The 60,948-nt window shown below is 41.6% G+C and overlaps 4 protein-coding genes and 1 long non-coding RNA gene across 10 annotated transcripts in view; all 5 read right to left on the reverse strand.

Moving 5' to 3' along the window:
- fmnl3 (formin-like 3) overlaps positions 1–5,921 on the reverse strand; it is a 41,829-nt gene extending 35,908 nt beyond the window's left edge. For 4 of the 5 annotated variants that reach the window (XM_061774326.1, XM_061774308.1, XM_061774317.1 and 1 more), the window contains exon 1: positions 5,406–5,920. In XM_061774326.1, the coding sequence (XP_061630310.1) occupies positions 5,406–5,519 (114 nt within the window). In that variant the 5' untranslated portion in view covers positions 5,520–5,920. Of the gene's footprint in view, positions 1–5,405 lie in introns of all 5 variants that reach the window. The other variant, XM_061774293.1, reaches the window with a different exon arrangement.
- Positions 5,922–6,961: 1,040 nt separating this feature from the next.
- On the reverse strand, positions 6,962–26,233 carry esyt1a (extended synaptotagmin-like protein 1a). Its single transcript, XM_061774349.1, has 31 exons — positions 25,256–26,233; positions 21,982–22,023; positions 20,306–20,440; positions 20,107–20,180; positions 19,873–19,945; positions 18,880–18,969; positions 18,439–18,494; positions 17,783–17,903; positions 17,480–17,656; positions 15,693–15,775; positions 15,519–15,567; positions 15,198–15,287; positions 14,425–14,520; positions 14,279–14,350; positions 14,119–14,205; positions 13,843–13,992; positions 12,591–12,773; positions 11,983–12,159; positions 11,824–11,906; positions 11,708–11,756; positions 11,543–11,632; positions 11,272–11,367; positions 10,855–10,926; positions 10,690–10,776; positions 10,463–10,609; positions 10,199–10,323; positions 9,972–10,067; positions 9,750–9,881; positions 8,827–8,932; positions 8,093–8,142; positions 6,962–8,018 (listed from the first exon to the last, which is right to left on the reverse strand). The coding sequence occupies exons 1-31, from the start codon at positions 25,595–25,597 to the stop codon at positions 7,991–7,993; spliced, it is 3,258 nt and encodes a 1,085-aa protein (XP_061630333.1). The 5' UTR covers positions 25,598–26,233; the 3' UTR covers positions 6,962–7,990.
- A 3,706-nt stretch (positions 26,234–29,939) lies between these two features.
- Positions 29,940–30,708, reverse strand: LOC133478365 (uncharacterized). The gene is made up of 3 exons (XR_009788660.1): positions 30,570–30,708; positions 30,321–30,343; positions 29,940–30,240 (listed from the first exon to the last, which is right to left on the reverse strand). It is a non-coding gene; the product is annotated as an uncharacterized LOC133478365 (long non-coding RNA).
- Positions 30,709–34,609: 3,901 nt separating this feature from the next.
- On the reverse strand, positions 34,610–43,043 carry pa2g4b (proliferation-associated 2G4, b). Of its 2 annotated transcripts, XM_061774370.1 has the most exons (14): positions 42,798–43,043; positions 40,269–40,397; positions 38,780–38,885; positions 38,615–38,684; positions 38,409–38,501; positions 38,259–38,322; positions 38,094–38,172; positions 37,740–37,798; positions 37,480–37,631; positions 37,252–37,385; positions 35,931–36,025; positions 35,723–35,850; positions 35,502–35,555; positions 34,610–35,418 (listed from the first exon to the last, which is right to left on the reverse strand). In XM_061774370.1, the coding sequence occupies exons 1-14, from the start codon at positions 42,883–42,885 to the stop codon at positions 35,359–35,361; spliced, it is 1,311 nt and encodes a 436-aa protein (XP_061630354.1). In that variant the 5' UTR covers positions 42,886–43,043; the 3' UTR covers positions 34,610–35,358. The 2 variants fall into 2 exon arrangements, with proteins under 2 accessions (XP_061630354.1, XP_061630362.1); XM_061774378.1 differs by lacking the exon at positions 37,740–37,798 and having other exon boundaries at positions 37,480–37,558; positions 42,798–43,039.
- A 612-nt stretch (positions 43,044–43,655) lies between these two features.
- On the reverse strand, positions 43,656–59,008 carry erbb3b (erb-b2 receptor tyrosine kinase 3b). The gene is made up of 28 exons (XM_061774390.1): positions 58,763–59,008; positions 56,685–56,839; positions 56,323–56,509; positions 54,845–54,970; positions 54,695–54,757; positions 54,406–54,524; positions 53,449–53,590; positions 53,229–53,342; positions 53,027–53,144; positions 51,864–51,937; positions 51,675–51,765; positions 50,435–50,637; positions 50,200–50,332; positions 49,983–50,076; positions 49,072–49,229; positions 48,926–48,982; positions 48,216–48,357; positions 47,987–48,106; positions 47,805–47,903; positions 47,528–47,713; positions 47,303–47,458; positions 47,151–47,226; positions 46,659–46,805; positions 46,495–46,592; positions 46,240–46,416; positions 46,075–46,146; positions 45,453–45,753; positions 43,656–45,364 (listed from the first exon to the last, which is right to left on the reverse strand). The coding sequence occupies exons 1-28, from the start codon at positions 58,839–58,841 to the stop codon at positions 44,571–44,573; spliced, it is 4,281 nt and encodes a 1,426-aa protein (XP_061630374.1). The 5' UTR covers positions 58,842–59,008; the 3' UTR covers positions 43,656–44,570.
- Positions 59,009–60,948: the final 1,940 nt, after the last annotated feature.

Below are 60,948 nucleotides of genomic sequence, written 5' to 3' on the forward strand. Positions count from 1 at the left end.
ATAACAACACCGACTGACAGAGTCCCCATTGTACTAAGGAGGAAACCCACTTCTCCAACTTACTGCCTTGCAGGGTGCAGACGTACTAGAGCGGCCTGACACCCTCCACATATCCACACACACACACACACACACACATGCATGCATGTATCAATTAGAGACTTGAATTATGACAAAGCTCTGCGTGTGTGACTGTTACTTCATGATGTGACTGAGCCTGCACATAAAGCCACACATGTTGTATGATAATTGCAGACATGCTGTATCTGCTCAGTCGTGCACTTTAACTTGAACTCTGCTTTCCAAATAACTGCGAGGACAGAATTACAGAAGCACTAAAACTGTCCATAAAATGCGGCCCACTTGGGGAATCGTAGCCCGAGGGCGCACACAGCCAGGTGGGCGGCTAAAAGCCAAAGTTAACTGCATTCACCCAACTCCCATAATCCCCCTCTTCCTCCGAGGACACGGTGGTGGATGCCTAAGCCAGATGTACACACAATAGGCAGAAAGGAGGAGTATGTGTGTAAAGGGGAAAAAACAGTTAGGCACATGAATGGCAATAAATAACACTAATCTAGGTTTATGCCCAGTAAACACTCCTCACATCTTGACTCCATTAGTTCCACTTATCAGACACCGCAGCTCTCTTCGGATTTGAAGAAGCAGCAAAGGACTGTCAGAACTGAACCTCCTCGTGTGTATTTTGCATGATGCAACTGGATGTCTGCGACTGTGCTGGCAGTGGAATTGTGTGACCAATCGGTTCGGACACTCTCTACAGCAGTCAAAAGCTAAAACTGTTTCCATGTCGCTCCCTCGGCAAACAATTGAATACGTGTGCGCTGCTTAAAAGAAAGAAAGAAAGACAGAAAACGGTGGTAAAGTCATTACCACTGAGAACAGTGGCAGGCAGCCATGCAGTTCAAAGGGAAATTTCCCACTCCCGAGTTCTCCTGCGGCTTCAGTCCCGACTAGACCGCAGGAATCCAGTGGTGGACGGCACGGTGAAAGAGGATCCCATGCCAGACGTGCATCTTTGAAAGTGCCACCCACTCCTCTCACATCGTTTTCATAAGCGCAGACTCATACGGAGAAGCTTATTTTGGAGCCACAGTGCGTTCTGGGAATGTGGAGGTAGGAAACACTGACTGGGTGAATGAACCAGTGATTGTGTTTCAATTGAGGAAGTGAGTAAGAGTTAACAACGTGTTGGAAAAACTACAAAGACTACTTGGCTGAGTAGTGCCACTACTAGGCATGGCCATAGTAACGGATAAGTTGATTGTTGAGAATTGTGTTGAGTTGATTGGTGATTCATTGTGTCTTGCAGCAATTGAGGCAAAATGGGGTGGAGTCTCAATTTGTTTATGGTCAAAGTTGAAGAACATTACAGCTATGCTATTGGCTAGATAGCATGAAATGTTCAATAATTCAGCTATGAGGTTTACTATTTATAGGGTATTGATTAAGTTCTCTGTAATCAGTCATTGAATAATGCATTAATTAATCAAATGCGGCCACATGAAGGAGGCTAAATTTCTTTGATCACTTATTTTTATTTACAGTGGCACAGTCTGTGGAAACCTCTCGGAATGTTCTGATTTCTTGTTTGAATTGGCATTTTAGCAGAATAATGGTGTCTGGGCACAGTGGAAGACTGGTTAGCACATCTGCCTCACAGTTCTGAGGACCTGAGTTCAAATCCGGCCTCCCCTGTGTGGAGTTTGCATGCCTGCGTGGGTTTTTTCCTCCCACATTCCAAAAACATGCAAGGTAGGTTCACTGAAGACTCTTAAAATTGCCCGTAGGTGTGAATGTGAGTGTGAATGGTTGTTTGTTTATACAGTGGGTACGGAAAGTATTCAGACCCCCTTCAATTTTTCACTCTTTGTTATATTGCAGCCATTTGCTAAAATCATTTAAATTCATTTTTTTCCCTCATTAATGTACACACAGCACCACATATTGACAGGAAAAAAGCTGATTTTTTTTGTAGATTTATTAAAAAAGAAAAACTAAAATATCACACATCCATTAAGTATTCAGACCCTTTGCTGTGACACTCATATTTAACTCGGGTGCTATCCATTTCTTTTGATCATCCTTGAGATGGTTCTACGCCTTCATTGGAGTCCAGCTGTCTTTGATTATACTGATTGGACTTGATTAGGAAAGCCACACACCTGTCTATATAAGACCTTACAGCTCACAGTGCATGTCAGAGCAAATGAGAATCATGAGGTCAGAGGAACTGCCTGAAGAGCTCAGAGACAATTTCAACAATTCTGTTTTTTTCTGTCAATATGCGGTGCTGTGTGTACATTAATGAGAGGAAAAAAATGATTTTAGAAAATGGCTGCAATATATATATATATATACACACAGAATTTTCAAATAAAGATGTTCTAATTAAAATCCACTTCTTTAAGAACAAACTCCTGCAGCCCCGCCTCCCCTGTGCAGATCAAAGTGTCACACTCCTAATGTTGGCCGCCTTGTGTTCTCCAGCGGCCTGTTGGTGGTCTCGAGGTGTATACAGTTGTGGTCAGACATCTCCGAGAGCAAAGCAGAGCTTTATTGCTTTTTATTTTGCAGTCTTACTTGTTGTGTGAAGCTGCTAGTAGATGAGAGAGAGGCACGTGATTGATGTCTCCACTGATCAGTATGAGATGGCGGGATGGTGAAATTATAACCTTGGGGTCACAGCCTGCACGACGTCACTAGCGTTGGCTGCAGAGCCAGCAACTGAAGGTTTAATGTAAATAAACAACTGCAGTTTTTAAACAGCCCTTATTTCATCTGTTGGCGAGTAACCTTGCATTCCCCATAATGAACAATGGAAGGAACGCTTCAAATCTGCTGTCCCATTTAACCCAGTCTCTTGCTTCACTTCACTTTATGACTGATGTCGAGTTGGTCTTCTTTCGCCAGCAAACAAGCTGAAACTGAATCAACAGCACCTCCGCTGGGTGCAGCCAAATTTTGCACTCCATTTTTCCTCAGTTCAGGACACGTTGATAGACAATAAATTCCACATGCTTCAATTAATTATTTTTATGCTCGTCCCTTGTATGAATGGAGGTGTATAATTTTATGGTGATCCAAATTGGGATTGTTATGCCTTGGCAGAGGTCTATGCCCTACTGAGTGCCATTTGTAATAGTTTTTCATTGTTAGTTTACTTGTACTGGATCTCCTAAGAATGTGCAGTAGTGCCTAATGAAGTGGCCGGTCAGTGGCGAGGTAAGAAGACTCCCAAGGCGAAGGATGGAAAATGCCAAGTAGCTGTTTCCACCCACAGAAGACAGAAGTGAGGGGCGAAAAGAATCGCGAAGGTATTCACAGCTTGGCTTGCATTTCATCCGCAGGAATGAAACGCCTCATCCGCCTTCTACTGTGGAGGGATCCTGTTAGAGTAGGCCAGCAATATTACTACAGTGGCTGAAGCCTACTGATGCACACATGACATCATTCTGGGCTGCTATCATCCCACTGGGAGATCTGTGTGCTTTTGTCCAGGAGGATGGGCAGTGGCACCACGCGCATTCACACACCACGTCAAGTTACTCCTGTTCACACCAGAAGACCATCGTGCAACAGGCAGTGGTCCAGCAGAGGGAGGAAACAGCCCAAATCAAAATACCATTTTATGAACTTATTACAACCGCTTTGATGCCAGCTACAAAAACATACAGCAGGAAGCAATCTGTACTTAATTTAGAATATTTTGGTTGAAGTATAAAAAAAGCACCAAACTCATTGCCAGATGAAAGAACGGTGACCTTGTGTTCCTGGAAAGATAAAAAAAAACACACACACACACATGAAGAGCCCCAACTGATGTACCTTTATCTCACAGGCAAAAGGTGAGCAGGCCACCATTGTCTGATAAGAAGACTAAAATATACACGCGTGTTATGCTTTCCCACAAACTGAAGGAAATGCGTTGCTACTAGGGAGCAGGGTGGAGAACTAGCGACAGAAACTAAACATAAATGTTGAGTCTATTGCCCTCTTGCCTAGAAATCTTCTCTGCGTGGCTGCACATAATAACAGTGACAGAATTGGAGTTCCGAGTTTAGGACGTGCATTATGGTGATAAATGTGAGGATTTCAAGCTTTGTTTTTAGGCGACGCCATGCCTACAGACGTACTGTATGTGAAACTTTTGAAATGTGAAAAAAAAAAAAAAAAAAAGTACAGTCACGCAAATGACTCAAGCAGTGAGTCTTGCTGTGTTGTAATGTGTCTGATAATCTGATTGTCATCTATAGGGCGCTCTCAGTGGATTCTTGCAGAGCTCATCTCTTTTAAGAGACCCTAAATGATGTCATTACCTCATTCTTAGATAAAGTATGTCTGTATACAATGGATCGTCAGTGAATCAAAGTTTTTTTGGTTTTTTTCCCAGTCTTAGAAGGGCTCAAACAATTATCCTGGTGTCCAATAATTAGCGCTATTGGTGTAATATAGATAGACAGAAAAGGTCTCTTATTCTTGACAATATAAAGAGGTTCGCTCCATTATAACAATTAAAAGCCATAACATCACGGCAAGTGTAGTTCATGATGACATTCAACTTCTATGACAAATAAAGGCAGTTAATGCCTTAAAGAATAAATAAATAAAACCTTTTCTAACTTAAGATAGCTTGTTACAATACAGAGGAGGGGGAATACCGTGGAAATGTCTTCATTTAGTTATGAACAGTAAAAGAAAACCCAAGCGGAAAGCCAAAACGAAAACAAAACAAAAAAAGAACCAAAATTGTAAAGTCTGTTCATTTTGGAAAGCCCCCAAAACTTCACAGGGAATGACAGTGTCACTTGACTGTGCAAGTGGGTGTTGAGTGAGAGAGAGCTCATCATGACAAGAGCTCAACTTCATCTGTGTGTGTGTGTGTGTGTGCGTGTGTGCGCGTGTGTTTTTACATGTTTAGTCTGCAGCACACAAACACGATGCTGTGATGTGCTCGTTTAATACAGTCATATGACCGCCCCCGTGTACTGAAAACGTGAAAAATAAATACAATAAAACACGCTCTCCCCCTCCCCATTTGCGCCGTGCTGCGTTCACTGTTCCAGCCAAATGCTGAGTTGTCTGACTTTTGGGGGAGACAAAAGAACCGCAGGAGAGGAGGGGGTAAATCAGGCAGTAGAAAGGGGGCGGGCCAACACAGGTCTCCTCGTTTCAAACAGCAATAGTTCATTATTAAAAACAATTGTAAGTTGCCTGAGTTTTTCTTTCTTCTCTTTTTTATTTATTATTATTATTATTTCTTTCATTTTTTTTTGCAATAAAAGGCTAGTGAGTTTTCACACATTAATCGCAGAAGTTCGGTTTGATTTTGACACCAAAGCAAAAAAAAATCTAAAATAATCCTGAAAAGCATAACAACTCACCAAAACGATGGCGAACTTCTCCTCTAGCTCGGTGGGGTCCGGCATGGGCACCTTCAGGGGCATTATGTGATGCTTCATCTCCGAGTGGCCGTCCACACTTTCAATATTACCCATTTTTTCCTGTCACAGCAGTGTCGTATCCTCTTTTATTATACACGTCGCAAAACTGTTTTTAAATTAATCCAAGTCAGGTAATAATAATATGTATATATTTTGTTTGTTTTTTTTTAAATCTCCCCAAATATTCCAGTGATGTAATCAACGCAATAATCCAAACGATCCACTTCTCCCATGTAAAAACTGACAGTGCAGTAGTCTCGTTTTACTAAATCCAAATGCCATTTATTCACGCGTTTACAGTCCCGTCTTCTATGGTACTGTTTTCCGCCACGGGTCTAAATTTCCGCTTTTCTTTCCGCTGGTGTTTCGCATCTAACTTTCAAAATCGCGAGCAGCACAGTTGCTGCTTGACTTTCTTTCTTGGCTCCGACGTGTTTCCATTCATTATTGTTGTGTGATCCTGATTAGGCTGCGCACAGTAGGCGGGCCAGCTTGTATCGTGCACACCCTATTGGCCTAAGCACATGTCAATCACGCCCTCGCCTTTCACATCTGTAGCCACAGTCCCTCACGCAGCTGGACACAAGTTAGTCAGCATATTGGCGCACCCTGGCGGCTAATTAGGTTATTACATTTCAACCTTGCTCAGACACTTGTTGAATACAGTAAACCGCCACTAATCGCGAATAAAATATGATCCCAAAACAATTTCAAGTTTTTAATATAATCTTCTCAGCTCATTTTACACTGGGGATTTGGTCATTTGGGTCGCCGAGGAAAAATATAGTCAACCGATTTAAAAAAAAAAAAGGTGTGAATTTGAGAAAATTCTATTTCGGGAGCCAGATAAAGTCTTTCAAATCCTTCTTGAGTATTTTTATCCAACAAGTGAATAATCTCAATGATTTTACAGGAATTGATACAAACAATAAACATTTGACATAGTTTATCATTTCGAGTACTTTAATACACTCATCTTAACGAATGTCTCTTCACCTCATCTCTACTTCATCCTCCTCGGCCGACACTGACAGCAGTGTTACTACTGCTGGCGAGATCGTCTGGCTCTCGCTGGTGTCGGTTACGCACATTCTGTGTCACGGTGGAAAAGGGTGAAACCTTTTGTAGTTTTGATTTAAAAAACTTTTGTTTTCTATTTGCCTTCTTAGCTCCATGAGGATAACTAGGCTTCATTTTAATCACAATGCGGAAACAAGTTTGTTTTGCTACCCTCTTCTTGAATCTATTCTGCACTTGCACAGCCACCATTCAGATACTGCATATCAGTTCAACGTACTTCCTTGACACTAATTACTACATTCAGTTGGCACCATCTTGTGGCATCTTTGGGTGTTACAAAAAGAGCCCCAAAATATACTGAGAATCAGTGAATATGTAAATTGAGACTGTAGGTCTATATATACTTCGAAAACCTTATAGTGGAGCTTTTGGTGTCCATTTTGACCACATTTGAGGTGAAAAACACAGACAAATCATTCATGCGAATGCAAACTTTATTCAACTACTTCAAAGCTGATACTATATTATATATATATTACATAAAAAAAAAAACAGCAGTTTTTTTTGTGTCAACATTAAGCACTGTTTTCTTTACTAACTGCATATGTGCGCATCAGGGGGTCTTTGTGATAAAGTGACAGCCGTGCAACAAATTCCCAACACTACTTCCTACTATATTTGTTTATTTCTTATGAAACAGCTTCTGTGCGTGAAAAAAAACAAAGCTAACAGCATTAAACTGTTGCATCTAGCACTACAAATGCAAGAAAGCAAGCATGCCATGAGCTTGGAGTACCGTCAGTTTTATGTTCATAAAAGCACAGTGATCGAGACTGCTTACAGTTTCATAGCTCTGTTGTCAAAGGGAAATACAAGGGTCTCATTTTGTAATATTTTGGTTTATAAAAGCAACATTTCATCACAAAGCGTTGGATAAAGCATATAAAACTTCATTTGGAATATAATTGTGAAACACTGATAAACCGTTAAAGGTTCTGTAATACTTAAGGCAACAATATAAACGCACAAACAAAGCAATATCGGGATCTGTATTAAGATTGTAAAAAACAAAACTCTAATCTCTTTCAGTCGGGTTGAGGCTATACATTTGTACAACACTGTCGTACCTTTGGATGCCAAGCCCTTGTGAGAATAAAATTCGAACAGGACTTTTACAGGATTTGATATTATCACGTCATATAATCATGTGTAACATATACAAACTTGGTCATTTGTGCAACATAGTTGCATTATTAAATACTATTCAGCCAAATATTCTACTGAAGAATGTGTCTAAGACAGCAAGGATGCAGCACAGTTAAAATTTAGATAACAAGCAAGCTCATAAATACTGATGGACTGCTGTTTTGTGGAGCAGATGTGTTGTCTTTTCTTTTTCTTCAGCAAAGATGGAAATTGCCATTAAAGCTGAATATACACGCACAAGTCACAGATCACAGAAGCAACAAAATGTTAAATATTACCGGAGATAAGCATTTATTCTTCTAGGATGACTCTGGTACCAAATCGTACCTGCAAAGATAGAAGAGTTGTTGACGGAATAGTCACTTTTTAACAAACCTCATTGCTGCCGTTTAAATCTTTACCACTGTGTGACACCAGTCTTCAGGTCAATTTGGTCCAGGTCCAGCTGCAGCTGCATGGATGGAGGAACTTGGTGAGAATGACTTTAAAGCATGGTTAACTTCATGTGACTTGTTGTTGTAAACATGCATTTTCAAATGTAACTAGGAATGCATGGTTGTAGACCCTGACAACGCATCTTCTGTATTGCCGTATCGGATTGGATGGAAGCACAAGTTAGCGTGCAGATGCTCTACTGCCTCGGGTACTTGACTGAAAAAAACTGACACTGTCACAGACGTGTCAGGATTGTTTTGTTGAACAGCGTTTACGGTACATATCGTTGCTGTCGGGCGGAAACCCTGTATGTCCAAATATGGTCAATTTAATACTTTTCCACAGCTAGATACCATTGGTCTTTCCCCACATCGTCTGTTATTCATGCACCTTATAGCTAATTAAACTAACTATTGAACAAGATTTTGGGGTGGTGTTTTCTTAATGTTGGTATACAATGTTACATGATCGCACGATCAAGTAAAATACCAAGTGAAACGATGCAGTGTATGGTAACTCGAAAAAAAATGTGAAGTTGCCCATCGGATATATTGTGCTTGTCTGCAACCATGCTAGTCATCGTTGTAAGCGAAGACGTTTTGATACAGCACTAGAGTTGGTTGTCATTAATGTGCTTCAGCTGTGGCCGGCAAGTACATTGTTTTACTGCAGGATGAGGTTCATGATAACAAATGCTTACTTTGCCAATGAGCTCCCTCTCCCTGCTCATGAAAGAGACGCTGTTCTTCACAGATAGATCCAGCCTCCTCTGTGACGACTCCTCCAAAGAGAGGTCAAAGTCAAACCTACACAAGAGAGGGCAGAAGTAGCATCACTGAAAGGGGACATATTGAAAATTGTCTTTTGACAGCTTTTAATACAAATAGTTAGTTGGGTGACTGGAGTGCATGCCTGCCCATCGAGCGTGAAATTAATGAACTAATTAATAAACTAAGTGAATCTTGTGTTAGGCACAGTACGTATTTACAGAAAGTTGTTCTGAATTTTGACAGATTGTGACATAACAGTGTGTCTAATTTGCAAGCGGGATAATAGTTGCTCCCCATTGTAAGGCCGTACTCTGCATTGACTTTGCAGTACAGGAGGGGCGTGGTGAGCAGTGGCTGATTTGCATGACCCCAAAACCGAGTGCTTTCAACCACAGTGCTACCATTGAATGTATAGTGTAATTCTGTAATCCTTTAGCCTTTTTGTATTTTGACTTAAGTAAATTGTATTAATATATTTTATATATATATATATATATATATTTCACAGAGAGGACTCACGAAGTGCTTGACATACTAATACAATAGTCATAAACACAGAAACATATCATTTTACAGCTAATAAAAGAAAAAACACAATCAAACAACAACAACAAAACAAATAAATCAAGACACTCGAGTCTTACTGCCTGCTTAACTCATGTGTTTTTTAAATTTTAGGGGCATAAGACTGTAAGACGTGTAGAAGGACATTAAGTAAAAGTCAGTCAGCGGACTGCAGTGACAAAACAGAAGTTTGATTAAGAATACCTGATCATTTTTATGAAGACACCTGGGATCTGTTTTAAATTGTGAATAAAAATACATGCATAATATGTCTGCTCTAATGTCTCACCTTTCGTTGAATTCCGGGTTGAGGTCCCTCTTCTTTGTGGCAGTTCTCCTCTTAGTGGTTGCTTTCTTGTCCGGCAGCAGCATGAAGGTAACATAAGAGTCGGCTCCGTCTTTGGAGCAGGCTATCAGGGCTCTGCAGGTACGTACGTACACAGAATCTTTACCGACTGCTCTTAGTGGAAAATAATAGTGAGATATCACATGCGGCAATACAAAGTGAGACCTGCATGCATGGACTGTGATGAAAAGCCTGCTCTCTTCTGTGGAGTATCCAACAGTGAGCTTCACCTGGCCTGAACCATTTGAGGCCTCATTGCCCCTAAAGACCCCAAAAAATGTTTATCTTGTGTATAATGTATATAGGGACAGATTATTGGTTATTTAATTCTCTTCAAATAGGCTAACTATCGTCAAAGCATTGTGATTCACAATGGGGCAATGATTGCTCACATGGCAAATCCACTTCTGTGTCTTAGGTCCAGATGGGAAGGATCCCATCTGGGAAAGACAGTGTCGCCGATGCCGTCGTTATCCCCTGGCGCCCTGCGGCATACTGCCAACTGAGTGTCCAAGATCTGTAAGACATACGATTACGACTATTTGTAACAACTCTGTAGGGCTCATGCCTCCGTAAATGCAAAAGCCATTCCTTCAAATTAAATATTGTGTGTTGTGGTTTGTATCAAGCTGAGAATAAATATGCATTGACAGCACCTTGAGTGTCACCCTCAGTAGGATCTGGCTCTCAGGCAGAGCTCCATCCAGGGCGAGCCAGCGGTCCAGCACCAAGTTAGGCTCGGCCATCGCCTCCTTGAGAGCAAGATTCAGGGAGCCAAGAGCCTGGCCCCAGCTGTGGGAAAGCTAATGGAAGACATGCATTAACTGGCTGCTACATCATCTGTACAAAATGCTCAAAAGAAGAAAATGTCGATGACCCTCACCTTCACTGTGAGCGTTTCATCTCTGGGATCTCGAACCAAGAAATGAAATGCCTCATCCCATCGAGGTGACGTGGACCGCTCGCAGACCTTAGCAAAAAGAAGTTCACAGATTTCAGGACGTGTAGTGCTGCGTGCACTTTTGTTACTCAAATGCCTTTGTCATACCTTAGTTCGATGTGATACATTTTTTAGGATAACCTCAGCTCCAACCTTTGGCTCTTTTCCACTTTTCTTCAACTGCGATGAGAGAACTCATTGAATTACTTCAACACTTGAATCTATGCTTCGACATTTTTCAGAAGTATTAGGATTATAATAATACTAAAAACAATGATATAGCATCCATCCCAGCCATTCATTTTCTAAACCGCTTATCCTCATTAGGGTCACAGGTGCGCTGGAGCCTATCCCATCCGAATTTGTCCGAGAGGCGGGGTCCATTATACAATATTGTGATTGTATATGTAATAAAACCAGATTGCAGGTGTAATTGTACACTGCAGTGCTTCATAACATGCTGACGCTCAGTCACTGAACCTTTCCCCACTTTTGTTTGGGATCAATGTGATGACGTGATCTTACTGGCAGGCCGTGAGCACGCTCCACATAGACAAAGAGCACGGCTGCTGATGGCACAACTTTGTTCTGGAATAACAGCTGGGACTGGTACTGCAGAATCTTCATACAAGTGGGGGGAAAAAAATCCGATTAATTCCAAGTCATTACAAAACAGCTGACAGTACCGGATGAGAAGAACAAAATCAATATCTTTCTAAACCAATTTGAATATAGTGATAAAGATGAAGTCCCTAGATCCCACGTCAACGATATTTCATTTTATTTTGGGTCAAACCTGCTCCAGTCTGGGTAGGTCGGTCACTCTGGGCAGCCATTCTAGCAGCAGGTGAACTCTGCCTGACTTGACGTCATTCAATGTATACCACTGTAAAGAAAACATTGTCATGAATCCGCCATCAAACAAAAATGCTTTAAATCAATTCTGCAGCATGCCACACACCGTATCAATAAATTGTCCACTGATGATATCACGTAAATTCAGTTTGAACCTACAAAGAGAGTATTCAGTTAGGTTGTGCAGAATAGGCCGTTTTTATTTGTAAAGTTAGGACTCACCTTCCCAGGAAGTCATCCTGATCGATGTCCTTATCAAATAATTCAAATTGGATCTCTTGGCCAGGAAGCTGAGTCAAAATCACCTACAAATCACAAGAACATTATATGATGTCTGATGAGAGGCATTTGAACACACATAAAATGAAAAACAAATAAAACCTCATAGAGTTCGTTCCAGATTGGATTCAGGTTCTCTTTGATGGTGTGGCTGCGGAAGGTCATACCAGCCACACGGATCTTGACATAAGGGTCACTCTTTCCTTTGACCATGCCCCCCATGAAGTTGTCCTTGGCTATCAGGTTCTGGGCCTCCAGCAAATGGATTCGAAGCACTCCCTATGGCCAAACCAGGCATTGCTGTAGTGTCATGTGTAAACTGAAATTTGATTATGCTCACATCACTGCAGTTTTTACTCTGGAAGCTCTGGAAAAAAATAAAGAGCCCCCCCCCCCCCCCCCATTAAAAAAAAAAGAACATACATATACAGAAGATATGCCTGGGACTGTGAGGATCGTTATAGAAGAGTATTGTTAACAACCCTGCCAATTTGAAATATCCTTTTACTTTCTACTACAAATATCTTCTATTATGGATTGATTATAAAACAACCAATCAATCTGTATTCTCTGTCTATATGTGTTGCTGCACAGTTTGTGTTCAAATATCTGCTTAAAGCGTTATAACACATATACCTTTAAATAGAAAAACTGATCACTTTTCAGTAGTCTCTTAATTTTTTTCCCAAGCTGTATTAATTTCCTATTACCTCAGTCGAAAACTCAGGGTCGGGCGTGGTGTGCTGCGGGCGGGATGGTGGAGGTTTAGCCAATCCACCAGGCCCCATCGGGTTTAGTTCTGCCGTGATCCCCCCGAGACCAGGGCCAGACCCAGGGGCTAACGGGTGGGGCGACGGTGTGGTGGGTGTGGCATCATCGCTTAACCACAAAACCTAGAGGGATAAAAGAGGAGCAACCGTGAAGAAGAGTTGGCCTAAATTCATTGAATTTGTCAGACAAACATTGCGCAATTTTAAGCTTCATGCTGCAAGAAAGTGGTAGTAGACTTCCAGACGTTAAGAGATATTCATAGAGTGCACTTTCTAGTGCTTTATGAACACCATCATGGTGCCCAAAGCAATATACAGAGGTTCACATTCATACACCAGTAGGCGGCTGCTGCAATTCATGCCTCTGCCAGGACCACTGGGAGCAATTTTGAGTACAGTGTCTTTCAGCAGACAGTCGGAGCCGGGATTCAAACCGCTCACCCTTCAGTCACTGGACAACCCGCTTAGATCGAAACCTGCATGAGTTTGTGACGTCAGCGACAGAAGACGAACATATTTCCTTATTTACGAGTATGAGTTCTTGGTTGCTTCACAAATTGATACTATTGGTCTGTCCCCACTTTGACAGTTATTTTTACGCAATATCAACCAATTTAAAGTGGTGAAAATATCTTGTGATCAAATCTATAAACGCTCTTGTTGCAAACTCTGCCTATTTCCCCGTTCTGCCGAAGCAAGCCGTGCAGCGATGTCGCCTATATTGAAAGTCTGGATGTTTTTTTTTAGACAATATTGAATGAAAATACTGAGGTTACATACATTTGACTAGGTTTTTTTTTCGTTTTTTTTTTTTTTCGAAATGATGCTTCATTGCAGAAGGAAGGAAGACGCATGAGCCATATGGCGTTAGGTGCGTGGAGATTCGTTTCCGCCTACATACACGGTTTTAATCATCTTATTGTTGCATCTATTCCGTCACTTACCTTTGGGAAGATGATGTAACACGGGTGTTTGCTTTTGTGAAGTTTAAGGCTTTTTCTGCGATCGGTGCCACCGTTTGACCGCGGCAGTCTTAGATGGGCATGTTTCGTGCTCGGCGCTGTGTTTGCACTATTTTAACCAATGAACGCTATAAATTAGTAATTATATATATATATATATATTTAACTGTACATTACCATACTAACAAAAAAAGAACTAACAAACATGAGCATCTGTATAAATAACTCACCCGTAGAACAATTTTGATGTAAATGCGGCTGGCAGGACCCGAATTCTCCAACTGGAACCACTGGTCCATGGTAAGTTCAGGGTATACCAGAAGGCGGGCCAGAGGGAGGGTCAGGCTGCCCAGAGAGAAAGCTCGGTCGTCGTCTTTTACCTGATTTGACATATACACAACAGGAACAGCATGAGAACCTATGGTAACATTTCCATGTGTTTGAATGACAGGAACCACAGAGAAGAAAAAAACTCAATGATGAAAGTCAATCATCTAATCACTTACTTGAATGTCGATATCTTGTTTGTCGGGATCCTGAATGAAGAAGGTAAAGGCATCCTCCCACACAGGGTTGCTGCAACCGTAGCAAGTCTGCAGAAGAAACGGGGAAAAGATCATTTCGCTTAGAGCTTTATTGTCTATTACGATTAACACTTTAAATTACCTTGCTCTCTCTAGTTGTATCCTGAATGGAAATTTGCACCATTGGGCTCGGGTCCTTATTGCCCTTTCTCATCTAAAACATGATCAAATCATAAAGCAGTGTGCAACTGGTAAAAAGATATTATATGACAAAGACAAAAATCTTACAGGCAGCTCGTGAGCCTGATCGAGATAGATGGCCAGGATGGCAGCTGATGGTGGATCAGCGGTTTTGCTAGTCATATTCTGGTTTCTTTGGATCACCTGGAGGACGAATCACAATAGAGGAGACATAAGCAGAGATGACATAAAAATGCTCGCCTCGGTCATACGGTACGGTCCTAAAAAAGGAAGCCCACAAGCTAGCAAAAAAGAAGCCAAAAACAAACATCTCTTGCGAGATTCATTAACGAGAGGAAAAGGCTTAATGATGACTGATGATGAATGATGACGGAAAAGAGCCTAAAACTTTGAGGACAAAGAAAACTGCATTGTAGACACAATATCTGGAGTCCGATTTATATTGCTATCACTACAGGTGATTCTCAAATACCAAACCTGCAGCATTTCCAACATTCAATCTTTGCAAAGCTACATTTTCTCCAATGTTGGCGACCAAAACAAAATTACAAAATGCAAAAATGACTTTACATAAGTCAATTGGACTCCAGTGTCATAAATGAAAACAATCCCAATAAACATTGTTCATATCTCATTATTAACTTTGTCACTAACCATTTTAAGACATATTTTTGTTATACACACTGATGAGGCCACTATACATACTATTTTTTATATATGCACTTCACAGGAAGTTTAAATGCTTTATAAGATCTGCACATCAGTTTTTATTACTACCATGACTATTCAGGTGCTCCAGTGATATTTTTTTTCAATAATTACTATATTGCGTTTTAAATAGAGTCAATTCATATTCTCACCTCAGTCAATCTGTCACCAGAGGACAGCAGAGAGAGCCACTCCAGTCGGAGGTGAACGCTGCCAGATGGGACGTCCCTCAGATTGAACCACTGTTCAAAACAAAAACACGTAAACAACGCATTTTTTTGTTCTTTTATCACAGACTTTAATCCCTAAGAGGGTGGCCAGAGTGAGTCACAAGAATTTCCATGTGACCCCTGTCTGTTGTCACATGCTAACAGGATTACAAAAGTCTCGCGCCGACATTTTGAAAGTTGAATTGCTTGACTAAGTGTGAGACAAAAACAACAACACTGGATGCTGCATTAGAAACAACTTACATCATCCACGACTCTGGCTTGTTTCACAATATCAAGATCCACCTTCACCCTGAAAGAGACAGGAGAAGCTGGCTGAAACCTACAAGAATTCTTAAAGGCATCTTCAGACAGATTCACCACTCAACATGATGTGAGACGCACAAATCACAAATCACATGAAAATGAGCAAACTACCTGCCCAGGAAGTCATCCTGGTCTGGGTCTTTGTCAAAGACTTCCACTTCCAACTCCTGACCAGGTACTTCATGGACAATCACCTGACACACACACACATCCACATAAATGGACACAACAAACACAGAGCCACACACAACACAATAAGACAAAAACGATCGCAATGGCAAAGAAGTACTACTGTACTCAAATGTTTAATAATCAACAGTGAGTTTTGGTTAACCTTTTAAGTAGCACAAATATGTGTTCCCAACCAAACGAGAAGACAAATGTCCCCGTGAGAGAAACGTTTCCGCAAAGAGTTGTTTATCACAGAAGCTGCGGCTTCCTGCTTCCAGTGAAGATCCAATCTGCACTAAACTGTTTGTCTCAGAAAGCAGCTCAAACACTTACTGAATCATTCACCCGGCGAAGTCAAAGCAGCACCAAATAAACTTTTACTGTCGAGTCATACATTTGATGGGTTACCCTGGCAACGCCACCTATCTCATGTGGTGGGCATATTTTTGTTCCTTCTTCATATTTAAAGTGTCTTGTAAAGAAAAAGTGTCTTGTAAATCTGACACGCCGCAGAGACCTGTTGTTAACAACCCTCCTAAATTTGAATGATGAAAGCACAAGTAAGTAAAAACAAATACAGCAAGTACATAAAATGGTGCTTCAAAATTGTGAAAAATCAAGCCATTGTTTCTACTCTCTAGCGGCTAGCAACAAGTGGAGCAAGTGGCTGTGCAGTTGTGTGATATTAGGAACTAGAGTCAGAGCAATTTATCGTAGCTGCCTTCCTCCGTCCACTAGCTTGTTTTTTTTATTTATTTATTTTTTATTTTTTGTGTGTGTTTATTGAAAAAGCAAAAGCGATATTAAGAGAGAGTATTGCAGTTTTCCTGGTACAGAGGCGGCTTGACATAGATGCGCTTTGTTCCGTGACCACAGTTGTAACTCAAAACACTCGTATGTCAAATCATCTTTCCCCATTGAAATGACAGGCAATGACACGAATCCGTTCCAGCCTCCACCCCCCCCAAAAAACAACAAAATAACTAATGTGTTTATAATAAGGAAAACAGGAACCCATATTTTTTTTTAAATCGTAACGACATAATTAAACAGTTAGTGGATCATTATTAATTCACTGTGGCTCCTTGTGGTGTGCACGACTTGACAGTATAACATAGTCATCCAGACTCCAATGAGGAAGAGTTTCAAAACTACGAGTGACCCAGTAAGATGCAGTCATATAAATCGTTAGTCGTAGCAGAGGATTAAGAATACATGCCTGCGCTTATTATTATATTGTCTGTCTACATGGGTTTCTGTACTGTGTTAAAATACCTGTTGCTTAGAGCATTGTGACACCACCCCATTAATGCTACTTGCTATTTGCTTTGCTTGTTTGTTATCATTAAGCTAGCAGAGTTAAGGCAAAGCTTTGTGGTTGTTTTAAATACACAACGTGTAATTCTCTTTGTTTTATACTTAGTTTGACACGAAACTTGAAGTGGGAGTGGCAATAAAAAGCTTGAAGCCTCTTTTTGGAAGAATTCGTCATATGCTAAACTGCTGCTTGTTGGAAAACGAATTGAGTTTACTGCTACGGTAAAACGCTTCTTTCTCAAATCTTTTCTCCCAAGTCAGAGCAAAAAAAAAAACAAATCGTCCGAAAGACAGCACGTATCTTGACAAACTTGGATCACACATACCTCAAGGCACCACTGTACATAGGCTCCCTAGACCGCTTCTGCCTCACCAGTTTTTTCACACACCACTGTTCCATCCGTTCTCACCTCATACATCTCCCTCCACTGTGGGTTCAGGTTGCTGTCCACATGATGTGAGGTGAAGATCTGTGTTCCCACGCGGAGCACAGCATATGGGTCAGACTTGCCGTCAATCAGGCCCTTGATGACAGTGTCCTTGGCGGTCAAATCCTCGGCCTCCAGCAGGTGTATACGCACAACTCCCTAGTATTTGCATACACGTGCAGAAAGACATCAATTCCAGTATGCTGCGCGACGTTCGGGTTATGTTTTTTGCTAGCAACATGGATTCCACCAGTTCCCCAGGCCATGTATTACAGAGACGGTTACCCTTGGGAGAGGGGAGCGCAACTGCGCAACCTGCAGGTCGGCCACCAGGGGAACGGTGAGACGGTTGGGGAGGACCAGATGGGAGGCTATTGCATCCATTATCATAGTGTCCGACATGGCACTGCAATGAATGCAAGGATGATGTTGGGGATACACGGGGAAGGGACACACAGACAAAACAGGAAGCAGCAAAAGCACTGCAAACAATGACAGCATTCAATAACGAAGCCAAAACTCATTGGCTGTACACAGCGAGAATACAATTTTGTGTCAATATGTCTCAGTATACTCAAAAGCTGCAACATTAGGTACACTGGCACAATCTAATCAGATCCCAAACAAGAGCAATGTCAAAAATGTCGCCTTGACCAAGATAATACTCGGTTTTGACTTTACCAACGTTTATTAAGTCAGTGGTGTAAAAGTGCACTTATATTTTATATTTTATGTTGTAATATTATATATATTTCTAGTATTTTGGTTACTTCAACAAGCGATATAAAAGGGGCAAAATATTACAAACACTTCTCACTGTGATCCAATGTTTTGCATACCTAAGTAGCTAATATTGTGCCCAGGGATCTCCCCTATGTAGCACTTTGTAACATTTTTGTCCTGGGTGGTGGGGGGGTTGGAATGGGACTTTTCCAACTCACTTCAATCCGGGGATATCCAAAAGGTTGGTCAGACCAGTCCAGTTGATGTCCAGTTTCTATCACAAAATGAGAGATGAAATACAACATGGAAATGAGAAGCAGTTAACTTTCCGCTTTGCCCCAACTCTGAAGCGCATATAGCCCAATCACACAGCACAGCACAGAGCAGCAGTTTGACACTTTTGAATTGTTTACGTTTTGTATTTATTTGTGCTCCCTTTTGTGGTTAAACGCTGTGCTTGGGGAACCTGCAAAACTGATACGCGTTATGCAGAGAGGATCACGGTAGATGTTTTTTGTAGTTGTTCCGTTACCAGAACCCAAAACTAACTCAGATGCTATGTACAGGTAGTTGTCCGCATAGTCAGTTGAATCCATCAAAAATCAACAGACACACCTTTGTTGGTAAAACAAAGCTACCCTGAGGAAAGGTAAACTCACAGGTCGGCGGATGAAGAACATTGTGACGGCTCCAACCAGCGGAACATCTCCAATCAAAGGCTCGAGGATCACACGCAGCTTTCCGTGGAGCTATGGAGAGAACCGCTGATGTCAGTCATTGAACTATAACCTCTGCGCGTGAGGAAATATCATACTGTACAGTAGTGCCTTGACATACGAGTGAGCCAACGAGTTACGAGCTGTCGTTTGGCCAATTATTGACTTGCGAGCAAAAATTTGAGGTGAGCGCTGCGTGGTGGCAGTGAACTTTGCCTTTAAGTCCACTAGCTTAATGCTAACACATAATGGGAAACGTCATAGATGGGCTAATGAATAGCGTTTGTTATAACGTTGTTTCGTTGTGTTATAACACCTTAAGGAACAGCTATTTGAATGGTGTAGCAACACATGGAGACAGACAATACACAATGACAATACTCACAGGCATATATGCTTTATCCTCTGCGGAAAAATGACTACTATTACTGCAGCTTACAGAGTCACTTACAGTAGTTGTGGAACTCTTCTTTGTTTTGTCTGCTTGACTTGATCACACCTGGTGCCATCCGGTGGCCAATTCACACACTCAAGAAAGGTGCTGCAATTAATTAATCATGATGCACAAGCTGTTTAATTCTTAACAGTCTATGTAATTATGTTGTTGATGTATGTTTTTATAAAGTCAAATATTATAGAGTGCTATTTTAATTATTAAAAACAGAAACATTTCATTGGTTCTTGACTGTTCTGCCTTGAAAAACACTAAAGTGGGGATACCAGCGGGGTGGCCACGCACGCTGGTGTGTTGGCTGTGCCCGCTGGCAGGGTGGCCTCGGCCACCCATGGCCACCAGATAGCTGCGCCCCTGTCTTTTGGGGAGGCTGGAATGGAATATTGGTGTTTCCATTCGTTTCAGTGGGGAAAGATGATTTGAGACATGAATGTGGTCACGGAATGAATTAAACATCTCAAGGCACCACTGTATTTTCATACCTGAATGCCTTTGACCCCAGCTTTGCAGAAGTACTTTTTGATTTCTACATTGATCTCCACATCGCCAGCGTAGCTGCAGGAAGACGCATGTTTATGTAGGGAAAGCAGCCGATGTGATGAGTTTATGATGAGAGACAGTTTTGTCTTAAGTAAACATACAAGACAAACGTCTCGAACTGCAGGACTTTCTCAATGTCTGACTCGGCCAACTGGTTTCTTACGCCAAATAATTACCTGAGATACAGATCCAACATGACTTGTCTCTTATCGTGTTCTGTGTGAGCCTTCACGCCGACCACCTTTAAAGCCTGTCAACACAACAGCTGCTACTACACACACCTTTTTACTGGTCAACAACTGGCGAGTAAAGAAAATGCCTTGGATTACGCAAAAAGCTCCTATTTTTAAAGATACATGAGGGCCAACGATATACCTTGTCTCCTAGGTTGACCTTGGTGAAGCTGAGGGTTTGCAGATGAATACTGGAGGCTCGGATGGTAGGAGCGATAGTCTCCAGAAGTAGCTTTTCCAGAAACTGGCCTATGAAAGGCCAGGCCTGCTGCAGGATCTGGACGAAGAAAGTTTATCAAATAAAGCTAAATATTCAAGGGTTACTGCTTTTTATACCTTTTGTGTGTTCAAAAGGCCTTTAAAATATATCATCTATTCTGCTTGGACTCATGTTGGAGGGACTGTTTTTTTTCTACTTGTTGATACTTCATGAGATTTGGTAGCATAACATTCTTGGCAAAATTTGAAATGTTGATGAACAATTTATATTTCTTCAGAACACTCCACAGAGCAAAATATGAAATAATTTTACAGTTATACAATTCAGTGTAAAACATTTACATTCAAACATAGTGATGAATCAATTCTAAACTACTATATGTACTATACAATATTTTTAACTGTACTGTTGCCTCACCACTGATAAAAAAAAGACTCCTGTGCTCGGAAAAGTTTTCCAAAATGTTGTTACCATGGAAACAAGCACCCAATACAACACTGCTTCCAGTTAAAATCCATTTAATCTCAATGTGTATTTCCTGGCTGAATAAGGGTTGAATAAAATGATGAAGAAATAACAATGATGCATGTGTGTAAAAGCAAAGCAACTCTCCACCCACACATGACAGCAAAGAGGAAATGGGTGGTAAACACACGGTGGTTGTTTCCGTTGGAGCCGCAAAAAATAAATAAATAAATAGTCACAGAGGAAACAACCTGAGCGCTGCACTCGATCATCATCAATTCAGCAAGGGCAGTTTGGTAATTTAGCAGATTAAGTTCCCCCCAGTTAAGTTCCATCATCAACTCACTGACAACAACCACACGAGAACAATGTTGATTTTCTAAAAAGCTCCCCTGTCCAACACACTGGTGTTAACGTCAGCATTAGGGTGTGAAGTGTAGCGTGAGGCCACTGTAGGGCTTTACCGCTCCACTGACCTCCATCTCCAATCTCCTCATGAGCCTGGTGATGCTTTCAGGCTACAGTGTGTCACACAGGCACCAGGAATCATGAGACAATTATGGTCATGCAACAGTGACGAAGTCTATTTTGTGTTGACTGCGAGAAATAATCTCGATGTCTGCAGAACTGGAGAATAGAGAAATCATGAAAAGGGAAAATCTGCACCGTTGAAAGATAAGATGGATTAATTACTCTCAGACGATGTAGACCTCTGACATTAGAGTTCATCAGATGTTTCCTTGCACAAGGACACTTTGCAGTATTAGTATTCACTTCCACATTTTGCCCGTGTTGATGTGAAGTTTCTGCACTGGCAGAGACACTGAGTTATTGTTACAGCCACTCTCCCTGCAGCTTAATTATACCAGTGGATAGTCTGCACTGATGGAGAGGCTACAAGGAGAGCAAGGTGATCTCAAGTCCACAAAGTGTTCTTCACCCGAGTTTTAGGTGTGAACTTACTGGTACATTACATGCAATGTTTTTGGAACCTTGAATAAACACAAACGAGAACGGGGAGAAGATACAAAATCCACACACAAACATCAAAGATTTTAACCCGGAACCTTTTGCGCCAGCATGCCACCCATACAGGATGAAAAATGTCTTGAAAATAAATAAATACAACTGACCTTATTCAGCCACTCTACTTTTTCCACATCTGGGAAGTTGACCTGTGAAGAATTAGACAATGTCAGACATGGACCTAAACAACACCAGAGCGTGAAATGACCAGCAGCTCATAGCAGAAGAACTATGTAGCCTCTTTAGCATATCTATTCCTCAGCATGGCTGCTTTGACAGTAAAGACTCCACAGTCAAAGCCAACCTAAATCTTTGGGGGAAATAGCATACTGTTTAAGACCTCTAGCATCTAAAATGATTCACTCCACTCGTGTGTTTTGCTTTTTCTTCAGCTTTCTGTGTTTTTTTGTGATGCAACTGAAAACGTAACTTATTGTGACTTAGGAAGGCATCTCACACATCTCTGGCCTGGATGCTCAGTATATTTGCACATTGCTGAAACAACAACAAGTCTCCATCATTAATAAAAGTGAACCTGAATGCTTAGCGTTAGCTGGAAGAGACTCCCCTCCTCGATACATACAGTTAATGATGAACACATAATTTGTTTGTTTTACTGTACTTCAGTTGGCTTATTCATACACTTGCACGACCGCTATGAATGTTAAATAATATAACGCATGAAGCTGAATGAAAATGTAAAACGTTACTCAAAGAGGCTCTGTTCAGTGCATAAAGGTTTTATAAGGATGACAGTCAATTTTCATTACAACCCCAATTCCAACGAAGTTGGGATGTTGTGTTAAACATAAATAAAAAGCGAATACAATGATTTGAAAATCATATTCGACCTATATTCAATTCAATACACTACAAAGACAAGATATTTACTGTTCAAACTGATAAACTTAATTGTTTTTAGCAAGTAATCATTAACTAAGAATTTTTTGGCTGCAACACGTTCCAAAAAAGCTGGGACAGGGTCATGTTTACCACTGTGTTACATCACCTTTTCTTTGAACAACATTCAATAAACATTTGGGAACTGAGGCTTTGTAGGTGGAATTCTTTCCCGTTCTTGCTTGATGTACAGCTTCGGCTGTTCAACAGTCCGAGGTCTCCGTTGTCGTATTTTACGCCTCATAATGCGCCACATATTTTCAATGGGAGACAGGTCTGGACTGCAGGCAGGCCAGTCTAGTACCCGCACTCTTTTACTACAAAGCCACGCTGTTGTAACATGTGCAGAATGTGATTTGGCATTGTCTTGCTGAAATAAGCAGCGGCGTCCATGAAAAAGATGTTGCTTGGATGGCAGCATATGTTTCTCCAAAACCTGTATGTTACCGTTCAGCATTCTGCCACCTGTCCCAGCTTTTTTGGAATGTGTTGCAGCCATAAAATTCCAAGTTAATGTTTATTTGCTAAAAACATTAAAGTTTATCAGTTTGAACATTAAATAGCTTGTCTTTGTAGTGTATTCAATTAAATGTGGGTTGAGCATGATTTGCAAATCATTGTATTCTGTTTTTATTTATGTTTAACAGAATGTCCCAACTTAATTGGAATTGGGGTTGTATTTGCGAAAGTAATGCTAACACACTGGAGTCTTAAACGCATCTTTTCCAGAACATAACCGCTCTTAATACTTCACTGAATACAGCCATCATGAATATTTCTTCAGGTGCAATTTGTCAAGTAATAATGGCATGGGAATGTCAGACAAGAGGCGATCAACTGGAGCCAAAAACACACTCCGAAAGCATGGAAAAGGTCCAGGCAGCTACTTCAGATTTCAATAATTAGTCCTCGGTGGTGTGTTAGTGGAGATTGCACCTTGAGGGGAACAAATGAGCTCTATTGTATCTCAGGGTTGGTCTGAGATCACTTGATGGAGACGAACTGCCTCTTTCTCTCGCTCACACACACAGACACACACACACACAAATAAACATGAAGCTCCTCTCACGCTCTCTATCCAGATATGGTGGTCCACAGCTCATATTTAGAGTCAGATTAGGGAAGCACTTAGAAATTCAGCAGCTGCTCCATGATTTTTTTTTTTTTGCATGTGCATTCTCCAAATCAACCCTTCTTGGGTGTTTATTTGATTACGGGCCTTTTTGTGTCCTTGATGTAAAATTTACAGAAAAGATATAGATTTCAATAGATTTTTTTCAATAACCAGCGGTGAGCGTGCCTAATTATAAGTGTTGTCTAAAATTTCATGTTAATATTAGTATATTTTGACATTTTTTGAGTGGTTTTACAGTGGTATTCTACAGTTTTCACCCTGTCCCTAGCACAGGGTTTGGATATATGAAGCTCTATCTTTCTATTACAAAATGCTAAAATGGTGTAACCTTTACCATAAATTCCTTAACATATAATAGAATTAATGATTACTCATCATATATACAAAACATTTCAAATTCTGTCTTATTTTTACTTGTCCCTTAAAGTTGCTGTCATTACCGCCACATTGACCATTTTCAGATCAATCATGTTTATTCCAAATCTGATTCTTTAATTCCCTGTGTCATTTTGTCTTGTCACTCAAGCACATGCTCGGGCAGAGACGAGTCAGACATTTTGATAACTGGAAGCCTCATTTGTACCCTTGCGTCACATAATCTTTTTATGGCACGTCATTGCCAAACGACTTGTAGTGTTAATATGTTTAAAGATGTTCCTGTAAAAACTTGATAATCATATAAAAATGTTGTACAGGACTAGCTAGCTAAAAGAAAAACATTAAGCTAACTCTACCAGCATAGCACACTTAGCTAAAAACTTAGAAATGTCATTACCATCACAAGATGAATACATTTTTAATCAATATGCCATTGTGGCGGTAATGACATTTCTCTGGGGTATTGGGTGGTTTGTTTATGGGTGCCCTGCGATTGGCTGGCAACCAGTTCAGGGTGTCCGAAGATAGCTGGGATAGGCTCCAGCACGCCCGCGACCCTTGTGAGGAGAAGCAGCTCCGAAAATGGGTGGATGGATGGATGGATGGAATCTTAAATCAATTTATATGGACGTGAACAGATGCTGACTCACAGAAAGATGACAATTAAGGTAAGGTAGGTGTATATAGTTTTTGTGACATTTTATTTTTGAGAAAAACGAAAATCAAAAGTGCCCGAAATCAAACAAAGACCCCCTTAGACCCTCTGCAAATTTTGGATGTGAAATCCGATTCAGTTCAGATGAATGAACCAGGCACTGCATACTTGGAATGTGCTAAATGAAACAAACTTGCCCAGAGGACTTATTAAGAGGTGATAAGCAAGCACCCATTGAAGGGTACGTTGTGGGCACTTCAGGTTGACTTTGACAAGAAACTGCAGACAATGGCCATGTCATAGCGACCCTTACCCACGGAGGCAGATCCCGTTTGAGTCGGAAGATCTTCTCTGTGGTGAATTCTCTCTCGTTTTCCAGGAGGTACATGGCTGCGTTGAGCCTCCTCGCTTTATCCAGCCGACCGTGCTTCCAGCCCATGTAGACCATGAGCCCGACCAGGACCAGCGTGATGCTGAAGCCATAATATCCAGCCAGGTAGACGGGTAGCAGCGCACCCAGGCATTTAGCGAAGGACCACAGGGCACCCACCGCGCGCTCTCCTGCGGGGGCTTGCTCCGGCGGCGACGAGGTCCGCGCCGCCCCAGCTGTGCCTCCGCTCATGCCCGCCTGTGCCTCCTCCTCCGCGGATGGCATCGCACGCACAACCCGTTAGACTTCTGCGCTTTTGACTTCTGCTGGCTCCCTCCTCCTTTTTGTCTTCTTCTTCCCCTGCGCAAGCTTTCAGCGAAGAGTAAGCCTACGTAAGCGTGCACAGACGGCCGCCTTAGTGACAGCTTGCTTGGATTAAATCATGATGACAATCCGCTCTTCGCTCTCGCCTCGGTTCCGCAGAGCACCAACAACGACAAATTCCGTGTTTGGTGGACGTGTCTTTCGCAGGCAGTCGTGAGCTTTAAGGGCGGGCTCTCTGCTCCCTGCCCTCCTTCACGTCAAAGCCAGCAGATTGACGCCAAATCCCACAATTAAAATCGCACATGCACGAGCGTGAACCCCACGCGCGGGCCCAACGATATAAACAAATACAAGTGTATCGCAAAATCATGCCTGCGCACCGCCACTCGGCATCTCGCCATGCAATGACAGCACGTTATCTTTACATAACAGGCACGGGAGCTACCTCTGCATGCAGCCTGCATGCACAAGTGATCATCTACTGCGGCAGCCGGCTGAGCACGACGACAGGTTTATAATGGAGCCGCTCAATGAAGATAATTGCGTCCAACAAACCTATGTATACTATGCACCTTCCCGAGATATCCAACGTAAGCAAAACACTGGCTGTGCTGACAAGTGACACGGCATCGTGGTAAGATGATAAATGAGACAACCCCTTAGAAAGCCCTTTCAGTATGACAAGGATTGTTCCAACATCAATGCAAACCACAACAATAGTACTAAACTTAAAGACCCTGTAAATGGAATTCAGAGATTTCTAACTAAATACGACGTTATACACATTTGAAGATAATAGCTGAAAAGATGGGCAAAGCGTGACAACACGTAGTCCTCAATTGTGGAGATGTAACATTAAACAGATTTACACCCTTTTCAGTTTTCCTTATTTCTTGGGTGTGGCTAAAACGGGGCCCAGTGACACACTTGGACCCCAGCATGAGTTGCTGATAGCCCACTATATAAGGACCTGAGCACCTTTGCTTGCCCCAGCGGTGTATCCGGTGCAGTGCTAGACAGCAATGCTTACTTGAAAAAAAGCATTGCTTAATTTTTCACAATTTTGAAGCCTCGTTTTATATATTTGGCAATATTTTTATGTTTACAACTTAACAGGGTGGTTAACACTTCCCTGTGGTGGGTCAAATATACCAGTTATTTTTATTTTTCACTTTAAAAGTACAGGGAGTTTAATGTTGCTCACCACGATCATCAGCTGACCAATATTAGAATTATTTATTTGAATAATTGTTGGATCACCAAATTAATGCCATTCCTTATTTCTATGAGTTCATTTTCAGTTAAAGTGATTTTTCAAGGACCACTGTGGGTTTTTCTCTCTACAGAATAGTCATTTTTGTCCTTGTGTGTACTTGTGAATATGTTCACTTTACATTACATTTTAAATTTCCCCTGGTAATAATACCAAAAGAGAGTAAAAACACAATACATGGTGATTGCTTTAAACACCCAAACCACAATAACAGTCCAATTTAATTTTGCTCACCATTAGTTTGCCACTTTCCTACCATATTATTATTGGTTTTTTTTTTTTTTTTTGTATTATTTGTAAAAAAAAACAACTTGTAAACACATTCAAAGACCAGCCACATTGTTGCCTGCACAATATAAATGTCAAATGTAATGCTCACTTTTGACAGTAACAGAGAGGTAGTCATTTAATATGGTATTCTTGTCATTGTAGTATAGTACTGCACAGCATCATAATGACAAAATATTTTGGTTGCCTCAATGAGAGTTAAAAAAATTAGGAACAGTTCTCAGTATGATGCAGTGCAGTTCAACTCCATTGTCCGTAAAAGGCATCCTTTTATACAGCTCTCATAAGTGGTGTGCCTAATGTTTGCAAATCAGGAAAAAGCGAGTACAACACATGATGGGTTGCTACTGTATAGCAACAGTTCTAGGCCTAGGTCATAAAAGGTACTATCTTGACGAGAGGTAGGGAAGGGCCCAGTCTCTTAATAGTTGCCTGGATGCGGCCAATTAGTCGTATTTGCTCAGAGGGTGTAAAGTTTGATGAGTTTTCGTGCAAACACAAGCATAGTGATCTCCCGCTCAAGAGACAGCGCACATTATTTGTATGATTTGTTTGGAGAAACAAGCATTCAGAAGTCAAGGAAGACTAAACATACATTGGTACATTTACAAAAACACATTGCATTAAAATGAGCCTGAAATGTCTTAAGATTATTTCACATTACCCAAAATACTGTATATTCATAGCATGTAATAAAGCAGTTACTTATCCAGTCAATTGAAATGTTTACTCACAATTTGGAATTAAGTTCCCCCCTGACAAAAGATCCCAACTAAATGAGCGTGTTTAAAGGGTAATTCAACATTTGAAATATTTCGCAGAACCTCCTAGTGTACTAGATGGTTTTCATCTTTGTTATGCAGTTTTTTCTGTGTCATTCAAAGGTGAAAGTTACACAAACATCACTGCTCACATGGTTGTCATTGCCTGTCAGCTGAGGAACATTAACCTCACAAGACAGGAGAAGCAGAAGCAGCAGCCAAGCGTGTTTTGATCACTGTGTTCAGTTTTGATATGTATTTTTAAGTCATATAAATACAGGGGCAACATGATGAACTAGTGTTTAGCGTATCTGCCTCACAGTCAAAGTGTTCTGAGTTCAAAAAAAGGCCTTTACAGTTGTGGAACTACATCCTATGGATAGATGAGGCAAACTTGCACCAGAGTGGTGGGAACAGTATAGAGAAGGAAAGGAACTGCTCATTATCCAAAACATAGAACCTCATCAGTGAAGCACTGTACTGGCAGTGTCATGCTAGTGTGTCTCTCGTTTCCCTTCATGGTTATGTTTCATCTCAAATCCCTTGTGGTGGTGTTGAGAACAAAAAAGACGAGAATTGCGTCGAAGGAGCTGACTGTATGTGCCCTGTGATTGGCTGGTGACCAGGCAGTCCAGGTGTGCACCCCGCCCATTTTGCCAAAGACAACTGGGATCGACTCCAGGGCATGTGCAATTCTGCTGGGGACAAGTGCTTCAGAAAATCGATGGATGCATAAGTACAGAATACTGCGAGTATAAATAATTTGTGTAAATACTGAGAAGAAAGATAATCTTGTGTGTACATGCAAATGCTTAATTCACCTCAAGGACACTCTTGGACTTAAAATTATGTAAACCCCTTCTAAGGGGGAAAGAAAAAAAAAAAGAAAAGGTTGTGACATTCCCACAAGCATGCAAGTCATGAGTCATGAGATGTGGAGTTATTTTTCTATTTGTATCACAAATTGACCAATGCCTCGTTTAAAGTCGCTCACAAGAAAAACGTGTTTGGGAATGGTCAGGAGTTTGTTGGAAACATGTCAGAGGCTGCTATTTATCTTTTATTTCTCTCAAAATGAATCATTCAATGCAGGTAATGAGGTTTTGAATCACAGGAGGAAAAAGATCTATACAGATTACTGTAGATTTGGAACATAACCAATTTTATGACCAGCACTCAAACATTTGATGGGAGTTCAAGAAAGCTATCAGTATGTGTACTTATCAGTTCAAGAAAGCTATCAGCATGTGTAGTCATCAGAACTTTCAGATGTTGACCAGAATTAAATGTTTTCAACCAATGATTGATTGTATAAAAACTGGGGGGGAACATATCACACAAAACGCACTTAGATGCATTTACTCATTAATTTGAGACGACACCTTCGAAGATACAATTAATTATTTTACATTAACTTGTCACGAGTCATTCTGGAGCAAAATCTGTGGCCCATTGATTTCTTATTGATAAGGTCAGAAAGCTTGAACTCACCTGCAGGTCACAGACTACTTTGGACTAATTTGATGAGACCTGATCTAAATTCTTTGGAAGATGCTTAAACAGTCTGGAGGAGGACCCCTTCAAAACTAGAGACAACTGCAGCTTGCTCACAAGGAGTGGGTCAAAATACCTGTCAACAAGTCCTATTTGATTGCAGTGGTTGCCTCAAAAGATTAAGCAAAATACTAAGGGATAAAAGTAGTGGTTTTTTTCCTTCTTAATTCTGTTTAGAGCACAAATATAAAGCATTACTTTAGTTCCATCAGTTCATTTTTAGTATGTTATTTTTTTCAGTTTTTTCTTTAAACAAGCCCAAGTTTTGTCTGTATAAGCATTACTTTAGTTCCATCAGTTCATTTTTAGTATGTTATTTTTTTCAGTTTTTTCTTTAAACAAGCCCAAGTTTTGTCTGTATGCAATTCACAATATAAGGACTTTTCAAATGCCACTGGATATACTACCTAAAGACAATCAAAATGGCAATTGTTTAAACACCCAATCATTTAATAAGCATAGAAAAACGATGAGGGAACAAACAATAAGAGTCCAGAAAAGTCAGGAGAAGTCCTTCAACCTGCAGGCGTTGACTCAGCCCGTTGATTACACGCAGATGCCAGACTTCCACCTGAGGGCTCCCCTGCTGGACTCTCACTCCATCCTTCCATCCTTTCATCCATCCATCGATCGATCGATCGATCAATCGATCCTGCTGGTTACCGGTTGGCTTCCAGCGGACAGCTTATTTTGACCTCTGTCTCATCTTTCTCCTTTTGCGCTTCAATCTGTGCAGTAATATCAAGAAATAATTCTGAAATATACGCTTCTGGAATTTTTTTTTAATAACCAGCACGCACTCTCTCACCTGCGCATGCGCTTCTTTCTCCACTGCGGAAAAGAAAAACATTTCATTTAAAAATCCGCCACGTACAATTAGTCACACAAGATTTCCATTAAATTGCTCTGTAAATCCGCTACACAATTTTCCGATGTCAAAAAAAAGATTTCTGCATACACTTCGTTGTACACTGTAAGGCTAGCTAGCTGGCTACAAAGCGTTAGCACCATTGATCAATTATGTTGTCGTCGTCATATGAGGGGGGAGAATACATACCTTGGCTCGCATAGCGAATGGGTCCGCCTGAAAGAGTCGGATACAGGTAAAGCTTAGTTAGATGAACTCAACAAGAAAGGGATTCTCTCGGATTCTGGCGTCAACAAAATAATGGTACGTACCTACCAGGAAAAGGCAGTCTTGTGACCGACGTCATAAACAAGCGACTCCTTAAAACGTCACTCAAAGCGACTCCTTAAAACGTCACTCAATGTACAAGCGATTCTTTAACGTCACTCAATGTACAAGCGATTCTTTAAAACATCACTCAGTGTCGCAATCTGGGGAAAATGAGTCAAGTGGCTATGACAACGTGGGTTTAGTGTTCACTTCTTAGGGATTAAAACGCAACAAAGACGAATACATGTATTGCAATATTTGTCTGATTAATTGCTACCTAAAACAAAAGTACCAATTTATCAAGAAAGTCCTATTGTTGTATGTTTTCAGTACTGTATCTGAAAATGTGTTGTCGTCGTGAAAATGTTACTTCTTCTTCTTCTTCTTCTTCTTTTCCTTTCGGCTTGTCCCGTTAGGGGTCGCCACAGCGCGTCATCCTTTCCCATGAGAGCCTATCTCCTGCATCCTCCTCTCGAACACCAACTGCCATCATGTCTTCCCTCATGACATCCATCAACCTTCTCTTTGGTCTTCCTCTAGCTCTCTTGCCTGACAGCTCCATCCTCATCATCCTTCTACCAATATACTCACTCTCTCTCCTCTGGACATGTCCAAACCATTGAAGTCTGCTCTCTCTAACTTTGTCTCCAAAACATCGAACCTTGGCCGTCCCTCTGATGAGCTCATTTCTAATTTTATCCAACCTGGTCACTCCGAGAGCGAACCTCAACATCTTCATTTCCGCCACCTCCAGCTCTGCTTCCTGTTTTCTCTTCAGTGCCACTGTCTCTAATCCATACATCATGGCTGGCCTCACCACTGTTTTATAAACTTTGCCCTTCATCCTAGCAGAGACTCTTCTGTCACATAACACACCTGACACCTTCCTCCACCCGTTCCAACCTGCTTGGACCCGTTTCTTCACTTCCTGACCACACTCACCATTGCTCTGGACGGTTGACCCCAAGTATTTAAAGTCCTCTACCCTTGCCATCTCTTCTCCCTGTAGCCTCATTCTTCCCCCACCACCCCTCTCATTCATGCACATATATTCTGTTTTACTTCGGCTAATCTTCATTCCTCTTCTTTCCAGTGCATGCCTCCATCTTTCTAACTGTTCCTCCAGCTGCTCCCTGCTTTCACTGCAGATCACAATGTCATCTGCAAACATCATGGTCCACGGGGATTCCAGTCTAACCTCATCTGTCAGCCTATCCATCACCACTGCAAAAAGGAAGGGGCTCAGGGCTGATCCCTGATGCAGTCCCACATCCACCTTAAATTCTTCTGTCACACCGACAGCACACCTCACCGCTGTTCTGCTGCCCTCGTACATGTCCTGTATTATTCTAACATACTTCTCTGCCACTCCAGACTTCCGCATGCAGTACCACAGTTCCTCTCTGGGTACTCTGTCATAGGCTTTCTCTAGATCTACAAAGACACAATGTAGCTCCTTCTGACCTTCTCTGTACTTTTCCATCAACATCCTCAAGGCAAATAATGCATCTGTGGTACTCTTGCTAGGCATGAAACCATACTGTTGCTCGCAAATACTCACTTCTGTCCTGAGTCTAGCCTCCACTACTCTTTCCCATAACTTCATTGTGTGGCTCATCAACTTTATTCCTCTATAGTTGCCACAGCTCTGCACATCACCTTTGTTCTTAAAAATGGGCACCAGTACACTTTTCCTCCATTCCTCAGGCATCTTCTCACGCACTAGAATTCTATTGAACAAGCTGGTCAAAAACTCCACAGCCACCTCTCCTAGATGCTTCCATACCTCCACAGGAATGTCATCAGGACCAACTGCCTTTCCATTTTTCATTCTCTTTAATGCCTTTCTAACTTCCCCCTTACTAATCATTGCCACTTCCTGGTCCACCACACTTGCCTCTTCTACTCTCCCTTCTCTATCATTTTCCTCATTCATCAACTCCTCGAAGTATTCTTTCCATCTACCTAGCACACTGCTGGCACCAGTCAACATATTTCCATCTCTATCCTTAATCACCCTAACCTGCTGCACATCCTTCCCATCTCTATCCCTCTGTCTAGCCAGCCTGTATAGATCCTTTTCTCCTTCTTTAGTGTCCAACCTGCCATACATGTCATCATATGCCTCTTGTTTTGCCTTTGCCACCTCTACCTTTGCCCTGTGTCGCATCTCAATGTATTCCTTTCGCCTCTCCTCGGTCCTCTCAGTGTCCCACTTCTTCTTAGCTAACCGTTTTCCTTGTATGATTTCCTGTACTGTGAGGTTCCACCACCAAGTCTCCTTCTCTCCTTTCCTGCCAGAAGATACACCAAGTACTCTCCTGCCTGCTTCTCTGATCACCTTGGCGGCAGTGGTCCAGTCTTCTGGAAGCTCTTCCCGTCCACCGAGAGCCTGTATCACCTCTTCCCGAAAAGCTGCACAACACTCGTCCTGTCTCAGCTTCCACCACATGGTTCTCTTCTCTGCCTTTGTCTTCCTAATTTTCCTCCCCACCACCAGAGTCATCTTACACACCACCATCCTATGCTGTCTAGCCACACTCTCCCCTACCACTACCTTACAGTTGGTAACCTCCTTCAGATTACATCGTCTGCACAAGATGTAATCCACCTGTGTGCTTCTACCTCCGCTCTTGTAGGTCACCCTATGTTCGTGCCTCTTCTGGAAAAAAGTGTTCACTACAGCCATTTGCATCCTTGTTGCAAAGTCTACCACCATCTGTCCCTCCAAGTTCCTTTCCTGGATACCGTACTTACCCATCACTTCTTCATCACCCTTATTACCTTCACCAACATGTCCATTACAATCTGCACCAATTACGACTCTCTCTCTGTCTGGGATGCTCAGAACTACATCATCTAGCTCCTTCCAGAATTTCTCTTTCACCTCTAGGTCACATCCTACCTGTGGGGCATAGCCACTAATCACATTACACATAACACCCTCAATTTCACATTTCAGCCTCATCACTCGATCTGATACTCTTTTCACCTCCAAGACATTCTTAGCCAACTCTTCTTTTAAAATAACCCCGACTCCATTTCTCTTCCCATCTACACCATGGTAAAATAATGTAAACCCTCCCCCTAAACTTCTAGCCTTACTGCCTTTCCACCTGGTCTCCTGGACACACAATATATCAACCTTTCTCCTAATCATCATGTCAACCAACTCCCGAGATTTTCCTGTCATAGTCCCAACATTCAAAGTCCCCACATTCAGTTCTAGGCTCTGTGTTTTCCTCTTCTCTTTCTGCCGAAGAACCCGCTTTCCACCTCTTCTTCTTCTTTGACTTCGACTTCGACCCACAGTAGCTGAATTTCCAACAGCGCCCTGCAGGTTGACGGTGCCGGTGGCGGACGTTGTTAACCCGGGCCACGACCGATCCGGTATGGAATCTTTGGATGAACGCTCATATTTGTTTGGCAAGGTTTTAAGCCGGATGCCCTTCCTGACGCAACCCTCTGCATTTATCCGGGCTTGGGACCGGCCTACAGTTTGCACTGACTTGTGCCCCTCATAGGGCTGCATTCGTCGTGAAAAATGTTACACAACTTGTAAATAGGCTGTAATAAAGTCTTTATCAAAATATGATCCAGATGAGGCATTTAGCACTATCAGCAATTTAAATTACAATCCGACTTTAATATTCACAGATGTTTGTATAGCTCTCAAAATTGCAAAGTATTAACTTACCTTTTCCCATTGCAACAAGAGCGAAAATAAAGAAAAGAAAATACACAACCTGATTCACTCTATTGAAACTGTAGTTTATCCAGATGTCAAATTTCTCAATGTAAAATAAACATTGGTTAAATGCCCAGACTTGATAAGATGCGGAATAGCTTGGTCTGTATTCGTTTTTTTTTTTTACTCGTTCATAATCATGACCCACAGTCCAAAAGAAAACGTACACAAATGATGTCAGGTGGATTTTTAATCATTCCAAAAATAGTCTCTGAAATTGTGGTGTTTTTACAAAAGCATCCCTATCTGTACTACTTATGTAAACACAGACTGTCAGACCTGCTGGAGGCACAAGACTGAATGCAGAACCTATGACAGGTTGGAGCATGCGTCCTCCTGTCAGTCTTGTGATCAATAATGCCAACCAAGTATCCTGGATGCCTAGAGGTGTACACAAAGATGGAGCAGTACATTAACTTACTGTTGGTGATAACTATAACTCGGGTGATAGTAGTTACATCAAGATTGATGATTCTGATGACATTATGACCACAAAAGTTGAAGTTCCATTTCTTTGCCATGGCCTCGGGTCTCAGGGAGGCTATCAAACTAACACTGTATTGACCATTCTTCATCCTTGGCATCTCAGTCAGACTTATTTTATTTGACAAGATCTGTTCATGTGGCAAAGTGGGTTGAAGGCTCAAGCTCAAAAGGCTAATGTCCCTGTAAGAATTTTTGTCTCGATGAGTTGTGTCCAATGTTGCAGACACAAATTCCGTCTCAAGGACGATGAGATTTACTTGGGATGTGTCAGTGTGTCTGTTTTAAGGTGAAAGAATTTAGAAGCAGCCTTATCCCAGACTGACATCTGTTTTGATTTCACAGGTGTTGCTTTGCCACAAGTGCCTCCGACAGCTGCGACAGAAGCGAATATGACGTCTGTTCTTGCGGCGCGTCACTAATTGTTCAATGGGAAATTTATTCTGCAGCTTCCGTCTCCATTGACTGTCCTGTTGCGCTCTCCGCAGTCTTTGAGGCCTTGATGAAAGGGTGGGAAAAGTTATTTCGATCAAAACAAGTGCGCCAATGTACTGAATCAAAATGCTCACTGACACTCTCACCTTCTTTTTCTTTTTCTTCTGTGCCTTTCGACTGGCTGAGCTTTGAAGCAAAGCCTAATTAGAGGGGAGTGAAAAAAGAAAAGAACTTGGGATAACCTCATGAGGACCGGGACAGCACATCAACATTTAATGGTTTGAAAATGCCAAGTCAGCCCTGCCGGGGGTCCATTAGTCAGACATTGGCACAGGATGCATTGTCCCATTCATTAAACTCTTCTTACCTTCAACTCAGTGTCCTCCACCTCGTGCGCCGACTTATACAGTTCGGGTTCATAGAGGCTGTTTGTGATTCGCAGTGGTCCGTTGGCCATGAGCAGCACAGTGAACTTGAACTGAGCTACAAACTCACCTGCACACAAAGTGGGCTTTGCTCGATTGCGTGCGGCACGATTATTTAATAATAGGATATCAAGCAAGATGGCAGCTTACCCTCCTTCTCCTGGAGAATATTGAACGGCTGCAGCAGCTCATGCTTGGCACACTCCACCACGCCCAGCCTGGCCTTCCCCTCATCGTCAAATGCTCTAACAATAAAGAAGAGCAGAGAGCGAATTAACGTGATGCAAAATTTTCCCGATCAAATTAAATATATATTAACTATAAAAATACAGGAGTGCCTTGAGTTATGAGTGACGAGACTTACGAGTTTTTCAAGATTCAAGCAATCATTTGACTGATTTTTTGCTTTGACTTGCAAGCAAAAATGTAAGATTCAAGCGCTATATGGTGGCAGTGAACTCAGCTCAACTCAATTCTAAACAAGCAGCAGTTTGGCATATAGTCAACAATTCTTCAAAAAAGAGGCATCAAACTTTTTATTGCCATTCCAAGTTAAAGTTTACTGTCAAACTAAACCTAGAACAAAGAGATTTACACTTTGTGTACCACATAGCTTTTGCCTTAGGAAAGTATGCTTAGCTTGCAAAAAACCATGCAAAACGCTATGGAGGGCTAATGAATAGCATTTATGTGGTGGTGTTACAACGCTTCTTAGCAACGCATATTCAAACACAAACGGGGTATCGACATGTAGACAGACACTATAACAAGACTCACATACATATATTCTTTATCCTCTGCGAAAACTAATATTACTGTAGCTTACGGGGTCACGGACAGTAGTTGTGAAACTCTTTTGTTTTTTGCCTCGATGACTGTATTATACTGACCCCCAGTGGCCAAGTCACACACACCAGAAGGAGTCACAATGAATTAATCATGATGCACAGAACTGTTTCATTCTTTAAATTCCATTTAATTATGTAATTCGGTTTTGTTTTCCCTTATTAAGAATGAAAGAGTCTATTTTTGTTAAAAAAATACAAACCATTTTTTTTTAAGGATTTTTGGGGAGGCTGAGACAGATTAAAGAGATTTCCATTCATTTCAATGGGGAAATATGATTTGAGATATAAGTGTTGTTAGTTACGACGAGAGTGGTCCCGGAACGAATTGAACTCTTCTCTCAAGGCACCACTGTACAGTGCAACTTCCGAAGTTGAACAAACATTACAGGAAAATATGTCACACAAAAGAACAATGACGTGTGACGTTACTTGTGACTGACAAGGTTACATAAAACATTGTCTATACAGGTAACAAAGGTTTTATAATGGTCATGGTTTAAGTTGGGAACACATTTCTATGGTAAGTGATAAATATGCGTGAATTGGTGTTGAAATCAGTCACCAGCGTTACACAGTGGACAACTTTGTACACCATATTGGATAAAAATGGAAATTAAAAATACCTCAGAGTGAAAGCCATTTTATCGAACCGTCTCTCCATCTCACTGAAAAACGTCCGAGAGGTCTTCATCTTTAACCCGTACACCTTGTTGGGGTCTCGTTTGTAAACAGTGGTCCTCAGAACGCCATCCTTTGTCTGGTTTGCAACATAAAGCATTTTGTTTTATTTTATGACACACTGTTACTTGCTGTGAGAAAAAACTTGGGATCATTTCAATATTTTGTCAAACCTTCCCCTCTCCTGTACTGATGAGCACATCCACTGCATACACTTCGTGCACCTCAAACTCAGCCTTCTCATGGTCCTTCCTACAAGTACACACAAAGTCGTCCACTAGCGGGTGGGTGGGGGAAGCACACTTACAAGGTCGAGGACAAAGACCTGTGTTCACAAAGCAATTAAGTTCAGTTCAATACGGCAGACCAGCTATTGCAGCTGATTGTCAAAATGAAGGAATTCAACCAAAATAACAAGCTGTACACTCCCCACCTCCATCTGCATTGGTGTGGTATCGAAAATCGGCACTGCAGTTCATTGATTTGTCACCTCTGTGCAACAATGAGAATGTGAGAAACAAAGCTCATCTTACGAAATGAACAGAACATGCGGGATGGCCTCCATTACTGTCCTTTGCTTACCGCGTCGCTTTCGTCATCTTTCTCCTTCCTTCCATTGGCACGTTGTTGGTTTTTTTTTTTGTCACATCGTGACATTACACTGTTTATATAGCAGACATACTGTAGCTATCACAACCCCACCGTAAAACCACTAGCAGATTATGGTCCAAACTGTACTGTAGCGAGCTGTACAACACTGCTCGGTGGAAACATGCCGTGAACGCACCTTTGCTGGTCCGTTGGGTTTTGGATGATAGTTTTCTCTCCATCGATGACGTGCTGTTTGAGCTGATGTGACAGCAGACCTGTGAACAAGCATGTCGAATTACGATCGACAAATGAACGTACACATACAATTCAGAGCACAGACAATCAATTCCCAGACGTCCACCTTCAACTGGCGAGCACTTGAAAGACTTTGCGATCTTGTTCCACGCCTCTGTGACCTGTGTGTTCTGAGAGGGAGGCGTGAGAGTGATTAGATCAAGTTGAAGCCGCGGAACTGTCAATCATACCAGCGGTGATGGTGTGAGAATGTCACCTGGTTTCCGGGCTTGACAAGACGCAGGGCAGCCTCCACGCACAGATGAGCTGCGATTATCACGTCAGCCTTGCGGCCTGTCAGGGGCTTTTCCTGCAGAGACACAGCAAAGTGTAAACACAACATGAAAGTTAAATAATGTGAAAACCACCAGTTCCATTATTTTATTTTGTAAAATAACTTTTTTTTTTTTTTTTTTTTTTTACCTTGGTCACACCAACAACAAAGCTGTGAGCCACGTTGGAGATAAAGCCATCCACATGCACGCCAAGGTCACTAAACACATGTACCAAAAAAAGAAAGCATGACCAACATCTAATATGAATGCGAACATCTGAGGAGCAGTTAGCTGAGACACTCCAGCAGCTTACACTTTAACGAGGTCCCCGTCCTTGAGCATGACATCGGGGTCACTCTTAAGCGGGGAGTGATGGCACACGCAGTTATTAACCGACACACACGTCGGAAAGGCGATACCTGGAAAGGCGAGAGAAAGCGAGGCAAGAAACTTAATGGGGTTTATGCCACGGACTTCCAGTTTTAAGGACCGATCTCTTCCAGTCTGTTTATCTCTATGAAAAATGACTGCTATATTTACAAGACCACTGAAGGTACAGCGAACATTTCGCTGAACGAGCTGAGTTTTATCATTAAAACAAATTCATCGATGTCAATACTTGAGTTCAATATGGACTGATAATAATATAGCTATTAATGTTGGCTCACTCGACCCCATTTATTCTTTGGTCAAAACCACAAGACTATACAATCATTGACATTTTACTAACATCTTTAAGCCAAGTAAACTACATCAGCACAACACTGTCTTGTTTTTTTCCTTGTTTTGTGGTGAGTTCAAGTAGCAAGGCGTTTTTATCTGTAAGGGTTTGACACTTAATTAGGGACAGCGAGGAGGACTGCAGCCCGGCTTGTCGTCTCCGTGGTTTTGCACACGAAACATCCCGATGTATTCAACTCCCCCTGAGAGAGTAGCAACGGTATGTACAAGTAGGTGTCCATCCTGCATAACATCGCATTTAAAACCTGAAACAGTACATCCGCAAAAGCATGGAAATGTATAGAAAGGATTTTAGTCATACATGGCTTCATAGCATGGCTGGACTCTTTGTGGCTGGCTCCAAGTTAGCTTTAATAATTTAGAAGCTCCTAAATTGTATTGCTGAATAGACAATGAGTCAAAATATTTTTTTGTTGGCATGGTTTTGTTGGTTGGTTTACATGAGTGAGAAAGTTCTACCCGCTGGCTCTCATTTTGACTGCGCCTCCTCGTCATGGTTTCGCCCAGCAGTGCCGTTTGTGCCTGCCTTTCAGACGGCTAATACTATAGAAGCCTGACACAAAGGCACACATAAAAACAAACCCCAAAAAACAAAGACACACGTTTCTGCTCGACAGGAGTGCTTTTTGATCGCTGATACTTGGAACTGTTTCATTTTCCTTCAGAACCATGCCGTAGCATTGACTTGCAGATAGTGTAAAGGTGCAACAATTAGTTAATTAATTGACAACTAATTGATTATCAAATTAATCGACTACTATTTTGATAATCGATTAATCGTTTAGACACCTTGTTTAACTTTTAAAACTGTCCAAATGGTTGGAATTACAGCCTCTCAATAGTAAATATTCTCATATTTCTGTAGTCATCCATGAGAGCAGACTGATTATCTTTGTATTTAAAAAGATTAATCAATTATTACAATATTGGTTAGTTGCAGCCCTAAGACATTGTTTACAAAACTCTAACAAACACTGTATGGACTGGAGCAAACGGAAACAGTTGGACTGGTCCAGATTGCTACCTGAAAGTTCCTCCTCTTCTGTGGCATAAAAGCGTACCTTTTTTCATCTCTTTCTCCTTCTTGAAGATTTTCCCAGTTTCTGTCATGATGAAGGCGTCTCCTTTTTCACACAGGCTGAGCACCGAGACGCCGGCCATACCTGCTTCAACCACCATCTTTAGGGCCTCTGCAAGATTGACAAAAGTTATGTCAAATAAATGGATTGTTCAGTTTGACAATTTAAAAAAAAAAAAACTAATTTTAAAAACACCTAAATATTAGAAATCCCATTTACATATTTGAATGGTCTCACAATGCTTTGGATTATATGTTGGGGAACCCATAACCCAGGCCTGCTCGCCCTCAATACAATTATAATTAATATTATACACAACGGTAGCGGACACACCACGCAAAAGATGCCACCTCGCACTACTGCCGCTCCCCGCCGAGGTAGGCGATAACTGCTAGTGAGACGCAGCGTCACACGCAGACTCTAAACGAATCAACGCCATAAACTATCAAAAACAAGACACAGACATTTGCTTTGCCATGCCGACACTAAGTGAATCACGGCAGCCTGGCGCTTCAAAGAGGAGACCCAAGGATGTCGAGTTCGCCCCCGGACGCTAAGTTAATTAATTCCCCGCCAGTCGAAGGACTGCACCAACAAAGGCGCCTCCACCCTGTTGACTACTGCCACTTGGGAGTTGGAACAGGCAACAGCGACACCAACGGGCGACGGAACGACACTACAGACATGGGTTCATAAGACAGTCTGTGACTCGACTAGGAGTTAATATTTTAAGAACTTTACATGAACGCCACTAGTGACTGTATTGCTCCAAACTTGAATGTCTAACGTTGAATATGTTGTTAACTGAACCAGATGAAATATTCCACCCCACACCACAAATGTCACATGGAAAATAGTAATGTTCTCCACACCACACAACATTTGAAACATTCATAACAGGTATGAAAGAGGATGAGCGTGGAATAATGCAGGGTGAAGAAATGGTCTCGTTATCTTAAATCCAATAATTAATATTTTATTCCACTGGTTTTAAACCACAAAATAATCCTAAAATGGAAAAATAACACCAAAAGGCAGTCCAGCCCTCGGTGTTCGCAAAAGTGGTAGAAAAGGATGGGGTGTTGGGGGGGGGGGTAAACACCCCTTTTTGACCCGCTCTGGCCATAAAAGGGACCGGAGCTGGGACCAGTTGAGAAGCTTTTGGGAGTTTTGGAGGAGGAGTTTTCCTTTGGTGTCACCCCGATCAACTCGCTGACGACCGGGCCAGGCAGGACGCACACCTTACCCGGGGTGGCAAGGACGCATCGGATGATCACCGGCTGCAGAGCCTCCTGCAAGCGCTCCGAGCCACCCTGCTTTTATTATTACAATTTCTATAAAATTCACCACTTGCATTGATTGTGTGTGTGTTTGGGTTCGGAATGAAACCTCTGGAGAGTCTAAAACTAAAGGTTTCTAAAAGTGTAGCCACCTTCCGATAAGAGACTAATTAAAAAGGTTTGTCGTCAAGTTAAACTTGTAAAAATATGACGTGGTCCCCCTCATATATATCAAATATCTTGATTTATAACGCTGTAATTTAAAATGACGATAACCCGGAAGTGATGCAGGCACCGCTTCCAACTCATCGTTTCCTTCTAAATTAAGCAGAATTCTTATTTCATCCATAATAGCTGCACAACCATACATCAAGATATTAATTTGTCTGTTATTTTTCTCTATGTGACTGAGTTTTATTAGAGGCAAAACACTGTTTACAGTTTCATTTGGAACACCTGTCCATGCTGTTCATAAAAGTCATCCTTTTTGGAAAAAAAAGGCTTGATCATACTGTAATTTACCGACTTTCCCACTAGACCGAGCAACCACACATTTAGAATTGTCACCAAATCGTGTAGATGTGCAAATCCTGAAGACGATAGTTAAGCTACATTGTGTTTGACTTCCATTTTTGCTCCAAAGACAATATTAAAACACCAAAACACATTCATTTCTAATAAACGCGCTGTATTTGAGAAAGACACACTTAAAAGAAAAGTATACGAGTCAAATTTATATATATTCTTTTCTGAGTTTGTGGAATATAGGAGCATATTTGACCTCATTTTAAAAGACAGTTGAATGGCTCTTCCTTCCCCCACTCACCACGAGTGGCTTTTACGTACGAGCCCCAATAATGTCAGCTGTGTTATGTGTATGTTAGTGTGTGCTTGAAGATATCACGTCTGAATGCATACATTCTCGTTCGTATCTGTTAGCACGACCTAGCTTGCCATTACTCAGCCATTTAGCAGCCGAGCTAGCCCTTGTTCACAAGAAGGCAGCGTGGCGATAAACAACTCGTCACATGACAGGAAACTATATCGAACACGGCCCGGTTTGGCGAGAGGACAGCTTTGAGGAACACATGCTAGCGCGTTTGTTGCGGCACATGGCACAGCAGCTGCCACACGCGACTGGCGACGACTAGCTGCCTGCCACTGCTAGCTAACATAAGAAGAATCCTGACATTCGCGGGCTGCCCTCACATGTAACTCTACAATGACTTACGGTTGGCAATCTCGGCCCCCATCTTGTACTTGGTAACCACCAAGTCATCGGCGACGGTCTGCTCCTGTTTCTCTTCATCCCCAGACATGTTGGCAGTATGTCCAAGAAGTCAGAGTAACTTTCTTCTTTTTTCCTCCGCAACAATCCGCCCGGCGAATGTCAGTGAATCGCAGGACGGCCCACGCACGCCGAGAGCCTACAACCATTAGATCCCGCCCCTCCCAAAGAGGCATTCAACTCAACTCAAGTCAAGATAGTGTACCACACGGCGCTCCAAAGCCGTACAAAACATAGTCTGGACAGTGACAGGAGAGGGCGCCATATTGTTACCCATCTTGCCATAACGTGCTTATGCAATGCAATGCATGAAAGGCAATTGACTACTCTATTTCCAAAATTTACCATAGATAAGAGATATTTTCCACAGAAACCTCATTAGAGGGATTGAGTTTATCACCATATCTAGTTGGTTAACTATAAAAGAAATGCCCTGATTATTAAAACTACAATGTGTAACTTTTCACTTGTCATTTTTCACCCAAGTGAAATGTTGTAATGTTGTAATGGAGAATTCCAGCCTAGGGGCAACAGAAGCTACTTTAAACTTTAAGACGACAGTTTATTTATTTTACTTTATTGTTTACCTAGACTGCACCTGTTTTAAAACAATACATTATTTGTGACACCAAATAAATTATTCATCTCTTTGAAGTAATTATGCTAAATGAATATATGTATTAAATGTTACAATATGTAACAGACTGTCACATTATAGTAGAGTTTAATCAATGTTTTATGATGGGGAAGTTTGGTATTGCAATTAATTAATGATAACAAAATACAACAAAGCAAACAGAATCTAAAATTCAGTACAAACAAATAAGAGCTTCAACTGTGTTCATAATGGTCTACCTGAGCACCATTCATAAACATTTATTAACAATGCGTTAGCGTGCAGTGTTTCTTCTTTTGATTTAAAAACATGCTATATACTATGCTATTGATAACTCCTAATTTAGATGTAATACTGTACATATGATATACTGTTAATGTTCAAAAATCTATCAAGTGTAAAATTGAAGCAGTTGATTTTGACGTCTGGGATTCAGAAGCTCGAGCTGGTACAAAGCTGTGTCTGAAGATAACATTTTATATGATTACATTCTATTTGAAATGTAAGTTTTAGCATAAGTTTATGTGAAGCACTTTGCTCACATGTAATGATAATTACACATTTGAATGCCAGTTAGGCAAAGTAAGTAAGTATCTTGTTGGGGTTATTAGCTCCGTCCTAATCCCTGCACGGCTAACAATGGCTCATTTATATAAGAATTTATATTAAACTAGGATTTTCAAAGAAATCAAAGGACTGGTAATTTTCTGGAAGCCAATACTTAGGTTTTAATTAACAAACACGTGGTAAAAAGAGTGTAAAAAAAGGCTCACACACTGTACAGTGATCAATGAAACAAATGATTACTTACAAAATAATAGCAACTGTCCATCTAGCTAATCATTCATACTATAAGGCACAAAAATGCCGATAAACAGAAATGATGTTTCCTCATGTTTGGAAAATTATTACTCGGCACTTTCTTTCCAGCCTTCCTGATGTCATCATTTTTTATGCACCATAACACAGCAAAATGAGACTTGACTTTTATTCCAGTTCTTGACGCTCTAAGATTATTGTGGAAAATATTCCGACGCACGCACTGGAGAGCAACACACTTAGCTGAAGCAGTTGGTGCACTAGTGTCCCAGTCCACATTATTAGATACGTACAGCATCTGGCTTGAGGAACAGTCTGCTGTGCCAGTAGTCCGGGTTGTCAAATGATGAGCTGCTGCCAGGCTCCCCCATGCCTGCGCACACCTTGATGTATTCCCCGATCCCTGCACACCTGCCGCTGCCCACCTCCCCCTTCACTGGGAGGTTCTGGTAGTCTGCCTGCCGCCACCCACTGGGTATTCCTTCAAATGTAGCCATATCCTCATACTCGTTTTGTCCCTCATCTGTAACCACATCTGGCTTGTGCAAACTACTGACATTCCCCTGAAGTGTTTGTTGTTTATTTGTGTGATGGCACTCCTTTGCATCGCCTAATTGACCCTCCTCTTCCTGGCATGTTTCATCTGGTTCTGCTGCAGATGTTTCACGTCTCTCCTGTGGCAGCGCCTCGTCCTCTGTGGAGTCAGAGCGTCTAATGTCCATGTATTCATACCTGCCTTTCCCCTGAGGTACCTGCATGCAGTCCTCCACAGCTTGGATCTGTTTCTCGAAACTAAACTGATATTTCTCTGTGAAGTCTACCATATTGTCCCCACAGTTCTCATTTACCGGCGGATTCTCTGCGACCGGAACCAGTGTTAAGGTGTCCTCGTGGGCAGGTAATATAGTGACGACAGTTGGAGAAGGCGGTGTTTGATGAACCAGTGAAGATGTATCGCCCAGCAAGGAGTTGTCGTCTTTAGTCGAGCAAAGAACAGTATCTGATTTGTGGTTCATCACCTCATACTCCAGGACGAAATTTTTCCCCCTGGTTGATCCTGGGGTGACGTTGCAAGCTGGGAGTCATGACACAAGCAAAGAGAATACTGTATGTCTCATTGATGTGAATCAAATCATGTCCATTGTATAGAGTTTGTATATTACCTCTTTCTGGAGTGCTAGGTGATCCGGGAAGGACATAACCATAGTGGTCTACCACCTTCTCCTCTTCCTTTTCGCCCGATGTCCACACCTTGTATGTGGATGGACTTGAAGCTGTTGAGAGTTTCCGTAACCTGCTGGTGGATACATGAGGGGCAGCCCTTTCAGAGCCGAGCAGGGTCCTGTGAGAAGCACCAGTCCTGAAGCCTTCCTCACGCAGCTCTACCTCCCTGACACTGCCCCTGACCTCTGACCTCTCTGGCAGCGTTCGCACCGAGCTCCGGCGGGACCTCTGGAAGCGCAACTTAAACAGAAAAAAGAGATCCATGCAAGACTTGAAGGTAAAATGAACATATCAACACATTTTCATGAGACTGTAAGAAAACAAAGTTGAGCATTATACTGTAGATACTCTGATTAATAAATAATCCTTGATAATAAATAATAATAATTTATTTTATTATTTTTATTTTTTTCCCCAAAACAACCCAAAAACTGTGTCTGTGTCTGTTTTTCTGTTTTTTTCTCTCTCCAAAATACTGGGTGGATTGTATTTAGTACCACCATTCACCAAATTCTCCTGTGTGTGTGTGTGTGTGTGTGTGTGCGTGTGCGTGCATCACACCTGGAGGACACCTTCTACAGGACTTGGAGTCATTGGCAGGTATCCAGCAGGTCCGGCCTGAGAGGCACCACTCTACAATTTAGTACAGAACATGCTTAATTAACTGTTAACTAGTTTATCAGTTAGTGTAGTAAGTCCACATTCAAATACAATATGTTCAATTACCCTGTACGAATTAATCCTCGAACGAGAGAGACTCCACGATGGAGAATGTTGTAGAGGAGGTGTGGAGAAACCTTCCTCCATCGCGTCCTCATCTTCATCCACCAAGTCTGGGTCAAGTAGCCCTCGCTCGGAATCTCTGCGATGGACATCCCGCGAGGCGTCGTCCTCCCCCTCCAGCTGCAGGATAAAACCGACATGAAATTCGAGGGTCCCATCGATTCAAAGTAGGTGTCAATCAAATGATGAGCGTCTCACCTTGATGACGAGGTATCTGGGTGGGTCTCTTGCCATGCGTGTAAAGTCACTTGCCAACTCTTTGAAGGTGGGCCTAATATTTTCATCAATCATCCAACCTGAAGACGAAACAGCTCAGTCTCACATCCTGTACGCACGATTGTACGCAGTTTGGCGGCACTCACATTTGACCATGACCATGTAGACGTCTATGGTGCAGATGTGAGGTTGTGACAGACGTTCGCCTTTCTCCAACAGACACGGCACTTCCTGCGCCTGTGCCGACCCATAAGGCTCTGCCCCAAAAGACATCATCTCCCACACTGTCACTCCTGTGCGAGAGAGAGAAATTCAAGTGCCTGTCAAGTGAAAATAAATGTCTTCTAAATTTGACACACCACAGAGAAGAGTGGTAACAACCCTACCAAAAAAATAATTCAAAAGTATATAATAAGTCTTCAAAATCGTGAAAAATTCTTTCCGCTCTCAAACGTTCTGGCCATGTCCACTGAATTGCGCTGAAACCACAACTGAGTACTACATATCGTTTTTTTTTCACATTTCTAGCAATCTCCAATATTGTATCATATATTTGGAAAGAATTCTCTGAATGAACTTTTTACAGGTTCTATAGTACTCAAAATTCCAGTACAAAATTTCCCAATCACGCATCTCACCATAACTCCACACATCACTTTGATGAGTGTATCTTCGAAACAAGATGCTTTCAAGAGCCATCCATTTGATCGGAGTCTGCATAAAGACATAAATAGCAGACAGTGTAATGCAGTTACCAGATGGGGAAAATGGATGAGAAACTCGCAACAACCTTGGTGTTAGTGTAGACATATTTCTTTTCGTCAGGATAAAGGAGATCTGCTACAGCGTAGTCCGAGATCTGGACCTGGTAGTTGTTCTTTAGTAGGATGTTGCGTGCCGCCAGGTTCCTGTGTACCACACAGTGTTCCTCCAGGTAGTACATACCCTGGAATAAAAACATGTCACGACTGTGCACTCAGGCTAGCTACAGTATGTGGAATCGATGTGCACTTACCTTTGCTATTTGCACACACCAGTTGAGCAGGCGCTGGGGGCCCAGGCTGTTCTTGTGCTGCCTGATGTGCTCCAGTAAGGAGCCCAGTGAACTGAGCTGAGTGACCAGCTGCAGACTGGACCCCAGACAGATGCCCAAAAGTCTCACAATGTAGGGATGGTCCAGGCTGCCCATGGACAGCATGTGCTGTAGGGCGCATGGAGATACCATATATGTTTGACTCCAACAGTGATTCATAATTTTGCCAGTGTTGCTGAAACTGACATCTGATTCTCACATCAGTTATCTCAGTGAAGGTCTGACGGCCTGAGCTGTCCTGGATGGTCTTGATGGCCACCGGGATCTTCACTGTCTCTCCTTCTGGAGTCCAAAACCCCTTTAAAGCGGAAACATGGAGCCGCTATAACAGACTCTGCATTCATCGCATGTTACTCCAAAAGACAAGCAGTTGATTAATACCCTGTGGACTGTGCCAAAAACACCAGAACCAAGGACTTTGAGCTTTTTTAGTTCAGATGGCTTCAGGATGTGGGCATAAACCTTGGTTCCTTTCTCCCCAGGACCCAGTGGCTCAAAACTCTACCAAGACACAAGAATAATCCTCGCATCAGTGTGTGTGTGTATATACATATATATATATATATCTCTACACACATATATAATATGGCAGTTCATAGGACTGACTCACCTCTCCGCTCTCTAGATACCTCCTCATGGCTCTCTTGCGGCGGATGGCCAGGCCTCGGTGGTACAGTAGGCCCAGGAAAAACAACACTAGGCAGAATATCAGGCCAGCTGGCACACCTAAGGCAATGCCTGTGATCTGGCCACTTCAGAGCGAAGGAGACGGTGAGATGATAGGGTGGAGATGTGGGGCAAAAAGGTCAGAAATAGTACAAAATAAAGTTGGATAGTGATGTCATGATTTGGTTCACGTGGCAGTGGCAACAAGGAGACCAGATATGATAAAACACATGTTCTTGTGGGTATCACACAGCTGCAGCAGAGTTACACTGAACTCCAAGAGTAGCCCACATGATGTATGCTTTCACAGAGAAACATCTATTTTTACATAATAAAGTCCAATAGTACACCCAAGATAATAATGATCCGTTTGACTTTGTAACAAAGGTGTGAATTGAATCTTTATTATTGTGATTACAGTTTCCTCGGCTGCAGAACTGCTCTGTCTGAACCCAAGAGATGTTTGTAATTATTTATTTACACAACCCTCAGTTTGATTATCTTCCAGCCACAACAACCTTTTCTCGATTGGTGTCACATTTTCAGTATTGATGTTTTATCTGTAATCATCATCCCTCATTTGACAATGAAAAGGAAGTGTATTCAAGTAGTTTCATATACAGTATGTACCAGCGGGGTGGGGGTGGAACGTACCTGCTAGCTGCTAGTCTGACAGTTTCTAAGCAATCACTGAGTCCTGGACCTGAGCATCTGGAATATACATACATATGTTTTGTATAAGGATACCCTACAGTATATATGCGTAGTATGTGTAAGGAAGTGCTTATGGTATGTCTTACCCTTGGGTGCAATTGTGGTGACATGGTTCACAGTGACCTTCCTTGTTGGGATATTTGAAGATGAGCCCCTTCTGCCCATCGTTCACCCCAGCAGGGCACGAAGACATGCAGTATGGACCGTCTCGCAGGTTGGCGCACACCGCACATTCATATGCACCCTAAAAGAAAGAGCGGTGGGAGAAGTGACAAAATCAAAAAGTTGGAAACCCAGTGCAATAAAACGCTTTTGTGTGTAATGAAGCTTTGGGGAATTTTCCAGAAGACTGGTTTGAAAACATTGATTTTGTTATGATAACAAATTCGAATTGTATTTGCAACTTGGAGTTCAATCCATCATCATGCATGAACCACAAGTGTGTTTTGTTAGTTCCCTTTCAGTTTTCAAGTTGTTTTTGGCAAAGATGAAAAGCATGATGATAGATACCAGAAATGGAACACATGAGATACATGAGGAAAGGGTGGAGCTTCATTACTGATATTCATTCTTCTTTTCTCTCTTTTTTTTTTTTTTGAACCAAGGATGTGCTCATGTAAACATATTTATAATACACTATGGAAACATTTATACTACATGACTCAATTCTAACAATACATACTGTATGACAATGAAACGGAAGTATGTGACAGTATCACTCTGCAAACACCTGTCCTCTCTTTATTCAGTCTCTATTAGCTCTCTTCAATGGAGCAATTGTACTTATTTTGGTTTTCTTATGCAATGGTTAACTTATTTTAAAATACCATGACAATTTAATGTTACTTAAAACATTGCCTGCGGATTTATGAAGGAGAGTCTCTTAGTTGAGAAAATATATGACTGGGAAGTCAGCCAGTGATGCAGAACAAATTAAAGGATCCACTGTATCTCCTCTAGCTTTTCAGTTGCTGGAGAAATGGATAGAAGTGAGTACCGGCCCTGTGCAGCTGGCCTTCCCATGCAGATGTTTACACTCTGAATGACACGCAACGCATTCTCCGTCAGCGCTCGCAAATTCTCTTGAAGATCTGTAGACCCAAAAGTCAGAATTCGATAGTCAGGTCAAATAATAATATCCTGTCCTAAGAATCATACACTACTCACAAAACACTTTGGGGGAGTAGTGTGTACTTTATATACAGTATACTGACCCAGTATAAAAATGACAGCTGTCCACGCACGTGCTATTTCGGCTGTAATTCCTACAGGAGAGACAATGGTCTGGTCCTGGGCCCCAGCAGCCGGAGTTTGAACACAGCGGGTCACACACATGGCCATCAGCAACTGTTACAATTAAGGCAAAGAGTTAGAAAAGCACAAGCACTTTATTACAAATTAATCAAGTGAGATAGAACAAGGCAACGAGACCCATGCAGCCGACCTCACCGCATTCTGCCAGTGGCCTGTTGCTGTTGATGCTGTTGACTCGGACCCGACGCCCCCTGAACAGCTTTGCCCAGTTCACAGTGTGGTGGTAGCACAGCTCGGCGTTCTGACTGATGTAAACGCTCCCGTCGCTGATCTCTCTGAGAGAGCGTAGACCCAGCGAAGTGATGGTGGAGATCCGCATCACCATCAGGGAAAAACGCCTGTAATTGACAGGTTGACAGCAGTTCCCCTTCCATCAAAGGTTTATTTTTCACTTTTATCATTTGTGATGTATTTTTCACGTGGTTGATGAGAGGAGGACCTTTTTAAGAAACGCGTCCCATTCAATCACAAGGTAACCGGCTCGTGGCGTTCATTTCGTGCACGTTTTGCGACAGTGACCGCAGTCACTATTAGAGGTCAAAAGAGAAAAAAGAAAAGTCGCGGCCCGGGTTTAGCCTGCCGACTAGTCAAACGTCTATTACCCGGTTCTTTTATTCTGGTCAACGTGATTCTTCAATGATTAGGCCGGATAAAAAGTTGAACAATTTATTGGGAAATACAGTCAAACAAAGACTGCTTCCTATTGGGACGTGGTGCAGTCTCGGACCAATCCTAGCTTCGCCTCGGTGTCTGGGTACGTTCAGAAATTCAGTCTGACGCTCTTCACTGCGCTCTCAGAGACATTTTCTATAACTTTACTCATGAACGTGTTGGCTATCGGCAGGGATACGGGGTCCATCAGTACATCCGCCATATTGAATGTGTCAGTTCTGCTTGCATCGAACGGCACACTCCAACAACGCGCCGGGTTTATGAAGGTTCCGGAGAGCAGAGAGCGAGCCCGGAGTGAATTTCCCAAAGTACCCTGTGCTGATATTTTGTGCGTTTGTTGTGTCGGTGCGACTAAGTGTAATGCAAGTACTGTATATGTTTCTAAGGAGCTCTGCATCTCTGTATCTGTAAGGGGATGTATCAAACAAAAGGTGTCTGCAGTGTTGTGTAAGCATGCAGCCACTAATTTCTATCATTACATTTAACATTATAAATATAGTTTGATGGAAGGTGACATTTGAAGATAGGGAAAGTTGTGAGACTTTTTCTGGCTTCCCATAAGAATTATGTAGAACATAATGCAAAAATAAGAGCTGCAGTATATGATGTAGTGAGTACCACAAGTCATACCATGTGTTACACAGACATAGAACACATAGAAACACTCCTAGACATAAAAGCAGATCATCTAAACAGTACTTACTTGTAAAGTGACCTCCCTTGAATGGTGGTGAGACTCGAAAAAACAGACAAATCATTGAGCTCCTTTGGCCACGACTGGATATTTAGAATATCTGATAATTACACACAGACATCAGAGACAGTTTTGTTTATATTCAGAATGCATGGCTTTTAACATGATGAAAAGCACTCATGTTAAGAAACAGTGTACCTGTTATCTCCCTTACAGTGCGGAACACGTCCAGCTTTTGAGCATCCAGAGGTGGGATCTTCTTAAAGTCATCCCTGTTAAAGCCAAACCGAAACACTATAAGCTCCACCATCTTGAATTGAAATGAATCTGTTTATTTTGATGTGGCATTAAAAAAGAAGAAGAAAACAACAACAACAAAAACATCCTAATAGAAAAAGTAAATGAAAGAATAATTGCAACAAATGGGAAAAAAAAAAAAAAACACCCGAAAATTTGTACGATAAAAATAAACCTGCTAATCTGAAAAGGAGTGAGAAGAAGAAAATTGTATCTTGTATGGGTTTTTTACAGTACCTGATACAGGGTAGAGCCACAATTCTGAAATATATGCAAATGAATTTGTTCAAATCTTGTGCTGTTTTCTGAGTAATTTCCTTAGTTTTGCTCTGTCTGACTTCCTGTTCCTGGTAGTAATACATTCCAATGTATTACTTAGCTCATAGGGAAGTTATGATAGAGTCCTATGAAACTGTCAGCTTTGGAACAACCTAACAAGCTATTCTGTTTGAAAAGGAGAAGAAAAAAAAAACTCTTCAAAAACTCCATTGGCTCCTATCAACTCAGTGCAACACTACAAGGTGTGTCAAAAAGGTTCCTGGACTGGTGTCATGAAAGATATATTTATACCCAAACTACAAACCATGTGCTTTCCCTTCAATGTGGGCCAGACCATTAAGCAGCACTCCTACAAAGAGATCCCACAGAATCTGATTGGTTAAGAGAGCGAGAAGAAGCAAGAGTTGTGGCATGACAAACTCGTGAATGCCGGAAAAATCCTTCCAGGAGTGCATGGAGGCATGGCAGAGAAGGCTAGGAAAGTGTGTTAGACTCCAGGTTGATTACTTTGAAGGGGGAAGCTTGCGGTTTGTCGCTGGGATTTAAAATATACTGTATATCTTTTGCGACACCAGTACTGGAACTTCTCAGGCACACCTCATATGAAGTCCTCACCATCGCCTAGAAAGGCCTCCGTAACCTGGGTCTCGATTTACTGAGCTGAACTCCTCCACCGTCACACACACACACACACACACAGAGTCCCGCAGACTCCAAAAAAAGATCCCTGATATGAACATACTGGATGTACTTGCACTGCGTCCATGAGATGCATTGGGACATACCCGAGAATCCCTGTGACCAAGAAATGAAGGCTTCCTTGGATTTTGGTGCAGTTGATGAAGCTGTCAATGTTACTGGAGTCCACAGTCTGCCTGTGTTCTGCACCTGTGCCTTCACACACTGTCAGGATACAGAAAAACACAATTACAAGATTACCACCCTTTTTGACCCCCCAGGCAATGTGAGTATTAATCAGTGTTGAACCTTTAGGGCAGAGTCCAGTACATGGCTCACAACGTCTGTGCCCGGCTCGCTCCACCTCCATTTTGTGTGAAGGACAGACACTCACGCAGGAGCTACCATCCACCACAAAATGAGCTACAAGTAGCAGCATTTGACACGAAAAGGGCAAAATGAAGATGAGACAAAATAAGACAAATAATGATGGATTTGGCGTTAGGTGTATGTACCACAGTGCACTCACTGGGGCACTGAGAGACACAAATGGATCCATATTGATATTTGGCATTTGGGTTGGTCTCCATCTGAAACGTCTGCTTGTTATAGATGAGAGCTTGCGGACACTGAGGCACGCAGGCTCCAGAGTCGTTGAAATGGCGACATGCCTACGCACATACATGAATGAAACGAAAGTAGAGGTATTGTTTTGACATTGATGTGGAGTAGAACAGAGGTATTTCTAACATACTCTTATTTAGCTACATTTGAGGATCTAAACAGACCTTTTCATAATGTTTGAGTGCCAGGGTACTTCAGGGTGGAAAATAGCGATTGACTACCACAGACTTGAACTCAAAATGATGACAAAATCTTGTTATGTTTGGGGTTGCAAAAGGTTTAGGTATTTTTTGACTACCTTAGAAACAAGTCAAATTAATCCAGCAGAAACTGTAAAATGTCCCTTCTCACCTCATTATGTGACTAGCTACTGTAGTATACATAAACATGGTGGCTAGCTACTGTAGTATACATAAACATGGTGGCTAGCTAGTGTAGTATATACATACAGTGAACATGTTGCATATTGTTGAACAAGTACCGTAAAAACCCAGACTACCTTTAGCAAAGAGTCAAGAAAATTGTGGAATATTTCATAATTTAAGCAAAGGAACATACACCGTGTGTTATAGTACTTTGTTCCCCTTTAAATAAAGTGAATTAGTTTGGATTTAGGTCAATTGTTTAGTTAAAATAGGCCAGACTTGTGCTAAACACTTGCAACTGAGTCTTGTTGCTTTGTTTTTACAAATCTATTAATCATGAGGCCATAATGGAAAAAATGTGCATGTTTGAACTGGATGACATGTAGAAGAAAAAGAAACAAGTTACAAAACAAAAACTGGCTCCAATTAGGATGTGATGAATTGCATTGATTTACTCTAATGGACTCATTGTATTTTTACGTAGTGACAACACTTACAAAACAGTCCACGTCCAGAGGGCCTATGCATCCTGCTGCACACTCAATGTGACAGCAGTCCCTGGGGCTTGTCCCAAAACATCGACCATTACACTGCGGAGCGCACACCGTCTTGGTCACTGAAACACACGGGAGCCAAGAGTTGACCAGAGGTCAGTAACAGCTGTGTGCTGTCCCCTTTTTTATGAATTCTATGCCTTTATAAGGTGACGAGTGCAGTGGAAATGGAGGGAAATGCTAAAGGTCACCAACAAGGCTAAAAAGAGAATGGGAGCAATTGTGTACTTACAGATCTGACACTGCTTCTCATTTGGCCCCCAGCAATAATCCCCACAAGATTTGTGGCACGGCCCTGACACAAGGACAAGGACAACTGCTACCACACAATGCACACCGATAAAACCAGTTCGTTTAATTTGTTAAAAAGAGCATTCCAAACCTTTCTCCCCATTGTAGCGGATGTCAATAGGAGCATTGCTGTCTCTGATTATATCTTGCCAGTAGATCCACGGACCATAACTCAAGTATTTATTATTGATCATCTGTACGCCTCCCTCCAAAATCTCTGCAAGAAAAGACTGGACTGGTTAACTTTCAGCATTTATATTGTTGTATTGAGTTGTTTTTGTTGTTGTTTGTTTTGTGTGAATACACCAGGGGTGGGCAAAGTATGGCTGGACCCACCGAGTAAAACATTATAAAGAGTCCTGCCTTCCATTAATTTGGCAGGTTTTTTCCCCTAAAATTGGTTACCAAAATTGTAAATATTCATCTGGTATTTATTACGTATTTATTTCTCATTCAATAATGTGTTCATTGATTTATTGTAAATAATGAAATATTTAAAAATATGAACAGAACTATATGTGAAATAATAAACTAATATTGTTAAAATAAAACATTTTACACATTTATCTAAGATCATTATTAAATATTTTTGATGAATTATAATTAAATGGGCTGGCACAACTGGTTAGCATGTCTGTTTCACAGTTCTGAAAACCCGGGTTCAAATCCGGCCACGGCTGCGTGGAGTGCGTATGTTCTCCCCGTGCCTGCATGGGTTTTCTTCGGGTACTCCGGTTTCCTCCCACATTCCAATAACATGCATGGGAGGTTAATTGAAGACCAAATTGTCCGTAGGTGTGAATGTGAGTGCAAATGTTTTTTTTATTTGTATGTGCCCTGCGATTGGCTGGCGACCAATTCAGGGTGTACCCCACCTCTGGCCCGAAGTCAGTTGAGATAAGAGCCAGCCCACCCGCGACCCTCGTGAGGAGAAGTGGTTCGGAAAATGGACGGATGGATGGACATAATTAAATGAATAATACATAAAAAGAACTATGAATTCTTTTATTAGAAAAATTCATTTAAGTTTTTAACATTTTCACTTATTTTTGATTTTAAGTAAATTTACAAATTACCTGTCCATTATGACCACTTGCACAACCTAAGTGCAATCATATATTCATTTACCAATATGTTTGTTAATGTAGTGTACTACTGCTATGCATCAATACTGTTAACAGTGTCAAAAAAAACTGGGCATACACATATGACCTTTACATATTTTGAAACTAAGGGCCCAGTGAAATAGCATGGAATACACAGTCTCAGCTATTTTAAGTAGAGAATATAGCATATTGTTATCTAGAAAGTGCAAAAGACTTGCTTTCTATTTGTAAATGACCAAACTGAATCTTTGAACCGTAATGTGTACATGAGGAGATCAAGTAACTGACTATTAGTAAGACATTCTTTTTCGGAAAAAAGAACAATTATTTTTCAAATGTATTGACGAGTCATTGTCCTCATTGGACTGCATTGAATCTTACTTTAACATAACTGTATGATACATTTGGAGTCTGTATTTTCTTTTTCACCATGTGTGGAAAAACTGGCATTGCCTGTCTTCACCTGTCAGATTTGCAAGGCCAAGTTGCCGCAGGCCGTGGGATCCATCCTTGGGGTAGTTGAAAAAAACAGACAGGGCAAAACGCCTTTCGTAAAGGCTGCTTCCTCTGATGACCCGCAATTGCTCTAGGGGAATTTCCTGAAAGTGACTCATGGCGATGAGCACGTAGCCAGTCACCTCACGGATTGTCTGCACAGAGGTGAAAGAGGCTCATGAAACAAAAGAGCTGCAACAGGACGGCTTGATCTTCTGTGTTTCGGGTATAGTCAATAGAAGGAGAAGGAGACAAGAGCAAACTATTATCCTAGTCTATGTGATTCATCTGGACCTCGCAAGCCAATAAAGATGGACATTGTTTTCCTACCTTCAGAAAAGAGAAGTCCCAGTTGCTCTCAATCTGTGTGACCTCCAGGTTACCCATGATGATTTCACAGCTGTCATAGCGCTCCTTGATCAGGTTGTATTGATTTTCTTGAGAGCCTGTGGAGCTCAGTCCATTCTGGGTACCAAGGCAGACCACTAACACACACAAAGGAGAGATGTCAGAATGATGGGGCAAAGGTGCTGCACACCCATGCAGTTTGAGGATTCATTGCTTTGTTATGGCTTGCTCAAGGGCACTGAGACCTCTCGCAGTCAGCCCTAAGTCCCATTATGTCTCTGTGTCTTCAAAGCTCTTGTCTTCAAGCCAAGTTGTTATTGACTAAGATACTGCTGCCTCCATACGTAATAATGTATCCACGTTTGTACAGTTTACCCTGTTCAGGGGCTGTAGTGTTGACAGGGTGAATGAGGGCAATGAGTGAGACTTCACAAAAATCAGCTTTCTGAACCACTATACTATACCAATGACAGTGGTGTACATGATGTCAAATGTAGTATGTTTGCACTCTGCAGTACAAGTATAAAATGTATTTTTTTTTAAAAACAAAGATTAAACTTTCAACAAACTATAAAGACACACATTTCGGTGTCCCACAGGGTGCAATTTTGGGTCCCCTATTTTCTTCCATTTAACTGTTGCCATTGGGTCAGATCATCAAAACGTTTCAATATAACATATCACTAACTAGCAACTACTGTATATTTCTCTTCCTGTCTATGTGCTATACATACATGTTCATATTAAACTCAGATCAGTAGTTTCCGCTTGAGAATGGAGATGCTCAGTCATGCCTTTGCTTCCTCCCGCTTAGATGATATTCTGATCTCCCGCAGCAAAACAGCCCTGGATCACTTGCTAGCCATCTAAAACGCAGCTGCACATTTACTCACAGTCAAATTCATTCACTGTACCCCAACTTCTAACAGGATCTAACTTACAAATATGAAACTCATGGAAGTGACAAAAAAAGTAGTGTTTCAGTGCAGTGGATGCTATGTTTCTGCAGTTTTTTGTTGTGAGTTCCGCTGCTGGCTGAACAATATGAAGGAGAGTAAAACAGTTTCTAGTCCGTCACTTGGATACACAGAGTAGTCCAGGCCTCGGGCTGAAGGAATGAAAGGCTCATGGTCGAGGAAAAAGGGCTTCCCTCATACAAAGTTCTTATTGTGGTAAAGTTATAAATGTGGACAGTGTCTCTCCCTCCCTCTATGTCTCTCTCAGTGCAGTGACAGTACGTCTGTGTGTGCGCATGGGGCTCTATACAATATATGTGTGGCTGAGATGAGGTTGTTGTGCTGCTGAGATCATAGCAAAAGACAAGGGCTCGTGTGTGAGTTGTCTCTGCTCACAGTGGGAAGGGAAATATCATGAACGGAAGAGGACACAGGCAAACCATCTCTTAGCAATGATCATTTCTGCATAAACATAATTGCATCACTCAACAAAAGTAACAAAGGTAACTGTCATCATGGAAGGGATAGGTATTAAAATCCATGTGCCAATCTACTGGTTATTGTTATATTTTATGTAGAGCTACTTCCCATTTATTGATTGGTTTATTGTCATATAATCTACACATCATCATTGATAAAACATTATTTATTTTATACACCACATGGACGAATGTCTTGGGAGAAGTGGCTAATATACATTAGTTACAGTTAGAACGTCTTGATACAGCCTAAATAAATAACATCCTGATGAATCCAACTTGCACATAAATCCATTAACGTTATCATACGCGATCAATTAATAACACACTTCTCTGACAAATAAATAAGCAGTCATTGCTATATTGCATGTTGTCTGGCTAAAAAGGACAAGTTCCCATCAGAAACACTTAAATTCTGCACAGGGGAATTTATATTGCTTCCATTCATCACGAGCAGTTTATAAAGGGATGGTTTTATAGCATGCATGAATGTGCTTGATTAACGCTCAGTAACAACAGTACAAAGAAGCTCTTAAGGAGAGCACGAATAGTGCTAGGGCGTCCGATGTAAAGAATATGAAAGAAGGTTGTTAGGTTATAGAAAAAAAAAAAACAGCTCACTTACCATCATGTGTTTGAGATAATGTTGCTTGTAGATGCCACAGCAACGTCACAGACACTGTAATGACTAGCCACTGATTCATAGTGATGTTTATCCTATATTACTTAAATATCACCATATCACAGAAATATCACAAGTAAACCTGATGTTTACTGATGCAGAATCTTGAATTCATCCAACTTTCCTTCTTGTTGTCTCCTCAGGGGAAGTCCTGAAGTTAACGGTTAAATGTATAAACAGCACCAGATAAACGCGCCAAATGAGTTGATGAAAACAGCCAACAAGTGGCATTTTATTTTGAGCTGGAACTTCCCTCCCAGACGGGGCAATGTGATTGGCCAGGGGATGGATTTTCCCACCAATCAGAGCCCGGTCCGTCTTTTTTTTGTTTGTTTGTTTCATTTATTGATTCCAAGGACAGCAGTGTCACTGAAAATGCAGCGTGTGTAAAATAAATACAGTAAAGAGTAAAATAATTGTACGAATAGCTGTCTTTGTGCCATGGGCAAAATGTCAAACGTCTGTCTGTGCCTTTTTAGACTGCGTTCTGATGTGCAGTGTATATTTAAAACAAATAGATTGCAAAGTAAAACCTGTTTGCATTAGTGTAAACACTATGAACTCCATGCATCCCATTAATGCACAGATGTGTCTCACGCCAGCCTGCGCCTGTCCAAGCACTGTTGCAGTGCAGTGAGTGGCGACTCTGTTCCCCTTGTAAAGAGCAGTATTGTCCCCCTTGCAGCCTGCTTCTTAATCACTTCTTTGATGCGCACGCAGCAGCCGGCCACAATGCTCACATTGTCACATGGCCAAGTGACTACTCAACCCCATAACATGCTTTATTTGTGAAAATAGCCTCAAAGTAGTCATGATTCCTCAATGTGACGCTGTGAGTGAAACAACTCACTGATGGGTGAACTTGAGTAACTTTTACTGACAAACTGTGACTCATGCTGAGCTAACCCTCATTGTTGCTACTTTTAAAGTCCTTGCAAAGTGGGGGAAAAAAAGTCTTTAAAATCATATATTTGACACACCATAGAGAAGAGTTCTTAACAATGGTGCCAATTACTCATTGAAAAAAAAAAAATTAAAATCATCAATCGTCGCTTTCAAATGCTGTGGGCATGCTTGCTGAATGCGCGAAATCACGCCCTGCTAAAAAATGGATGCTACTTTGTCTAGCAATTTTGTTATGTCTACACATCCCTGCATTTTCAAGCTGTTTTCCATCCACGAGCTAGCTCGCAAGCTAACAGGCTTCCAGGGCTCCTCCCTCGTGACCTTTTTGCTTGGGAAGTTCAATAATGACATTGAGATGTTCTGTAAATTGTGGAATCCTAGGAAGATGGATTTTCAGTGTGAAGGCATAGCTAGCTAGCTAACTGTTCACTGTCGTGGTAGAAATGGGCATAGCTATAATAACTGAATGGCTCGCAATTGCTCCAGATAACCAGTGATGCGAACAAAGGCGGTCAAGTTTTCATATAGTGGGGGAGGGGCGACTCATCAGAATCAGAATTTTATTTTTATTTGCCAAGTATGTGAAAAACACAGAAGGCATTAGTCTCCGGTAGTTGGTAAAAACATAGAAACACATTCACTGAGCACTAAAATGTTACCAGTAATGTGGTAATGCCGATACATTTAAAAAAAATGTTTTTCAAAAATGTGACAATTGTGCAAATGATGCAGAATCCTCGAGCAATTTAGATCAGTTTGAAATGACTAATACAACAATAGTCTGGTACAGTGACCATTGTGCAAATGGCGCAGAGACTTCAAGAAATGTATGCAGTTTAAAGTGACTAGTAATGCAATAATCTGGAACCGTGTCAATTGTGCAAATGGTGCAGATACTTCTCAAGCACATGAGTGGCAAGTATTGGTCAACAACAGATATGCAAGTAGTACAGAGTGGAGAGACTACTTCAGTGAGTGCACGAATAATCTAGAATTGGCCCGACAGAGATGTGACAACAATCTCAAGACAAAATTGGCAGCATGTTGCAATGGAATTGTAAGTTAACTGTTGAAGAAGTTAATGGCAAGAGGGAAGAAGCTGTTGGAATGTCTGCTAGTTTTAGTTAGCATTGTTAGATAGTGCCTACCAGAGGGAAGGAGCTGGAAGAGGTGGTGACCAGGATGTAGAGTGTTCAAGAGGATTTTGCATGCTCTTGTCTTAG

Source organism: Phyllopteryx taeniolatus, chromosome 1, assembly GCF_024500385.1.
Source record: "Phyllopteryx taeniolatus isolate TA_2022b chromosome 1, UOR_Ptae_1.2, whole genome shotgun sequence".
In the NCBI taxonomy this organism is placed as follows: domain Eukaryota; kingdom Metazoa; phylum Chordata; class Actinopteri; order Syngnathiformes; family Syngnathidae; genus Phyllopteryx; species Phyllopteryx taeniolatus.

Coding starts and splice junctions, on each gene's coding strand:
- esyt1a (XM_061774349.1), bottom strand. CDS start 25,597: ATGCCATCCGCGGAGGAGGAGGCACAGGCGGGCATGAGCGGAGGCACA. Junction 22,024..25,255: donor AACGGGATCTGCCTCCGTGG/GTAAGGGTCGCT, acceptor AATTCTTCACAG/GTCAACTTCCCAGATGTGGA. Junction 18,495..18,879: donor TGTTCTTCATCCGCCGACCT/GTGAGTTTACCT, acceptor ATTTTGTGATAG/AAACTGGACATCAACTGGAC.
- pa2g4b (XM_061774370.1), bottom strand. CDS start 42,885: ATGTCTGGGGATGAAGAGAAACAGGAGCAGACCGTCGCCGATGACTTG. Junction 38,685..38,779: donor GACGGGGACCTCGTTAAAGT/GTAAGCTGCTGG, acceptor ACATGTGTTTAG/TGACCTTGGCGTGCATGTGG. Junction 35,419..35,501: donor AGAAGAAAAAGAAAAAGAAG/GTGAGAGTGTCA, acceptor CCTTTCATCAAG/GCCTCAAAGACTGCGGAGAG.
- erbb3b (XM_061774390.1), bottom strand. CDS start 58,841: ATGAATCAGTGGCTAGTCATTACAGTGTCTGTGACGTTGCTGTGGCAT. Junction 47,459..47,527: donor GGTGTGTGCAAATAGCAAAG/GTAAGTGCACAT, acceptor TTTTTATTCCAG/GGTATGTACTACCTGGAGGA. Junction 47,227..47,302: donor ATGTCTACACTAACACCAAG/GTTGTTGCGAGT, acceptor GTCTTTATGCAG/ACTCCGATCAAATGGATGGC.